This window comes from Spea bombifrons, chromosome 2 (genome assembly GCF_027358695.1).
Source record: "Spea bombifrons isolate aSpeBom1 chromosome 2, aSpeBom1.2.pri, whole genome shotgun sequence".
In the NCBI taxonomy this organism is placed as follows: Eukaryota; Metazoa; Chordata; class Amphibia; order Anura; family Pelobatidae; genus Spea; species Spea bombifrons.
Genome location: NC_071088.1, coordinates 68,252,855 through 68,316,155, shown reverse-complemented (window position 1 = coordinate 68,316,155; position 63,301 = coordinate 68,252,855). Strand labels below are relative to the sequence as shown.

General features: G+C 39.2%; 3 protein-coding genes across 3 annotated transcripts; 1 reads left to right on the top strand and 2 right to left on the bottom strand.

Annotated features, from left to right (window-relative positions):
* Window positions 1–3,533: 3,533 nt before the first annotated feature.
* CSF3R (colony stimulating factor 3 receptor) lies at window positions 3,534–27,035 on the top strand. Its single transcript, XM_053454658.1, has 16 exons — window positions 3,534–3,699; window positions 14,411–14,490; window positions 15,028–15,321; window positions 16,173–16,296; window positions 16,608–16,795; window positions 19,072–19,223; window positions 21,019–21,172; window positions 21,337–21,419; window positions 21,557–21,767; window positions 22,070–22,246; window positions 22,562–22,663; window positions 22,971–23,117; window positions 23,981–24,121; window positions 25,164–25,260; window positions 25,529–25,607; window positions 26,057–27,035. Exons 2-16 carry the CDS (start codon window positions 14,436–14,438, stop codon window positions 26,528–26,530), a joined length of 2,478 nt encoding a protein of 825 aa, XP_053310633.1. The 5' UTR covers window positions 3,534–3,699; window positions 14,411–14,435; the 3' UTR covers window positions 26,531–27,035.
* A 7,726-nt stretch (window positions 27,036–34,761) lies between these two features.
* On the bottom strand, window positions 34,762–39,798 carry LOC128473695 (T-cell receptor-associated transmembrane adapter 1-like). The gene is made up of 6 exons (XM_053455949.1): window positions 39,724–39,798; window positions 38,834–38,932; window positions 37,760–37,796; window positions 35,651–35,718; window positions 35,306–35,373; window positions 34,762–35,070 (listed from the first exon to the last, which is right to left on the bottom strand). Exons 1-6 carry the CDS (start codon window positions 39,731–39,733, stop codon window positions 34,762–34,764), a joined length of 591 nt encoding a protein of 196 aa, XP_053311924.1. The 5' UTR covers window positions 39,734–39,798.
* Window positions 39,799–48,643: 8,845 nt separating this feature from the next.
* Window positions 48,644–56,766, bottom strand: EVA1B (eva-1 homolog B). The gene is made up of 3 exons (XM_053454657.1): window positions 56,609–56,766; window positions 51,423–51,499; window positions 48,644–51,096 (listed from the first exon to the last, which is right to left on the bottom strand). The coding sequence occupies exons 2-3, from the start codon at window positions 51,487–51,489 to the stop codon at window positions 50,672–50,674; spliced, it is 492 nt and encodes a 163-aa protein (XP_053310632.1). The 5' UTR covers window positions 51,490–51,499; window positions 56,609–56,766; the 3' UTR covers window positions 48,644–50,671.
* Between the last annotated feature and the right edge of the window lie 6,535 nt (window positions 56,767–63,301).

Sequence of the window (63,301 nt, the reverse complement as noted above, 5' to 3'; positions counted from 1 at the left end):
CCAGCGAAAGAGACATACGCCGTCTGCCGCGCCGCATCCGGCACCGCACCGGCCAAGGACCCCTTATCACCCACCACCTCGCCGACCGCAACCTCAGCAGACCCGCCCGAGCCCCCTACGGCTGGCCCAGCAGGTGAGGGTACCGCACCAGCCGCACGCTCCCCAGCACCACCTGCCACTGGAGCCCCCGGCTCCCAAGCACCCTGGACCCCCGAGGCCGAACTGGCCCCTAGCCCACACGCCTCCACCAAAGCCTGAAGCCCCTGCAACATACCCCGAACCGACCCACTACCCACCGGCGCCCCAGGCAACGCGCTGATCAACTGCAAAAGACACTCACCAACTGATCCCCCGGCTGCACCGAACCGCTGGGCCGTAGAATCCTGTGCTGACGTCGAGGGAACCTGTGGAGTGGCTGCCACCGAAGCCGCGGTCCCAGGCTGCAAATCCGGCTGCCGTCGATCCTCCACCGCCCGCCGACTCCTGGAAGGAGAAACGCACCTGGAATGTGCAGCCGAAGATGACCTCCCACGCCGCCCCGACAAAACAACCCCCCGAGCCTGCACCACGGAAACCCTATCCCGAGAAGCCCGTCGACCCCCCCGACGAACAGGAGAACGGCCCCGAACATCCCGACCAGAACAACGAGAACCCCCCCGAACCCGGGAAGAACGCCGAACAGACCGACTACGACGCGACGGGGAACGAGAACGCCTAACCCGCCGAGAACGGCCAGACACACCGCTCGACCGACTACGGGAGCGACCGCGGACCGCAGCCCTCAACCCAACACCCGACGCCACACCAGACCGCACAGACCCCCGACTGCTGGCTACGGACCCAGGAGACCCACCCGCCGGCCCCACACCCCTGGCCCCCACTAAAACAGAAGGAGAACCCGACGCACCGCGAAGCTGGCAAGGCCCACCTACACTACCCACAGGGGAAACAGACCTACCCGACCCCCCACCGGAACCCACCCCCCCTAGTGACCCCAGGGAAAAGGGGGACCCCTCACGGGACCCCCCCTGCAATGGCACCCGGGCCCCCCCAACAGCGGAGCACAGACCAGCACCCCCTGCTGCCCCGGGTACTCGCCTGACAGCCGCCGCTCCACTCCTCCCAGCACGCGTAGGCCGCAATCCAGGCTGCACCCGGTCATCCATCCGGCTCCTCTTCCTCCCTGCCTCCGGATCTGGGGACTCTGCTCCGGACGACACCCGGTCCAAGCCTCCGCTAGGCCCCGGAGGCCTAGCGCGGCTGCTCCTCCTCCTGCCACTCCTGCCGCCGGATCCTCCGTCTGGGGAGCGGGCTGGGTCCCTGCCCGGGCTCCGGCCGCGATCCTCACCCCCACCGGAACGTCCCTCCGTCGCCTGCCGACCTGATCCTGCCGTCCGCGGCGGACGCCGCCTCCTCCGCTCCGATTCCCGGCCGCCGTCCTTGGAAACACCGGTGCTCCGGCCTGGTCCGGCACCGGAGGCCGCACCACGGACGTCGCTGGGCCTCTCCTCCTCACCAGGGCTCAAACGACGCGGCGGACGGGTCCTCCTCACCGGCCTTCCAGACCCTCGAACCGGCTCCAGCGCAGATCCCAGCTGCTCCCTCAGCCACGCTGATCCACGCTCCAACGCAGCCTTCCTCACGCCGGCAAGCAGCTCCTCCATGTCCTGGTCCATCCGCCAACCTGCAGGGGTGGTAAAAAGACAACAGGGAGGGGGAGAGAGAAGAAAGCCAGAAAAAGAACAGAAAAGCAAAGAGAGACAGATAGCTAAAGCCCAGCAGCGCACAGACACGCAACCAGGTAAGCTAACCACAAAAAATGGTTCCTGAGCCCGGGAAAGCAGCCACTTATATAATCTACCCCCAACTCCACCCCCAAAATTCCCGCCAAAAAGCCTACCCCTCCTCCGCACAACAGTCAAGGCCCACTATAGCCCATGCTGGCCCCCCCGTGGGCATCAGTCTGGTCTATAGTTAACACAGGGGGCAATTAACTGGGCATCTTCTTGACCTTTAAATACCGAACAAATGTAGGAACTAGGCATCAGAAGCCATGCTTTATTATGAAGTAGGAGGTGGGTGGGATGATGCAGGGCAGGGAAAGCAGAGAAATGGTAGCAATGGATGGAAGGTCTACAGAGCCCCTAAAAACCTAAAATGAATTGTCAAGTTAGAATGGTTTAGCACAAACAATTTACACATGTTTCTATAGATCCAGATTACACTCTGAGAACAAATTATGATTACTCAAGTGTGAGGTTACATGTGGTTGCGGGACACATGCTATAGCCTTCAATAATCTTCAGAAACAGTGCTACCAGCATGCCTCTTAATTGTCCATTTTATGTGGGACACCTGCAGGGCACTAGTCAACTGCCCCATATAGCTACCCACTGTGCTGCTTCCCACATGGCCATCTTGTGGGCCTTACAGCTGACTACCTCAAGGTTGGATGGAAAGTTCCACCCTGCTTTTTCCGCCACTACCCGTGCCTCTAGCCACCACCCAGCCAATACAAGATTGACAGATCAAATATTGGGGGTCTGTTATAGTAAAAAGGAGGTGTAAGTGGCAGACCTTTTTGACATTTGCCCTTTGTGCCTGATCACCAGTTTGTGCTCATTTTAGACTTTCGATGGAAGGTTTAGTCGCATAAAAACAGTGCCATTTTAAACAGCGTTAACCTTTCCGGGCCTACTTTTGTGTCATGATAAATAAGTTTTTCCTGAAAAATATTTGGCTAAATGTTATATAACTAAAACATTATTTCTGGGAAGGATTTGAGCAGTCTATGAATCATGTTCCTAATACTGCTGAATAGGTAGAACAGCACCTTTAACCGGGGATAGGTGCAAATACCTCGCATTATTATGGCTCACGAGTATGACTCTCAATACAGGCATTGTAGTTTTGCATGCATAGTGGCAGCCTTTGCATGCAGCCACTCATGATGGATCCCACAAGGAAACACTGAGTATTCTATGACAAGCTATGTATGTATGTTTGTATGTATGTATGTATGTTATGTGGATGTGGTTACATAGGTGGCCATCAGAATGTGGTTGAGGCCACATTGGGCTTCTCAGAAAAAAATAATTACTATAACATGCCAGCTCTTGTGAATCACAAGCACATAAAAAATAGGATTGTTGCTGCATGCTTTTAATTCCAGTTATTTGCTGTGTTTTCTAAACAGGGTATTTTTAATTAAATAAAATAGTTTGAGACGGAGTAAATCTACAGAGAAATAATGATGTGTGTGTTCTTTCATGAGAAAACAAAATTAAAGTGTTTCTCTGGTTAAAGTAAAGCTGTATTAGTGTTCAATCCCCTTAATTGAGCTATATATAATAATTATAGTGCATTTGCTTTTTGCACCTGAATTAACAGCGCATTTTTTTTCTACCATGAGGCATGTGTGTGGTTGCACTTGTCCCTTTCTTGTTGGTCTCTGCGTGTGTCATCTCTCCCCTCCTCCTGCTTTGTCATGTATGCTCAATGTTCAGGAAAGTGTTTTGCAATTTCTAGTGGGTTGGAGAGACCATAACGACATCAGTACACCGGGAAACACTGCTGGCATAAGAGCTATATCAGAACAGGAAAATTGTACAATACAAAACGTATGGGCTGAAGGGTCACGCTAAAGCTAAATTACAAGGTACAAGAGTGCGTACAGGTGCAACCCATCAAGAACTTAAGGTATATTGGCTATTTCATCACCTTTCCTAAAAAAAAAAAGTCTGAACAAGCTAAAGATGATGTACTAATCTTCAAGATAGGTATCTGGGCTTGATCGCTTCTTTTCTCAGTACCTTCCTATTCATTTTACTATATCCTGCACAGTTATTTTTATTTAGCAATCATACACACACAAAAAGATAAAAATATATTTCCAAGTATCTGGTTCTAGAACTACCAGATGTGGTGTGTATGGTGCCAGGATATCTGTAATGCTTTTTTTTCGAGTGTTAATTATATTAAGTGCTACCTTTAAGAGAACTTATACTCCAAATATGCACTTTTACTAATTATCTTTATGAAACATGTAGCCTCTGCTGCTATCTTCTGGTACAGCTTTGTGTAAAAGCTGGCAGATATATATATATTTATTTATTATAATTACAAAGAGATTTTAGCAGAAAGCCCTAGATATAAACACGTGCGATCATATCCCTGTTTAAAATATCTTTGTACATTATGATGTTCCTGTAAATAAATGTGCATCTTTGTGTGTTACAAAGAATTTTCTTTAAATGAATGTATCCTATCTATAACGTTTGCATAGTTCTGTATGTGTATATATATATATATATATATATATATATATATATATATATATAATATGTAATATATTTCAAAATATATCTGATTATATTATACATCATTTAGTAGCGTCATGGCAAAATTAACCCCTTCAATCCCAGGGGTTTTTGGTACCTCAAAGCCCGGAGCAATTTTGCCACTTTTGCAGCATGTCAGTTCAGGGATTATTCTCCTTTCCTGTGAATATTGCACCCATGTAAACTATATATTGTTTTTTCAAGGAGAGATAGAGCTTTCTTTTGATACCATAGTCAGATGATTAGCTGAAAATTTAGGATGAGAATTCCACAGACTTGCATAGAGATCACCGTGTCTGTTATCTGTGCCTCATCGGAGCGATCGGATATCCCACCAGGGTCTGGACAGACCCTGCAGGGTATATCCTATCCCCCAATGACCTTCCGGGTGACAGCCTGATCTCCTGTAGACACATCCCTGCCGCTGCAAGAAGGTCAGGACGTACCGGTACGTCCAAAGGGGTTTCTTTAGATGTGTTTTATGGACATACCAGTACATCTATAGGGGACCGAAGGGGTTAATATTATTAATCAGGTTTCCTATATTTCCCCATTTTTTGTTTTTAACTTTTTGAGATCCTGTGACATAAACAGTGCACATGGTATTATTTATCATGTTTTCATTTCTGTAGGAACAATGCGGTCTCATAAACTTTTGATGGCAATATTGCTTTAATCCCTCTCCAATGGCCATAAATATGTAGTTACATGACACACATTGGGTCAAAATTAATAAAGCAGTGGTAATCTAACAAAATATGGTGAACTGGGCTAAAGAACTACAGTGTTTATGTATAAAAAGTAATGCCAATCGACCAATAGAATATACATATTGGTTGGATGATTCCATCATTTGATATAGTGACAGGAGAACTTTTCAAACTTATTGCCAGTTTTATACAAAACACCCTACATAACCTCCTGCCGTGATTTCGTATTTTGTATCATTTTTCATCTCATGTTGGGTTGATAATTGGTTACTTGTATATTTCTGAGCTTTATATGAGTAACTTAATGAGTAGGAATGTGCTACTTTTTGGCTTATGATCTTGATCTATTTTAATGGACAAATAATGTAAATTTAGCTCAGTGCTTTTTTCCCATCTTTACTCTCTCTCACTTATATAAATGCCTGCATGATATAAAAGTCCCATTATGTTGATAGGAGCAATAAGCTCCTGCCATGGTAGCCTTGTGGATGAAATAGCAAGAGCACTCACAGGGATGTTGTACCCTTTATTTAAAAGATGAAAAATAAAACAATGGTACAAACCTTTTAATATTATATATATATATATATATATATATATATATATATATATATATATGTATTCAAAGTAAAATATATTTTGAACAAAAATACTGAGATGAATATACCATTTATGCATGCAGGTAAACTGCATACTTTGGTCAAAGTTTGATCTTAATGTATTCAGGTTCTTTCAACAAACCATGGTATTCAGTTTAGACCTGAACAGTGTTCCAATAGCTTCCACAAATGTCTATCTGTCACTTCTTACATGTAACATGTTCATTAAGTTTTCACCTATTCCATGTGCTGGACAGTGGACGACCTAAGGAAATGGCTCTAATGTGGAATATTGGATAATGTTTAGGGTGAAAACAATAACATGACCATATCAGACGTTTTTCCAAGATGTATATAGAGTTCACATGTTGCTGACCAGTACATGTAAGGTTTTGGCCTGCAGTTTGTGTAATGTATAAGCTCACAGAAGGGTATCCATTACTCATTTATAAATTCCATTTGGAGGGCAGCCTTTTACATGTGTAAATGTAATGTGTACTGGGTGTAAAGATTTTAACTTGCTCTTTAAAAAAACATATCCATGCTTTTGCCGTCTCTTGCTTGCTTGCTGCCTCGCAGTGGCAGGTCAGCCACGTCTCTCTAACACTGCACTAACAAGTGTGCAAGGATCCACTACCCTTACTACCCAAATCAGGCAAAAGTTATGAAAATGGCGAATATAGTATAACAGAAATGGAAGAAGGAGGGACATACATCCCATACGGCGGGGTGGCGTTCAATGAAAGACATAAGGGGCTGAAAGAATTGGCAGGCATGGAAGAATATAAGACATAAAGGGGGAAAGAGATGGCAGATATGAAGGAACATAAGACAAAATGGGGGAAGAGATGGCAGGTATGGAGGAATATAAAATCAAGACAGCTCCCACCTTACTTTGGATTCCAAGATTCCAAGATGCAAGCCCCCTCTTGGACTTAAGGTTGCAGGCTGTAGTCACTGGTTTTTTACCGGTGGGAGCCACCGGTCAATAGGAGATTAAAAGAAATATTAGTCTATGATTAAGTGCCTGTGAGCGTGAAACACATGAGGCATTATATCATTCCAACAGGACAAGGGCACTTACAAGTGCCAAAAATAAATGCACTTTTTTGGAGAAGATTCTAGTTGCCAAGCGTTTCATTTATTGTAGACATGGAGGAATATAAAACTTTGTTTTCTTTTCAGACCTGTCCCATCAAATTCAGGTTGTAGGTAAGTATGCCATTGTAGGAAAGTTGGCTAGTATGTAAAATTGGTCTCAGATCCCCTATTCTACTTCTTCTACGCGTTCATTTATTGAGTTCATCACCATTTCACGACATTTCCAGAAAATGGAAAAAAGACGAATACGAAGAACGTATACAAATATTCGCCCGAAACGAACATGGGAAGGGGTGAATATTTGTAGAATACGAAGATCCCCCCCCCGAAGAAAAACAGAAAGACAAACATGAAGACTTCTCCAGCGCCCAAGTCCTACATGTGCATTGAGACTTGCCTTCTGCACCCTATTTCACCCCTGAGGGAGCAAAAGGAGAAAGCTTCCAGACCTGGGAAGCTGTCAGTTATCCACATCTACTTGGTTCAAAGATTGCAATAGCCTCCACCTAACTTAAACTAACGAATTAACAATGACTTAAAATAATGAAAAAAACTAAAAACTATTTCTAGGTGAGAACTGGGAAACATATGCTCTTATATTGAGTATAGTTGAAAACAACATGGGCTTAAACAGAATTGACAGTACTTTTCAAAATAGCCCAGCAATCTTGCTTTTTGCGAATAAACCCCTGGGAGCAGAAAGATAGAATTGTATATATGTTGGATACTCTTGGCATGAATACCATAATACAAGTATACTTTTTTTTCCAAACTATGATGTACCCCAGTTAATACCTGACAAAGATATTTCAAGAACCACTGAGTTCATAAGTTTACATTATTACTGATATAAGCAAAAATCATGTTAAAAACACCAATTCTATTTTTAACATTTGATCTATGAAATGTAAAATCTATATAGAATAATCGTTTTATTTATTCTACATATTAGGAATTATGGCTTCACCTGATATTTGAATATTTTCTATGTTCCTGCTGTCCCAGTCAAAAAGGAAAAGGTCAAATGCACTCAGGTTTCTGAAATCTTAGCGAGTCCCTCTTTAAAGCACCAGGTGATATTAAATGTGATACGACCACTCTAATCCTTAAATCCTTTTAAACTGCTGCAGGTGGTGATGACACACCACAGTCTGATTAACGGTATTTAACAGAACCAACAGAGCCTTTTCTAAACAGGTTTAATGATAAAAAGCTGTAAACATACTCACAGAGTAGAGTAGAGTAGGTGAATGAATAGGTATCAAAAGAAAGAGGCCCTCGTTGGCTCATATATATGCCCTTTGTAAACACCATCCTCCTAATCAAATTAATCATCTTTTAGTGTTTAAGTTGGGTGTGGATTTGTCTCCAAAGCAGCTGTGACGGCACAATGAGTGCGACACCAAAGCCCAGTGATGCTATAACGGAAAAGCTGGATATATTGGTGCAGGGCAAGGTTTACACCAACACTTGTTTGGATTCACAGAAATGCAGCTGGTCGTGTTCTTCACGTTGTTGCTGTTGTTTTCTGGACTCTGTGCTTAAGCGCACAAAATGCAACATCAAATTGATACAGGAGAAAAAAGAACCATCCAAGCATCAGGAAAGTTCCAAGAAGTTTGCAAAATGGATTGCTACTTTGGTATTTGTGCCATATTGTCTGTGCAACTGCCTGGTTAGATTCCCCTTCCATAAATGTGTTAACACGTTTCCGGTATGAAAAAAAGACGGACACAGTCAATAAGTGACATGAAGGTTGGGAATCCTGTGACTTTACATAATAAATAGCTTTATTTGCAAAAAAAAGAATGGGGTTTTGCAGGGGCATTGCTAATTCTCCAAAGCATTTGGGGCTAGAGTCCATAGAGTCCATGGCGGACTCTATGGACTCTATATATAAGTTAGAAATACATTTTCTATATGATGACTTCAACGAGCATTAGGTATATACATTATAAGCAGTACATACTAAGGATTTATATGATGCCTATGAGCAGTAAATGCATAAATAAACTTTGTATATGATGCCAATGAGGAGTTAATACATATTTTTATATATATATATATATATATATACATATAATGCCAATGAGCCATCTTTTCCCCCAAACAGCGTGACTGTGCTAAGTTTACCCCCAATCAGCATGCCTGACACAGAATCAGTGCTGTGGAGGACTCTGTAAGTATAGAAAGACAGATGCTGAAGCTGTCCCAGGCAGCTATGTCCTGCAAGGAGGTAAAGCTCTCCATGCGAGGGGAAAAAAAATTAAAATGTGTAAGTTTGGAGGCTTGGGCCCCATGTCTTGTGATTGGGGGTTTTAGCCCAGGGAGCCCCCCCCCAACAGTGTCTCTGGATTTAAGGAGAATTTGTTCCAGTTGTCATTATGCAGTATACAAAATGCATTAGATCACCCTGAATAAATTCATACATTTTGGCAAACAACATCTGAGACTGTTGGTCCGTACCTTGTTTTGATAATTGTATTGCTTGATTTCAGGGACCTTCAGTCCTTCAGACTTCAGGGACCTGGCTCCACTGTGCCCGTGAACAGTGTGGTTGTGGCATTACTGTTGCTACCCCATGGCTGGTAGATTAATAGGCTACCCTCCACCACAATTAGCGAGAGGTGTAATATAAAAAGTACATAATGGATGGTCCTGAGTGCTAATGGTGCACTTACTAGCCTGTGCATGTGAGTTAAACAATGTGCCAACACAGCACAAAACTCATGCAAAGGGCTCTGGCGAACAAAACCTGGTTGCTGTAGAGCATTCTGGTGCCTTCATATTAACCACTTGACCTTAAGGCCAGATGACCAAGATTTCCCTCTCACAGGTACTCATTTAATTGTAATTAAGGCATTTAAGACACAATTTTATTTATGAACACATCTTACGTTGTTTATATACAAATTAATGTGGGCAGAGGCCTATAGTGATTTACTCGTACCCAGCACACAATATGAGCACCTAGAAATGAAAGGCTTTAAGAAAGCAAAGAGGAACAGAGGGATCTGGGTCCCAAAGAGGGACTGTCCATTCTAAACAAACAGACTTTGGAAATATGCAATTATTGGTAATTACAGTCTAGCATGAAGTGTTGGAGATAGCATAGAAGGAAATTACTATTGTGTTGCAAGCGCAATTGTCTTACATTTATCAGACCTTTCGTCATGGACCTCTCAGAGCCAACCAGGTTAAAGCTAGGTCACGTGCAAACTGGGGAATTCATAAATGAAACAGTGATGTTGCAAGGGTGTTTTTTTCGTCTTGTGTTGCCATCATCTAATTACTCAATTTTCTCCAGGAAATAGTGAATTTTGGAGAAAAGGAGAAACGGTCCCTTTATAATAACTCCTTCTTAGTCTTAATGTTCGCATAACATTGTCTTTTCCAGAGACTATATCAGTTCTCTAAAAAGGGGGGCAAACCCCTAGTGATGATGAAGACAGCGTTATATAGTTACATAGTTACATAGTTACATATAGTTACATAGGCTGAAAAAAGACATGCGTCCATCAAGTTCAGCCTTTCCTATATGTGTTAATTTGTTGCTGTTGATCCAAAAGAAGGCAAAAAACCCCGGCTTCGCTCTTTCCAATTTTGCACTAAAAATTCCTTCTTGACCCCAAAATGGCAGTCAGATTTCTCCTTGGATCAATAAGCTGTTTCCCCATAATTAAAGATTATATCCCTGAATATTATGTTTTTCCAGGTATCCATCCAGTTGCAGTTTAAACGTCTGTGCAGACTCTGATAAAACTACCTCTGCAGGCAGAGAATTCCACATCCTTATTGTCCTTACTGTAAAAAACCCTTTCCTCTGCTTTAGTCTAAATCTCCTTTCTTCCAGTCTAAATGCATGACCACGTGTCCTATGCATAGTCCTGTTTATGAACAGATTTCCACACAATGGCTTGTACTGGCCCCGATTCCTATTAAAGTACGTAATAAAGCGCCAAACTCTTACAATGTAATGGCTATAAGTAATATAGGTGATCTACAATTAATTAAATACATTTCACCATAATATGTTCTATAAATAATATAGATGACCCACAATCAAGTAAAGAAATAAATATACCCATAAAAAATATATCACTGAAAATATTAAATAACAAAATTCTTAATCTTCCTTAATTTTAATCTTCCTTAAATAATGTCCATTAGATAATGTTCACCAAACAAGTTCACAAATAATGTTAAAAGAAAGTTCAGATTGTGTTCCAAAATCATCGCTACAGATTTGCCCCCCTTTCTAGTGTATTGTTTTCTTCTTTTTTGTGCAACACTGGTGGATTTTGTAACAGGTAACTAAACTAAAACTATTTTAATGTTTCATCTAGTGAGTCAAAACCAGTTGGACAGAGTTCAGACAATATAGTCTAAAATATAGACAGAACTGACCGATTATGACATTATAGGTCTGCTAGGTTTTGGATTATATCACTATAGTCATATCCAAATGTGTTTGCTTCACTGAAATGTTCAAAACTGTTAACTCCAACCCAAAGTTTTAGCTCCCAACTTGAAAACCAAGGGCTAGCTTACTCTGTATTTTTAACAAGGGGGTCACCTTGAAAATGCCCAACTAACTTCAAACTTGGCGCTAATGATTGTGAAATTATTTTATAACTACATTGTATAGTATTTATAATCAAATTACATTATTTAAAATTTATTATTGCTGTTATTATTGTTATTGCTTTTAGATTGTAAAAGATTAAAAAGATTAACAATTATCAAGGTACAATAAGATACTTTTAGAAATATATCGAACCAGGAAAGCTTTGTGCTACCTGATTGCTAAATAGGATGTTAAACTTAATAACTTGAATTACAATAAATGTTGCATATTCCTGTTTTGTTATGTGTCTTTTATTGCCTCATATCTTATTGTCTTAGTATGTAACATCTCAAATGACATGTAGGAATACAGGCCACACCTAGAATAACACTAAATGGTACTGGCCATAGTATACAAAGCTAAATTCATGGGGTACAGTCAATATGCACTATATGGACAAAAGTATTCAGACTATTATGACATTGTATTCTAAATATATAGACATTAATATATGCTATAACAGCTTCCACTCTTCCGGGAAGGCTTTCCACAAGATTTTTGGAGTGTTTCTGTGGGGATGTTTGCCCCTTTATCCAGTAGAGCAACTGTGAGGTCAGGCACTGATGTTGAATGAGAAGGAATGGCTCGCAAACTCCATTCCAGTTCATCCCAAAGGTGTTCAATGGGTTTGAGGTCAGGACTCAGTCAACTTCTTCCACACCAAACTCATCCAACCATGTCTTTATAGACCTTGCTTTGTGCACCACTATATGGACAAAAGTATTGGGACACACCTCTTATTTCCCCAAAAATGAAAGGTGAGAATGCGGCACTCAGTTATGAGGTGGTGCATGAGCCTGGGTACCACCAGTCCCTCAAATATATGGAATAGCGAAGCAAAGGCTCAGAGCTTCATTGGTGAGGTGAGTTTTTTCACACAGTGAACGTTTTGAAACACAGGTCTTTCTCAAGCCATGGCTTGAGAAAGACTTGTGTCGAAATGTTGCCTGTGTAAAATAAACTCACCTCACCATTGAAGTGCTGAGCGTCTGGCTTGAGGCTAGGCCCGTTACTTCCAGTGAAGAAAAATGCTTCAGCATACCAAGACATTTTAGACAATGCTATGCTTCAAACTTTATGGGAACAGTTTGGGGAAGGCCCTTTTCTAATCCAGCACGACAGTGCCCCAGTGCACAAAGCAAGGCACATAAAGACATGAGTGGATGAATGAACAAACATCCCCACAGAAACACTCCAAAATGTTGTGGAAAGCCTCCCCAGGAGAGTGAAAGCTGTCATAGCTGCAAAGGGGTGACCAACTACATATTCATGTCTATGTATTTGGAATGTGATATCACAACAGTCCCTGTTGGTGTAGTTGTCAGGTGTCCCAATACTTTTCTCAATATAGTGTTGCTGTAATGGACCATGTCTGTATTGGTGCCCTGGGACTCCACAGTCCCACATACCCACCTTGACTATTGATACATTATTTTCTAGGTAGGGACATGTAACATGGTGGGTATGCTGTTGTTTTTTTTAACATGAGGGCCCTAGGGAATTGGGGGAAACTTTTTTTGCTAAACACAAGGGACTCATGGGAAAAGGGAATTGTTTTAAAACAAGAGGGCTTGGAGGAAAACAAGTGTCTATTTGTTTTGAATATAGGGATTATGTGAAAAGATCAAATTTACTTTCATTAAGCATGCGGAAATCTAGGGAAAACAGAGGCGGTTATTTGAGTATGAAGGGTCACATGGTAGATTAACACGATGGATCATGAATGGGTAAGGCTCAATATTTTTTTGGGTAGTTGCTCTAATATAATTTACAGAAACACACTGTACTGATGCATTTTAATTTGTTCATTGTATTTCACGTATTAAATGGCTTTACTTTTCTTAAATGTATTATGTTTTTTTTTGCGATCTTTCATCCAGCTTTGATATACTTTTTTAATAAAATGCTTCGAGTGGCGGTCATACACATCCTGAGGAGCGTTATCATTGTACAGTACACATTGTCTTATTACCAGCAGGGGATATTCTGAGCTCAGGACACAAACAGATGGGGGAAATGCTTGCTTTTTCCGTGGATATTGATTTGGCCAAACATAGTATATACTCAGTGGTCTCATTTACAGGCAACACAGGGGATTTCTGATTGCGAAGTATGTGATTCTCCGTTTTTTCACAGCTCCGTATGGATGCATATACGGTTGTATAAGGTACGGAGCAATTCTTTACACCGCTACAGACATTTGTACTATTGCCCAACAAGAAAAACTAGTTATTTTTTTGGGGACATCACACAGAAGCTCATTGATCAAGCAGACTGACACTGCAGTACGTTCTGTATCAACACTGCTTTTGAGACATGGTAAGAGTTTTAACTCTGCCTATTCCACTTATACACTTATCTGTGTGAATACAAATAAGGAGTGCATAAACAAAGGATATGGGTTATATGTACTAGGAAGTACTAGAACTTCGTAGATGCTAGAAAAATAAAAGATGTAGAATTGTACTGTGTTTGCCACAGAAAGCAAATTTGGTAAAGATGATACCCTTATCGACTAACTGACGTATAATGGATTGCAAACTTTCAAGACTATCTAGGTTTCTTCTTCAGGCATACTATACTTGAAGAATATGCCTAAATAAGGATGGTCTCGGATGCTTGCAACCCATTACAAGTCAGTTAGCCAATAAAGGTATCATCTTTACCAAATAAATAAAAGATGATTATAGCAAAGATATTAGAGAGAAAAAAAGGTGTAAGTACCATGGATACCAACACATCAAGATTACTAGGTTATGAACAGTAGAAAATAGATAAAATGTGCCTGCATGGCTGAGATTTTTGCCAAAAATAATATCATCTAATGTTCTTGTTTGCTGGATGGTGTTCAGGCTAAGCACAGATCATTGGCTGTGACTGATTCTTCTTTTTTGTAACATTACTTTCCCATGGTGTGTAGTTTCCATATTGCTGGTGGAAGCCTAAATAAGCACTTTTTTGTATTTACTTTTTATTTGTGTTCATTATACCATTAAATCACTCACTGGTTTGCAAAACTGATTATCATTATAGGTGATGGGGTAGCAATACCGCAGAAATGAACCTGCACATCCTGTTGGGACAGATATGGCTTCTTTTTTTTCTACCTGGAGGTAGGTTGAGGCTGTTAAAAGATGATATTACATTCAAATATTATTTGAAAAGCTATGAGGAACTATACGCATACTTTTTGGAAAGATAGGGGTCATATGAAGAAAAGGAGGAAGATGAGGATATATAGATTATTTGTAATTATGATATTTTAAATTCGTAGTTAGGTACTGCTGTTTAAAGACTTAATATAAATCAGCAACCAAAAAGGTCTAAGTGATGTAAAGTGATGTGAAAAATAATACTTTACCTACATTTTCTGCATGTTATGGACATAATCCTTTATAGGTTTCTCATTTTATTGTTTCTTCTTGTCTCTAAGTCACCTAGAAAGAACATTGAAACATTTAAGATGTTTTTTTAGTTACTATGGCAATAACCTACGACCTCACACTTTATATTTCATGATAATTAAGTGTCCCTGTAGAAAATACTATTGGAAGTTAATAAATTATTATTTATACAGGAATTTTGGCTGTAATAACTTGCATTGGATGTCACAAGAGCTAAAATCTGATCTTCTTTTATTTTTTTGGCAGATGTCCACTCTTGTGACTCCATCACTGTAAACTCTCCCATTGTGTTGGGTTCTCGTCTCCTGGCCTCCTGCACTGTGAGCAAAGAAAGCTGCACCGGCCTAGATGAAGATGAATATCTAATTAAATGGAAATTAGACAGTGAATTTATACCAAACACACAGTATATCAACCTTTATAAAAACACAACCTTAGTGTATTTCAAAAGTTTCAACAAGACACAAGGACTGCTTTCCTGCTATGTCTCTGGGAAAAAGGAACTACAGCTTGTAGACAGAAAAGAAGTTAAAGCTGGCTGTAAGTATTGATCATTGTATGCCGTTATCTATTTGCATAATAAAATTAGGGGATATTGCATATGAAAGAGGCTGCTGCTGTTGCAGTTTTGTAGGTCTGCCTGGTCAATGGCCAAACCATTAGCAAGTTATAGGTGAATCCAGGTAAAATGTCTTCTACGTCACTATGCCTTATGAGAGCCAACTGTTGCTGGCTCCCCTTCCCTATAAGAAAGGCCAAGTTGGCCCAGCAAAATGTATGAGGGCTTGAAATATTTTATCTTATCTCACATATTTTTTTATGCCTTAGAGCATTGGGGCAATTATATCAGTGAACGGATCCATGTTTACAAGGATCAATTATGTGTGTTAGAAGTATCTTAAATTATACGTTTTTACTTTGTTTCCAGTTCAAGGAAAGTTTGCACAACTGACATTCTCCAGCACAAATGTTGGAAAACAATAAATCCCAGTCTATAATGTGTTGCTACATCTATTGTAATAGTAGCTACTTCAACAAAATAACTGAATGAGCCATTTGGCCTCCTGTAAAGAATCGTATCCCAGGCAGCAGTCAAAGTAAATAAATACATAATATTTAAGATTGGGACAGATATGTTTTAACAAGGACATTTCACAATAAAGACAACATGGAGTCTTTTCATGGAGTACTCGCAGTCAGATATGTAGTTTTTACTGTTAAGTTGTATGTTGTGTATCATTTTTAAAGTACTAATTTATTTTGAGACATTTGACGGATGATCAAAGAATTTGGTCATCTACAATTTACCGTATTACTTTATAATTGAGGCAGGGACACTGTCATTGTTTTCCAAGAGAACACCAATAAATGTGACCTAACATTTTTTATAGATCCACCTTCTCCACCCACTGACCTCAAATGCCTCATGAATCTTACAGATGACAGCTTAAAATGTGCTTGGAAGCTTGGGAGAGACCCTCTAATTGAAACTAATGTCACTCTTTCAAGTCTCAAGTAAGTGGGGGTGCTACGTTGTTTCCCTTAAATGGAAAGGTTCATATATATTGCAGATGGGAAAAGGTTGAGACGAGAAGCCTGACTCTACTATTTTACTATTCAGGGCTAGAAAAAACTCTTGTGGGGAGGGGCACATATACTGTCAATTGGGTATAGTTGGGTCAGTGAATAGGTAAACTTATTTCCACAGGTGTCAGAGCAGGGCAAATATAAAGTAGACATGTAGCCCAACTGTAATACAGGTTAGCATTGGATTCAATAGATATTACAACCATGCATTCACAAGGAGCCCTATTTGTGTGCCATAGGGTCAACGGACAATGTGAGATGTCAACCGAACAGCAGCACGACATAGTTCCCCTAGAAGATCAAATGTCCGGCATCATTCATCGCAATTATTTTAACCTCTACAAGAAAATTGTAGTGTGGGTAACTGTGAGAAATGCACTAGGGGCTGCTGTCTCTGAAACGCTTTGCCTGGTCCCAATTCATGAAGGTAAGCTAGTAATTCCCAAACCTTTTTCCAGAATAACCATCAGGTCTGCTACAAAAGGAATATTTTATGGTATCCCTATCCATATTGGCAGTAAGACGTCGGTTCTGAGTCTTAAAACGTCGTTTTGACTACATGTCAAAAGAGGGGATGATATGTTGCTGAATTTATTCATAATGTAAAGGGAATGCAGTGTGGTTTATTGCATTGCTCTAAACCATGCTTTATTGATAATGCACATGCTGCACAAATATAATCATATTAATATTTTTGAGGGCAGCAATCTTGGTTTTCTTGTAGAACATTGATGGAATTGAGGCTAATTCTCTGCACATCTAAATAAATTGGCCCAGGTGCTCAGACAAGCTAAAGTAGCTGTCTATAACTTGGCAACAGGTAGTTCTCCAACTGTTGTGGAACTACAACTTTCATGATGTTCACCTAACAGTAATCCTAGAAAGAGCTTAAATTAATGCTAGTTTCAGAACTACAGGTTGGTTACACTTGAGCTAAATATCCATTTTTAAAGCAAAATGTTGCTGCAACCACCTCTTGAATAAATGTATGTTGTGAACACATTTCACCTTTCTACTTCCTTTACATCCTTAAACATATTCATAGTACATTAATAGATTAAGACTAGAGCCCAATCCACAAGGTGCAACCTGTAATCAGACCTCAAAGTATGGGGCTATAACTGGGAAACCAGTTAGGATCACACACATCCTGGTTTCACTGGGATTGCCCCAGAACATAGACACGAGTCCAAAACTTGCCTATGTTCCTTTTTTTTTTTTGTAAGAGGACACAGACAATATCCTGGAGGACTTCTTAGATTTGTGTATGTGTCTGAGAGAGAGTGTTTATCATTTTAGTCTGAATGCCTGGGTGTGTTTTAAAGGCAGAGATCATTTGTTATTTGTGAGAGTTTGTAGCAACATACTGTGTGTCACATTAACTGATTGACCATGGTTGAAATGATATGAAAAAAAGTGGAGGATAGCCAGGTGCCAGAAACTGTCATTGCCTAGGATACTGCTTGGACTGAGACCGGACCTGTCTAAAAAAAAACCATTTAGGAGAATAATGCAAATAATCGTGTTGGTAGCATCAGTTTTGCTACCAAGTTTATCTGGTGCAAACCACTTTGTAATTGAGAAATTTCTAATGAACAAATGTGTAGTTAAGTGTTAGAAATTGTACAAAATTGCAGTTTTAAACTAAATTAAAAGAGTTTTTAAAAGAGTGAATACTGCTATACTATTCTGATATTCCATTTTGTAAAATCACACCTGACAGTGGATGTTTTAAATAGCATTTTTTATGGTCCATGGAGTATACATAATTATTTCCAGCTCTTTCAGTATTTGACACAGTATCATCTGTTATATGTTTGCTGTCCTTTTAGCTCCACAATGCTGAATCAGTAATAAGACATACTTCTGAGATAGCAGTCTCTCGGATTCATTAGACTCCGCACTTTGGTGCTACCAATGATGATTAAACATAACACTTTCTTTTTTAATGCTGTGCACATTATATACAATATTAGGATGTATTTAAAAAAAAAACTGTTACACCGTTGGGTTGCATTGTTACAACCACCATGCCCTTCATGCCTCTGGTTTCTTTCTCTATACAATACTATAGACTTGGGCAATGGTACCAAAGCTACTCTGTAGATACCTATGTGTAAGTCTATCTTCGGCAGTGTTCCCTATGTAATGCTATGTGGTGTGGATGCAAGCACTATACATTTCCTCCTTGCTTCTTTAAATATTACATGAAAACAATGTAAATACCCTTTACTATATAAGGGTAATTTTGACAGTATACAGTATATACATAGATGCTTTTTTATATAGGGAAGTTATACTATCTGTCTTTTAATAAATTACCTGTTAGAATTGCTATATACACAACTCTTAAGAGCATAAGATCTTGTTTCCTTTGATTGCTGCTATACTCCAAATTTTTTTTTTATAAGTTTCTTTTGGTTTTTAATATACTAATACAATAACAAATTAAAAAGAAACACAGAGTCACAAAAATAATAAATGCTTACAGCCAACGGAATCAGTCGAAATTGGGAGTAATATAAGTATCAACATTAGTAAATGACCATTAGGTAGTAGCTTAAGTAATTAATTGCTTCTAATTTGGCGCTATACTTCAAATTTATGTTAACTCTTTTGTTATGCTACTTTGTATGTGTCCATATCGCTTTAAAAATGAATAAGAAAAATATACCTTGTATGAACTTGAAATGCTTTTTTCAGTGAAATTAGACCCTCCTGTTATTGAGGAAATCGTAACTTCTGGTCCAGGATGCGTTAGATTACAATGGAGAAAAGGCATGAAGGGGGGCTTCATTGCATCCCAAAGTTACCAACTGCAATACAGAAGAGAAGATGAGATAGAATGGACGGGGGTGAGTGACTGCAATCAGACACATATAGTACTCAAACAAACAACTTTATACTAGTTTTAGTGAACAATTATATATAATAAAATATACAAATGATTATATAAGCCATCAGACTGAAAAGCATATTCTAATGTACTATCTTAACATTTGGAAAAATTCAGTAGTCATGATGTAAAGATACATAACGGTGTAAAAATGAGCCTGATTAGCTTGTCTTATCATCCTATAACACAACATTCTCTTGATGTTGGAAGTGCTGCTATTGGTTCATTCCAGGGCCTGAAATTTGGTATCCTTTAGGGACAGAATTCCTTCCTTGGTTTTACAAATGGGTTATTTTTTGCAAAGGGGTAACCATTTCACAAAATACTGTTGTATAGTTCATTAGTTAGTTAGTTACTGTTGCCATATAGATGTTATCTCAAACACATTGACCCCCTCAGCCACACAGACTCAAACTCACTGGCGCTCACAATTGCACTCTCAAACTAATGCACATAGTCTTTTCAACCAAATGAGATACTGAAACACACACCACTTTTTGACATACAGGCATAGCTTGTAGCTTAATGGATAATGCAATACTCCCTCCCATGTACTGCACTACAAGCACATTCTGGTATACAAAAAAACTTAACACAGAACATAAACATCATCAGCTTAACCGAGTACATACAACAATAGCATTTTCTACTGGCAGTACGTCTGGAACAGTCAATCATGCAAAATAGAACATATCAAAAGTAATCATGGCAAACTAAAGACCAGAAAGGTGTATAACAGAACCCAGATACCCAAACAAAACACTCAAACAATGGTCACACAGGCACTGAAAAAAAGGTATTATTGTTATTATTGATGGTATTAATAGGAGTTTGATCCAAAAACATAAGTCATTCTACCATCAATACGTTTACTAGTTGGTTTTTCCTTTGCATGAATACAATTGTGTTAGTGTGTGTCTGTATGTTGGTTTGTGCCTGGGTTTTTTTTATTATTGTTTTATTTTTTTGAGTATCTGTTTTTTGGGTATTTTAACATGTGTGTTTGAACATGTGTCTTTGTCTGAGTATGTTAGTGTATGTGTATATCTGGGTATGTTTGTGAGTGTATGCGTGTGAGGGGTATTTTAGTGTGTGAACATATGTCTTTAGCGATGTTAGTATGTGTGTGTGTCTGGCTATGTTAGTGTGTGAACACATGCCTTTGGGTATGTTAGTGTGTAAGACTGGTTGTGTTAGTATCTGGGTATGTTTGTGTGGGTGTCTGGATGTGTACGTTAGTGTCACATGTCTGTGTGTGTTAGTGCTGGGGTTCTGAATGCGTGCGTAAGTGTTGAGTGTCTAGTTGTGTTGGTGTGAGTGTCTGGGTGCATGTATTAGTATGAGTGTACCCATGCACCCATGTACTGTGCTTGTATTTCCTCTGTGAGTGGGAATGGAGCTATAATTGGAACAATATTTACAAGTATGGCACCAATTTCAAGAATTAAACCATCCAAATTAGGTGTACATGAGTTCCTACAGGGACAAAAGTGAAAAATGCTACCTATAAACATGGGGAAAACATTACAAAATGGTCAAGCTACGTTCTTCCTAAGAGATAATGAAGCATGGTAAACACAAAGATATGCAAATGTTAATGTATTAACTGATGAAGGTTGTCATCACTCCATTCTCACATGAGATCCCCAATGTATAGTTGATAATTGATTGTCTCTTTTATATATACAAATAATGTACACAAAATGTATACAGATTTTGGCCTTATTTGATAAGTCACTTGTGTTTGATTCCAGCCTCTAGATGTAATTGCTGGTTTAAATGAAACTATCATCTGCAGTCTCAAATCAGCCAGAAAGTATCATTTCCAATTACGAAGTATCCGGAGCTCTAAAACTGGAGTTTGGAGTGAGTGGGGACAAGAGAGAAGTTTAACCACTTCTGAAACAGGTTGGTTTTCAGCATATACAAAAGAAATCAATTAAAAAAAATGCTCTCAAGTGGAACCAATTCAGTATATCAATGTTATAAAAGCCTTTAATGGAAATGTTTTTATAAGATAATAATAATAATAAATCCCTTCCAATAATATCAAAATGTTTGTCTGATTTAAGCTCCCACAGGTAAATTGGAAACCTGGTGGAAAAGCACAGAATCTACAGACAGACTCCCAGTGAAAGTTCATCTATTTTGGAAGGTGAGCAATTACACTCTTTAATAACTATGTAGTGCATGCGAGTTGGTAACATCTGCTAGTTTGCAGCAGCAAATTCATACAAGTTGGACATTCCCAAGAGAATGAATTACTATGTCTGTTGTATTGATGTTTTGTAGGCACTGAAGAGAGAAGAGGCCAATGCAGAACACATTTGGTACATTGTAAGGACCTCTTCCGTTTTGGATGGGAATGACATCATAGTGTGTAACACAACAGGATTCAACTGTAGTTTCTTCAAACCACCAGAAGTGAAGGGCGCAGTCATCATGGCTTACAATACAGCAGGCCATTCACAAGGGACAGAAATCACATTTTCTCCCAGGAAAGGTAACAATACGATATTTAGTCATTAAGGCTCTTCTCCAAAAACACCTCAGTCTTTAATGTGGCGAGGTTTACCTGGAATCTGTCAGGGAAGCAAGTGCATTGATCAGTTCAACTTCACATTCCTTCATGAAGTCCCCCAGTGTGAAATGAATGTATCCATGTACCCATATTCACATGAGGTCACCTATGAAACGTGACAGATCTGTTTCAAAATTAATTAAGTAAGACATAGACATGGACACAGAGGTTTGGTCAATTGATAAAATGATTTAGCGTAAGTTTGTGAGATGTTGTCTTTACAGGTGCCCCTGTTTCCAGTATCCGTGTCTCTGCTAATGATGATTACAGTCTGCGTGTAGAGTGGGAGCCAGAAACATCAGCTAAGGAATATATCTTGGAGTATAAGCGCACAAGTGATCCTGATTTTGAGATCAACTGGAAATCAGAGCCAAGAGAAAGCCATGCTTCAATCTTGTATGGTAAATACCAGCAAATGTCTATAATGTTTGGTAATTGAGTGGGTACCTCTGGAAAGAAAAGGATGAAAATACAATTGTAATAGTATAATGATATTTGATAGGTGATAATTGTTTTCACAAGTACAAGTGGGACTTCATTTTAGCATATGGTTTGAAAATGGTAGGAAATGATAATGGGTAAAATCATTAAAAAAGTGAGAGTAACACACAGTATGCAAACATTTTGATATTTTGAGGTAGTGCTTTAAGTATGTGTTTGCATCTCAATGAAAGTCAAACTGTAACTTAAATGACCTTTATTTATTTTTCTTTTAGACAATGTTGAGCCCTTTGTGAGGTACACTGTGAGGCTTTACCCTTTGTATGAAGAACAAGTAGGACACCCCGTGGAGACTGATGCATATTCCAGACAAGGAGGTGAATTTTAATTTCTGTGCTATGATTTGTACATAAAAAAGTGCCCACTGTCTTAATCTCTGTTCAAACACACTGTCCTATGTATCAAAACACCAGATGAAAAGTTGACTATTGTGTAAATGCAAGCAGATTGATGGAAATGAATTGTTCCATCTGGGCGGATGGCAGGACATATTTAGATAATTCTAATGGTTACACATTTTAAAATTAAATAATGTAGCAAAGGATACATTGGCATACATTAGATAGTAGTGTTTATTGATCTGGTTTTTTTCTTGTATTCTGATATCTACTGCCTTTTCCACAGCTCCAGCTATCTCCCCCAAAATCAAGTTAATCAAAGCCAGCAAGTCACAAGCAGTGTTGTCTTGGGAGCCAATCCCTTTGGAGAGTCGTAATGGATTCATTACAGGCTATACCATTTTCTGGACTGACCCGAAAGGATATGGACACTGTAAGAGATTTGTTTGGCTATCTATGTCTTGATATTGAGGGCTATTCACTAAATCATTAAAATTCTAAACTGTAAACAAGGAGCCAGAGTTTAGGTACTGCAAAGGTATAAAGCTGGCGTGTTGTGAACATGTTGTGGACAATCAGTCAGAATTGTGTATAGCAAGTCACAGATGGAGCCATTCATCAAAGCTACACAAGGATGCCAACATACTTAAGTAAGAAAGTATGCTGTGCATCAAACTGTAAAACATACAGCATAACAGAAATTACCAAAACATCTTTACATGATTGACACATGAGACTGAGACATAATTCACACTATAATTTTTGTGGAATCAAAGTCTGGTGTATGTGTGGATCTACAGCATAGGTAAGCAGCGTTGTTGGGCTCTTAGGAGCTGTGGCAGATGTAGATGTACAAGGCTGTGATAATTGTGGAACTATGTTTTGTGACCTAGTGTTTTAATCAAAAGACTTTCACTCAGTCTGCATGCACAGAATCTAATTAAACATGGTTCCTTTTATTTGAATGAATGGCACCATGTCAACTAAGTTAATAATAATAGAATAACACTTATTTCTATGAAGTTTCTATAACAATAACAATTAAGTAGTATGAGAAAAGGGAAAATGTATGTTTTTTGTTTACAGTCTATGGTAATTCTTCACTTTAGATCACTTATGCTTGAGTTCATTAAGGAACAAAAAATATTTTATTGGCCATGTTATGATTAGACACGTTTGTGCTTAATGTATTTAACCATAGGGCCTCCAAGCCTGTAAATACATTTGATGTACTTGATCCTTTGATGAAAAAGCCAATGTATGTTGTAATTGACATTGGTATGTTATGTTATTCAGTTGCAGATCTGAAAAACTCATCAACAAAATATGTTATCAAGAACTTGGAATCATTTAGCATTTATAAAGTTGTTCTAAGCAGCTCAACATCTGGTGGTAGCACAAATGGAACAGTTATGGTGATACATACTACTCTTCTGGGTGAGAAAAATGCACATCTGGGACAGTTGGAAGAAATAGGACTGGAAGAAGTAATATAACTGTATACATGGCTTTTGCCTCTGATAAAGTCATTGCCTGTATCTTTGAAATGAGCATCAGGAGCTGGATTATTTTAACAATCCCGTTTAGATATATTATCTCTGATAATTGTGCTGGCAGTTGGGCCTGTGCTGGCCATCTGGCACACCAGGAAAATGCTCAGTGAACAGCTGGCCAGCAGCACTCCATACTAACCCAATCTGCTGCTGGTGCAGTGTGCCGCTGCTGGACAGATATGCTGACCGCACACTGCGTAAGCATAAAAATGTAATGTGTGGCTGCGCATATCCAGCCAGAGGCTGCAATTACGTCATTTGGTGGCCACTGGCCTTAAGGTGTGCCAGGGCTGTGTTGTCATCTTCAGTCTGGTCTTGTTGACAATATCTAAAAAAGGTTTTAGTTTCCCTGCTATTCGCTAAGTAGATTGAATATATTTCATAGCCAAGGCTACTACCTACAAATTAGGTGGCTGCCTAGGACGCTGATCCGGTAGGAGATTGAGTAATGACCTCATGTCTTAGTTTAGCAACTAAGTGCAAGCAGAAGTGAAGCGCTATAGACATAGAAATTCACCTAAAAATCATAAAACCAGCTGAGCTCATAATATTAGATGCTTTACTCTGCATTCCTGTTTGTGTAGGATGTCAATGGAAGCACGCAGGAACTTGCATACCTAAAATTAGCGAAAGCAAAAATAAAGATTAAAATGTTAGATATTGTGTACAAAGCAAATTGCCAAATATTAATCAGCAGAAGGCACACGGCTCTTTTGGTATCAAAAGGGATTGAGGAATGAAATGAGGTGGGAATTGAAGTAATAAAACAAGTGATGGGGTATTGGAATGACATATATACACCAGCAAGAAAGCAAGTTAAAAGAATTTAAGAGAACAAGAAATGAGTTTAAGTTATCGGGGCAGGAAGTAATGACAACATGTGTATTGATGTTGTATTTAACATGTATTCTCTGCTTACTGTACAGATGAGATTGAGGTCAGCATACTGATAATGGTCCTCTGTCTGTTTTGTGCTGTGGCTATCCTTTGCATCTGTATCTTGTGCGTAATGAAACATGAAAGGTAAACCCTATGTACCCAATACAAGATTGTTGTTTATATTATTATCCCTTATAGCATTTCCCTATTTTTCACATTCCACAAGCATCTTCTCCATATTCCTCTCTATAACATATCCTAGGAATACATATTGCTTTTCTATATACCTTGGCCTGTCTCTGCATATAAACATCCTAGGACTTCTCCTAGGGCTTGCCCTGCCATAAGAAGAAGGCAAATGGGGAAATGTCATGTCTTCCTTGATAATAATCTATTTACTTTTTCCTTTTAGGGTGAAGAACCACTTTTGGCCCAGCGTTCCAGACCCAGCCAACAGCAGCATGGGGAAGTGGACATGCGTAGAACAAGAGGTAATATAACATCAATACCCACTTTCTGTTTTGTCAGCAACCATTTGTTTTTGTCAAAGTAGTATCATTAATTTAAAGACTGCCCAAAGTTAATTTGCCATTGACAAAAAAAAAAGAACTCTAGTAGGTTAATACAACTCAAGAATAGGGACAAATACTACAATTTATACTTCTACATCATAAATAAACAATTCCATATTTAAATAAGCATTGGTATTAGGCAAGTACCTTATGTATTTATCATGGGTGCAAACTCTTAAAATTTGTATGTTTTCCCTCCCTTGTGGTGGAAGCCAATTGGCTCTGACAGCTTTGTACAGTTTCATAAGATTACCCAAGAATAAGACATGTATGATTATACAAAAGACTAGCATACAGGCCCATTATTGCATTAGTACTGCTGAGTGGCTCTACTTCTGATCATAAAACAATCTGTTTTCTGCTCCTAGAAGCCCAAGATGACTTTTGTCTTAAGAGATGCTAACCAGACCAATACCACTGATATCACCATTTTGGAGGATTGGCAAGTGAAGAAGCCTTCTGCTGCAAATCTAGCCAAGCATTCAAATTCCCAGCAAGATTATTATAAAAAGAGCCATGTCCAGCCCAAATCCCACAGAGAAAACATGAATACCTTGAGGTCCTATGCCAATGTTGGTGATACTGTCCAGTATGCCAAAGTGATCACAGGAGGCTATCGGGAGCAGAGCCCTCCATCCTCTCTCTATATAAGATCTGACTCCACACAGCCTCTTCTATGTGACACGTCTCCGAGCCCCAAAAACTATGAGAACATGTGGTTTCACTGCAACAACCAGGAAGACAGTGTCTTTTTTGTGGAGGAAAATACTCTACATGATTTCCCTCTGCTCCAGGCTCTGAAAATCCAAGAGGAAGGAGCACCATTCAGTCTGTATGGCTGAGGAAATCACAAGAACGTTGTAGTCCAAAAGCTTCAAAATAATATACAGGCCTCAAGTACAGACAAACATATATTAACCAGCTTTACTTAAATATATGAAATTACCTATTGAACTGATATGTGTTACAATCTTCACATACATCCCCAACAGATGGCACCAACCAAGTCAGTTGTTCTTACAGTGTGGTCTGCATTGCAAAAAAAAAAGGACTGCCTCCCTGTCATTGCACCTTCAGATATACCTTTTTCTATGTTGTTACCTTAGCATAGGAATGAGCTCATCAGGTTCATGATAAGTATGCATACCAATCCAAGATAAAATAGTAAATAATTTGTCCACCTACCAAATGCATGGCATCTACTTAATCTACTTAACTATGGACAGATGGAAACTTTACAGTAGCATTGCCATAGTGGAATATGTGGACATTATACGTGAAAACAATGCACATGGATATATCCTAGCTATTGTTTATTAAATCGCAATTTGTTCGTAAATGAAAAAATCTAAAGCGCCAGATTCACCATGCATTATTTTGTTCCGAACTTGGCTGTTCTTGCAGGACCTAGGATGGGCACTTCTAATGCAAAGTTAAATACGAGCCTGTGCCAATGGATATTAAACAGAGAAGGGTCCTACCTCGGTGGATAGTGTTGAATTGAAAAAGACCCTTCCATTCTTATGCACCTAATTTCAACACTGTCAGGATTTTTTTTTAAACTGAGCACCCAACAAACCTAAATTAATTCATTTTTTTTCTTAAGTAGCTGGCATAACTATTAGTCTATGAAAATGGAAATCCATGCAATTGTATATAAATAATTATGGTCATTCTCCATTCTCGTGTGCCTGGAGGCTAAATACTCTGCAATATCCCTCAGTTTACTTGTCCATGACCAGTGGCGTGACTACAGGGGTGGACCCCTTGTTCCCGTCTCCTCGTACAGGTTTAAATAGTTTTGAAAGGGCCCTTCCAACCTGGACTGCACCACTCCAGGTCGGAGGGCCGCTCCTGAACTATTTTGAACTGGCACGGAAGACAGGAGCACATCAGAGTCCTGTCACCCCGCGGTGTATGTATATATGTATCTGTGTGAGCATGTGTGTGTAATTGTGTGTGAGCATGGATATATGATTGTGTGTGTCAGCATGGATGTATAATTGTGTGTGAGCATATATGTGTAGCTGTTTGTGTGGGAGCATGTAGGTGTTTGAGCATTTATGTGTAAGTGGGTGAAATAGAGTGTGTGTTAGAATGAATGTGTTTACATGTTAGATGAATGGGGCAAGGGACAAAGAAGGTACAAACAATTTGTGAAGTTGAGGGGGCTCCGGGCAATTTTCGCACCAGGGCCCTGTGGTTTCTTGTAACGCCCTTGTCCATGACAATAACAAGCATAATGTAAGCATAAGGAAATGTTGGAATGCTACATAATTTTCACAGTAGGAGCCCAAAAAAGTGATACTACTCTAGAATAAATATGAAAGCTATATGACTAGATGAAAAATTATCCCATTAAACTACTCTTCCCTTTATTTTCAACTTTTACTTTCATTGTTGCAAAACCTGTATTCATCTAGTAGTGTATTGTACTATTTTTTCAGTATAAAATATATTCTATAAAATCTATACTATGTGACATTTGAAACTTACACTGTATCTATTGTATAAGTTATGTTCATTTCTTGAAAGACATGTAAGCAACTTATCAGTGTCCATTGTTAATTAAAAAAAGCAATGCTGTTTTTATTGGTCTTTTTGTATTTTCGTCGAAAGCAGCTTGTGCTGTGTTTATACGACTGCTAAGGCAAAGAATGCTAGAAACCTGTCCATATCTTATTTATAAAATTTTGAATTTAAGCATTACATGGCATGCAGGGAGAGCAGCTGTATAGCTTAGTACCTAGAGTATTTGGCACCTGGGGCGAATCCTGTATGCGGCACCCCCCCCACACACACACACACACACTTTAAAACTGTTTAGCTTATATTGTTATATACTGGCACAGACATTGACGACAGTACAGGATAACTGCTATCATTATATAATGAGGCAGACATTGACGGGGTACAGCATAACACCTATCACTATATACTGAGGCAAACATTGACAGTGGTACAGCATAACACCTATCACTATATACTTAGCTAAACATTGATGGTGGTACAGCATAACACCTATCACTATATACTGAGGCAAACATTGACGGGGGTACAGCATAACACCTATCATTATATACTGTATATATATATATATTTGATTGCTAACAGCAATCACACTCCTATTATGCCCAGGCATCCAGTACATGCTAGAACCTGAGCATGATAGGTGGGTGCTTACAGCCTCCCTATGCCATGCTATCCCTCCACATTTGCATATGCATGCTATCACACATACACTCATTCACAAACATTAATTCACCATATACCAGGGGTGTCCAAGTTTTTTCTGCAGTGGGCCACTTCATCAGAATTGTATACGTGCGCGGGCCGCACTCATTTTTCACTGTGACAAAAAATATGGCCTTTAATAAAATATGCAGATTAAAATAAAGTAAAATGACACAAAACCTTTACTCTTCCTCTCACTGATTTCTGGGCCTAGAAAGTTTTGCGACTACAAATTCAGGATTCCCTAGATTTATTCTAGGGATGAACTAAAATGAAAATTCTGGACCAAAACATTCAGGGTTCACTTAGCCAAAACAGAAAATGACCCCCACCTTTAAAAATAATAATAAAAACTCACATTTTTAATAAAAGTAGGTAACACACAACTGGACAAAATTAGCAATATGACTTGGCAACCAGTAAATGCTGGCAACCCAGGCAACCAGTAAATGCTGGTACCTAGGCATGATGGGACTGTGCTCGCTGTGATTGCTGTTAGCAATCACACTCCTATCATGCCAAGTCAGCCAGTACATGCTGGTACAGGGTGGCTGTAAGTGATGTGCAGACCCCATACTGCTGGCAGCATCACTACACAAGGGGGGCAGCTAGCTAGGTTTCAGCATGTACTGGCTGACTTGTCATGATAGGAGTGTGATTGCTAACAGTAGTCACAGTCCCATCATGCCTAGGTTCCAGCACTTACACATCCATTCAGTAAATGCTGGAACCTAGGCATGATGGGACTGTGATTGCTGTTAGCAATCACACTCCTATCATGCCAAGTCAGCCAATACACGCTGGTACAGGGTGGCTGTAAGTGATGTGCAGACCCCATACTGCTGGCAGCATCAATACACAAGGGGGGCAGCTAGCCAGGCTTCAGCATGTACTGGCTGACTTGGCATGATAGGAGTGTGATTGCTAACAGCAATCACAGTCCCATCATGCCTAGGTTCCAGCACTTACACATCCATCCAGTAAATACTGGAGCCTAGGCATTATGGGACTGTGATTGCTGTTAGCAATCACACTCCTATCATGCCAAGTCAGCCAGTACATGCTGGTACAGGGTGGCTGTAAGTGCAGACCCCATACTGCTGGCAGCATCAATACACAAGGGGGGCAGCTGGCCAGGTTTCAGCATGTACTGGCTGACTTGGCATGATAGGAGTGTGATTGCTAACAGCAATCACAGTCCCATCATGCCTAGGTTCCAGCACTTAAACATCCATGCTATCACACACACACACACACACATTTATTCATATAATCATTCATTCACAGATTCATTCCCTCAATCACACACACTCATTCAAACACCCTCCCCACCCCCTTACCTGTACTGCAGCTCCTCGATGCCGCTTACAGACTTCAGCAGGGGGCGCGGCCTCCCTCTGCCTTCTCTGCTAAAGCACAGAGGAAGTAGGATGTCACGTGAACTCCGCTTCCTCTGTGTGCAGTCCAGAAGACCCTCCCACAAGTAAGTAGCAGGGCTTGAGGTGCGGCTCGCGTGAGATCGGTAGCCCTGGCTGCCGATCTTACGCGGGCCGCACCTCGAGGTCTCGCGGGCCGCATTTGGCCCGCGGGCCGCATGTTGGACGCCCCTGCCATATACTCATGCTCATATTCATGTAATGCCTGGCATAGTATAGTGATGGGAGTTATGATGTACTTTAGAGCATAACCCCCCTAATTATATAATGAACAAGACATTAGCAAGGGTACAGGCTACAGCATAACACCCATCACTCTCACACACTTCTAATCCCCACTTTCACTCTCACTGAATGTTTTTCTACCTTTCCTCTGTCACTGTCACTTTTCCTGCTACAGCTCCTTTTCCTCCTCCTCCTCCTCCTCTTCATTCTTCTTCCTGGCTCCTCTTATTAAGTCTCCATCCGGTGCAGTGAGCGCGGAATGCGGTGGGCGCAGCTTAAATTTTGTGCCCCGGGATATGACAGCAAATCCCGACACACAGCTGCAGCTGCATCTTCTTGTTGTTCTGTATACTTTCTTCAGTTTTGAGAGGCGCAGAAACCTCTTTGTCAGTGATTCTGTCTGCAATATTCTGGCATCTTAGAATACTTCTGCAAAAAAGTCACAAGAACAGCCTCTCCCCAGTTCCTATAAAATTTAGGGAAGCGGGTCTGCCCAGAAGCTTCCCCCCTTTGCAGAAGAGCACCCGGTGGCCAAACAGAAGACAGAGGGACAAGTGGAGCTGCAGGAAAGGAGACATGGAAGAAGGTGAAGGTAGGGAGACATTGATAGAGTGTGAGAGAGAGTGAGAAAATACTCTTAGCCTTTTAGCAATGTGGTCTTTTTTTAAACTACATTTTCTTTAAATTAGCGGCAAGCTATACAGTAGGGGTACAGCCTATAATCAGGGCAATACAGTATAAGCCTGTATTAAGAAATTCTTAATATTAAAAAGCACAAAGTTTCTGTGGCAGGTTCACTACATATAATTTCTACAAATATAAACCAGGGTTGATGTTATCAGTAAGCAACATTTATGCTGCTATAGTCTGCTATAACTAGGTTCATGTAATGTAAATGTCAGTTGAGAATACTCAATCAAAATTATCAACTAAAGACAGCCAAGAGTTATCCCCTACCTCCCGCACCTTCCTTCCGTGCACAGTGTGTGTGTGTGAGGGTACCGAAATAAACTAGGGGGTTATATCGGTTATATTCTATATACTACAGTTAGATTTCCCTGCATCTGGGGGGGAGTTATGCAGTCTCACAGTTATGTGAGAGTTTCCAGAATCACCAAATAGGAACTCATCATGGACATCATAGAAGAATCCGAAATTTAGAAAAGCTAAAAATAGTATCTGCTATGATTTCTACCTTATAAAGTATCTTGATAACATACAATGAGAAGGTGGATGAGAGCAGCAGAGGAAGGAAGTTGGGTGTACTCGGTTGTCAAAAAACAACTTTTACTTTGTTTTGAAGTAAATGTTCACTCAAAAAAACAAGATACAAAATATAAAAAATACAAGTTGAAATTGTAAAGTTATGTTCGCTGATGATCAGGTTATGACACCAGCTTTTAATATCCACCCGCCATTAAACTATGACATTATATATTTTATAGGGTGTGTTCCTGCTCTGCATTTTAAAATTAATAACAATGGTTGAGTCAACTGAGCCCCTGAGCTGCCATTGATTGTGATCAATGGCAGCTCAGGGGCTCAGTTGACTCAACCATTGTTGAGGTGCAGATCTAGCATCTCCCTTGTACAATTGATGGCTGGGCTGGTTAACCTTCTATGTACCTCACTCTACCTGACTAGCAATCATGCAATGAGGTAGCTGCCACACACACTAGCCATGCAGTTAGGAATTGGTTTGAAATGATTCCTTTCAAACAGAATATCCCCAGGGTTTATTGCATTAGAGGTTGAAAATTTCCCAAATTGTACCAACGCAAATTATGTATTGCATTTTAAGGGACAGGCAGGACATTCTTTTTAAATTCTTTTAGATGTCAATTATGTTTACTGTGTATTAGTATAAGGAAAATAAGGCTTTAAAAAACTACACCCAAGAAAACAACCCACAGCTGGCAAATCTACCCACTAACCTAACACAAGAAACACAAAAAAATAAAATTATTCACATGACGGCATTAGCGCAAATAGGTTAATTCAATAATACACATGGGTAATAGAAAGCATCTGAAGCATTTGAAGTTGTGACGTCAAGCAAAGATGTTAAGGTTGAGGTAAATGATTCCTCAAGTCATATGTGAAGATAAATGTGGGCCCAGAACACATTTATAGTTTGCATAGAGAGATTGATCCCGAGAGCCGTAGAGAGTTATTTATAGTAATAACTTTATTTCATTGATGATTATTCATTTTTAGAGAAGAATATAACCATATATAAATATTTTCATGTTTTTACATTTTTGTTTTTTTTAAAAAAAAATAAGGGTTTTGCTTTTAAACTGTCATTTATTTCCAGAAAAAAAAGAGAAACAGGATATGGGCTAAAACATATAAATATTGCATAAACTGAGCAATAGATCATGAGGTCCCATCTTATTAATATCATTATGCTTGAGATTAAAGTTGTTTTTTAATTTGAGATTTCTTTGAAAGCCAAATATGTGCAGATTATTTGCACTCTGTGAAGTATTAGCTGTTTGACATGTATACAGTATCTCACAAAAGTGAGTACACCCCTCACATTTTTGTAAATATTTTATCATATCTTTTCATGTGACAACACTGAAGAAATGACACTCTGCTACAATGTAAAGTAGTTAATTGGGCCCAATTTGGACATTTCCACTTAGGGGTGTACTCACTTTTGTTGCCAATGTGTTAATGGCTGTGAGCTGAGTTATATTTGAGGGGACAGCAAAGTTACACTGTTATATAAGCTGTACACTCACTACTTTACATTGTAGCAAAGTGTAATTTCTTCAGTGTTGTCACATGAAAAGATAAAATATTTAAAAAAAATACTGTATGAGATTATTAAGTCAAAATATGAAACCAAAGATCCTCTGTGCTCAGAGGAACAGGTTGGTATTGGTCAATTAAGGCTTATTATGAAATAAATTATTAACACAGCTATATATTGAAATGTATGATTAACGTAACTAATTATTAGTATGTTTATAGAAAACAAAAGAAACAAGATTAGTTAAAAGTGCATAAAACATTTTGTGTAAATAAATATATATGAAAGTTAACCCTTCATTGACCTATACCCATCTGTTCCTCTGAGTACAAATTTACTTCAATAAAATATATAAATACAATTGAGTGAAGATCTTTTGTTTCATTTTTCAACATTATGCTATATGGTGCTAACTTGAAGCACTTCAGATTCTAAGCACCCGGTGAATTCCATACCCTGATTACGGAATTAACCTATTTGATGTCCCCACCAAGGCTGGAGCCAGATCTATTTTGTTTATAGATTATAGTCAAGTTTTGTCCATTGGGCCTACTTTTTCCATAAAATACACTGTAGATGATTTTATTAATTCCTACACATTCCTATCATTAATCCTCTTTTTCTGTACACACCCCACACGTATCATGTTAATAACCTACATACAAAGTATTTCTCTTCAATGTAGCCTATTTGGGTGCCAGTGATTGTTATGACTTGGTGCACCTGGAATCTAAATCCTGTTTAGTAAACGTGTATTTTATGTATTTACTGAATCTGCGTATTCTCCATGTACTGTACTGAATTCATTTGATTTAATCTAAAGTGATTTTTTGATTGAAAAATAAAATCAATGTAAGCAAATGCAGACCTTGTCATTGATTCATGGAAAACAGTACAATGAGCCTTTTACATGGCAGTTGGTAACTGAAAGAATTTGGTGCTTCTAAACATGTGTATTTATGTTCCCTCAGAGAATTCCAGACATGCATATGCAGGTTCTTTAACTCAGCGGGCAATATCTTTTATAATATATGGCCGAAACAGAACAGATACTCTGCTACTTTACTTTGCTGCGTGTTTTAGTCTATCTTTTGACAGTTACTAAACGGCCTAATTGTGTGCTAAGGAATTACTTACAATTGCCTTACTGACTATAAGCCCAACATGACTGATAGTGATCTCCAAATATCAAAGATCTTGTGGTATGTGAACCTAACTTCTTTTTTTTTTTTAGAAATGGGAACTATTATCCATGTTACTTGCATGATTTCATATTATACACTGATCTGTGGTTTTCTACAACGGTGCCTCCTCCTTCTTGTTATACTGTATGACCTCAGGCTCTCCTGGTACAGCGGTTGATGTTTACTTGCAGATTTAAATTGCAGATGTTCAGAATGATCCAGTCACTCACGTTCTAAATGACATCTAAGTCTGTAAGTCTTTGGCCCCTCAAACCTGTGTTGTTTCTGATTTTCTGCATCACACCATAAAGAATAAGGGGGTCATCTTGGATCAAATCCTCTTCTATTTTACTTTCAGCCGTAAGCTGATCACTGTTCAGGTATATACAGGAATTAGATAAATTGTTGCCCATATTTAAGGGTGGTTTGTCTTCACCACAGTTTAGAGAATGTATGTGCATTGCCTTCTTTTTTCGATTTTTCTTAAGTATTTTAGGACTGAGGTTGAGTGCTGCATAGCACATCGTCTCTTCAGTGTTCATCTGTAGAGTAGAAATTACAATTTTTACATATATATATATATATATATATATCTTTCAATGTGCACACTATTAACAAATGCTTTCCAATCATTCCAATTGAAACCATCATTTTTCATGACATCCTCTAAAAAACAAACATCTTCACTGCATCAGTTAGTATTTTCCCCCTAGATATGATCTTTAGGTTAAACATGTCAGTCAATAAAATGTAAGTATAATGTAAAAAAAAAAACACCATGATTTCCTCTCTCTTTCTCTTGTGAGGGTTAGACATCTCTTCGTAGCAACTTTCATTAATACGCTCTAAAAATGAAAAACAATTCACAAAGTTGAAATCTTTTTGTTCTCAAAGTAGTGTAAAATGGCAATACAGTAAAAGCAAACAAGTACCAGATAAAAAGATGAAACTGAGTTGTAGTATCACTTTACACATACCTTATAAACACTACCTTATAAAAACTACAGGTCATAGGGCAAAACACTAACAAGCCATTTAGTACTTAAAAGTCTTGTTGTTTTGCATCTACCCTCCCACCGTGAACGTTTCATCTATTACCACATAAATTGGAATGGTACTTACCATGAAATGGTTGATTCAGGTTGCCATATATTGGGTTGTTTGCAATATATTGGTCTTCATACCTACAACTGACAAAACCCCACAATGAATGTTTATGTAGGTCTTTAGATGGCACTGTTGACTTGCATTACAGCCACTGGCCAACATTGAGAGGGGGGAGACCTCTTGGGTTAGCATTTTAGGTTGAGGGGACACTAGGAATTAGTTAACTTTCAGAAATCTTGAGCTGATTTTGTATTAGATACATTATTATTTCAATACATAAATACAATAGCAACTGAATGTTACTACCTAAAAATAGAACAATATTCTTGTGAAACATATATGAAGATTTTGTGGTGTGTTAGTAAACCACCACAGTAGGTTAAAAACAGCTAAATTCAGCAGGTGCAGAGTGAAAAAGTAAAGCATTCTTTTAGAGTTTGTGGTTGTGCGTAGTTTTGTTGAGTAAAACAATATCAACTAATTTATGACTCAAGTATCCTAACTGTTGCAAAAATACATCTAAGATTAAAGCATGTCCTCACAAGTCAATAAAAATAGACCAGACCAGATTTTTGAATACACACTAGAGGTATCATTAGGCCTCTACAAATGAAACATTTTGTAATTTAGTTATTTGTTTTGCTGGGAACTATAACCCCCAGGCTGAAACAATATCACACATGGTATCAGGTTTTTTTTAAAAAATATTGACATATGTAGTTATACAACTTTACCAATAGTTATCATTCACATATACTATATATATATATATATATATATATATATATATATATATTTACTGAGCAGTCGAGCAGTCAATAGTGTTAGCTGAGACCCCACACAACACCATGTTGGAAAGCCTTAGTACATATCAACAGACTCACACAAAGCTAAGAAGATGAGATAAAGTGTTTAACTGCTATGATGTATTTATAGTGGCCTGACCTAGATCAGCCCATTCATGGACTAAGTGCACTATAACTGAACCTTACCTGTGCCCTACCCAGTGTCACAGTGAATTTGCATGCTGACAAGGATCTGGTGGTCAGTATTGTGTGTAGACTGGTGAAGGGCTGATCTGTGTGTGGGGGGGCAGAGAGAAGAAAAAAGGCAAGAGGGGAAATAAAAAATACAGAGAAAGAGAGAGAGAAGGGAGGGGGAAAAATAGATGAAGAGCAAACAAAGAGAGATAAGAGAGAGAGAAAATAGAAGAAATAAATTGGGAAAGAGAGGAAAAGTGCATCCCTATGACAAAGCAAAATAGCTGTTAAATGCGTTCTGTTGTATGTATTTGCATGTAATTGTGCAATTCCTGGAAGTGGTGTGAAGTAGAGCCCTGCGCGGGACTACTTTTTTAATCCCGCTCCCGCGGTTTTTAATCCCACTCCTGCCCGCTCCCGCAATGTGGGTGTGGCCAATCCCGCCCGCTCCCGCCACATTTGTGGCCAATCATGCCCGCCTCTTTACCTGATTTCCTGCGCAGTCCCGCGCGGCTGCCCTCGAGTTGTTCCCTCACGGCGTCTCTTCTCTTGCTCCGCCCAGGAACAAGGCAGAGTCACAGGAAGTGACGTCACATCACGTGACTCCGTTTTGTTCCTGGGCGGAGCAAGCTAGGAGACACTGTAAGGGAGCAGCAAGAAGGCAGCCTTGCGGGACTGCGCGGGATTACCGGGACCCACAGGTACAGTGCCTGACCGCCCACTCCCGCCCGCAGCCCCAGCAAGACTGCCCGCGCCCGCAAGTTTTTTGGCGCAAGTCCCGCGGGACCCGCCTCCCAGTGCAGTCCTCTAGTGTGAAGTATACTTATGTTAGACATCTTGAAAATACCACAGGGATCGTTTTGAATACAGCACAAAATATATTTTCTAATTACTAAATAGCAAGCCTGAATTAAAAATATCTCACATGGCAAAATAATGAAATGTAGTTGTCAATCACGAGCAATGTTTTTTTATATTCATAATGTAAAAAATACACATTGGAAGATATTAGTTATCGGTTATAACATCTGTTGTTACATTTTGGTTTCTATGCTTATGCAAAACTAGAAAAAGCAGTTATAGCCACATAACTTACAGTGCTAATATAACATAACACACTATAGTCTTTACATTTTAAAAATACCTTATGATACGTTGACGATGGCATTTCACGTCTTTCCCTGTGAGAAACCAAATGTTTACAGTATATATTTAAACAGATTAAGCATACGTTATCATAGAAGACGTCAATCACATTAGATATAGCTAAAAAATGAGGTACAGGTGAATCTCTAGTTAAATAAATTGGATATTGTTTATTATATAAAATATAGAAAAAAATATTTAATATATAATATATAAAATACGGTATTATTTTTAATCATTGGAATTACTTAAATCAGCTCTAGCATTGCATGGGAGAGAATAGTAATTCTGAGTGAGGTAATCATAGTGTTTGTAGGGGTATGCATGACAACCTTCATGATATCATAACCTGGCAGCCTTAGCAACATGCAGACTAGTAGTGATCAGGAGAAGATCTGTACCAAATGAAATGATGGTGTATGTGCTCCCCAGCCAAATATTTAGAACATATTTTTAGTATTTGGCTGTCATAACTGTCTATTTATGCTAATGATTCCGCCATAACAAACAAAACTCAAATTCCAACTATTCAAGTTAATAAAAAAAAGCTGTATGGTCATCATCAGTGCAAAATTCAGGAAATGTGCTCCTAAAAAACTGAGAATTGAGATAAAGACGGTAAGCAGGGATAGGCACAATGTCCATAGCGTGACAAAGCTTTGAGGTGGCATTGGTGTTTATGGAGCATTTACTGCAAATGGCTCCACAATCTCTCCATAAGAGAAGATCTTATGTAAGTTGTGTAAGAACTGTACATCAGGGACGTTGAACTAGGGCCCAACTGCATTAAAAATTCTTTATCAAGTTTGTGACGGGTGTTTGAGGAAACAGACTGACTATATCCAGCAGATGGTCCTGCGGTGTACCCTAGATATAAGCAACATTAAATAACAATCTGCACTTGATCTTCAGAGATAAAAAATATACAAACCAGCTTCTTTAAAAGGTTCAGTCACATTTTGTTTGAATGCAAGCTCTCATGATCCTAAATCTAATATTTTTCACACAAATGGCACCAAATAACCCTTCGTCAATATATTAAGCACAATGAATTATGACATTTAAAACTTACCTATTTTGTGTTTTAAGGCACACTGTACAATATTACAGATCAGAGATAGCGTGAAGGCGCAGCAGATCACTACAAGTGGCACCCAGGCTTGCATACAGTCTAGAGGGATAACAGAAAATGGCATTGAGCTAACTATTGATATATTGCGGATTATAATTCCCAATCGGCAGGATAGTTCTTCTTTAAGTGAAATTGAGTTACCATAAAATAAGTAATTGCTTTCAGTCCACGCTAACAAGGTAATCATGATAACCTCTGTTTAGCATATTCCATTTTAAAAAACTCAGTTGTACGTAATTTATATATATATATATATATATATTCACCATGTCACGATATGTCTACATAAAATAGGGCATAGTCCCCTTAACAAGTTTTCTGATCAAATACGGTTAAGATTATATAGGTTAAGTGTAAATAAAAAAATCGCCACCTCTATAAATCCTTTTACGAGCCAGTTGTAGCAATCTGTATTAACACGCATAACAGCATAGGAAGAATAAGATTATATGTTTAGAGTTTATTTATTTTGTCTGTAGAAAATCATAAAATGATATATGATCATTAAAAATTAATATAAAAAAAACTAGTCTAGCGTTCACAATCCTACCTTGAACTTTTATTTAGTAAATTTGTGTAATTTAATCCATAATATTGATTTTATAGGTTGAACTCTACTCAGTTGATGCATTAAAATGAAATAATATATATAATCCAACATCCAGATTTGCGATAAGAAAAAATGCAGAGACCACATTGTAAAAAAAATTGCTATATTATTGTATTTTAAAATGGGAAAAGGTACAGCTGTCCGTCAAAAACATTTTAGTCACAAAAATGTTTCAGAAACTACAGTCTGACAACAATAGAACTAAAATGAGCATGCTTACCTTCATACATAGTTTATTTTATTGCAGTTTTCTCTGACGTGATTTGAAAAACAAAAATGTTTGCTCACTGAGTGCAAGGATAGCACATCCTACTTTAAATGGGTTTGTTGCATGACTGTTTCAAGCAGGAAATGAGGCACACAAAATTACATTGTTCAGAGTTTGTAGATTTACTTTTATAGTTAATATCATCTATATCAATTTTATGAAGAAAAAAATGACATTTACATTGTTTTGCTTAAAGAGCCTCTTGACCTCACATGTTATTCATTTTAGAACATCTCAGTTTGTGCAAAACAATATAACAGAATACCAAAAATACATCAAAATTGTTGTTCAAATTAAACACGCAAGTTGTAGATCAACTCGCTGGTACAAGTATGTCACTTGAATTGTTATTTCAGTCTGTCAGTTGAGCTGGCTGTCCAGCTTATCCTTTTAGCGGGTTTAATCGCGTTTTGGGTCAAGTCATCTCCTGAGGAGTCGGACTGATTTTGCTGAATTGAAGCACTTTTTCCGATCATCCGGCAACTCAAATTTCTGTGAATAGTGGAGTTGCTGCGTTTGGAATAGCAACCGTCTTTGAGGTGGCGGACAAGTTCATTTTAGTAAATATAGCCAATTTGCTCAATTTCAGGCAATGCAGTCAAACTGGCCTGGATAATGTGACTCAACCATCAACTTGATATAATTTGAATCTTGGTGTATAGAACCCTGAGGTTCTTCATTGTTTAATGAATAATGTTAAAAGTTTTATGATGACCCTTACGTTATGAGTTAACCTACATTATCTGTTTAGAAAATATTGACCCGGAAAAAAATACATTGACATTGCTCTTGTTTTCAAGTATGGCCTGGAGAGCATTTGTAATACAGTTGCAAGGTTAGTTATGTAAAACAAATAGAAAGAAATAAAGAAAACTGGACATTGAGAATAATAAATAAATAAAAGGAGGCACATTTTGGGGGGATCTTAAGCAGATGGAAAAGCAGATATTTTATGGAAGGTAATTCCACCGTTGTGGAGTTCGGTAGGAGAAAGTAGCTCCAGGTGTTTCCTTCTTGTAAGCATGTGGAACCATGAGTAACGTGAGTGAGTGAACTGGAGGTTGCAGGAGGCAAGCTGGAGGAGCGTTCCAGAGATGTAGTTGAGCACTAGGCAAATACATTAGAGGGTATGTCCATTATTCTATGATGGAACCAAATATCAGCCCGGTTAGAAACATATTGAGGATAAAGTGGTACGGTGAGTTGTACAAAGTGGTGAGTTTGCCTGCATGGATTTGCAGCTTTTTTTTTCTTTCTTGAAGATATACTTACTGCATGGCAATTAGGTACTGTTTTAACCCCACACAACTGTAATGCATCGGTTTGTCTTTGTCAGTTCTCATTTTTTCATACCCTTCAAATATACATGTATTGCAAGAAGTGCTGCATACATTGTTGGCACTGTATAAATAAATGTTAATAATAATAATAATACTCATAATAATAATAAGGAAAATAATCAGGTATAGATATGGCCATTAGGTGGCAGTAAAAATCTATTCAGCATAATTAAGATACAAAATGGCTTGGGTATTATATCTCATCTTGATTTAAAATCCACATTAACTTTTGAGTATGCAGGCCATTATATCACACTTTGTACTTACTATATTTATTTCCAGTCTCATATAAATCTGTTTGTATCTTTCTCCTCCTAACTCACAGCCCCAAGGCTCAACAATCAACCTACCTTACATGTCTAGCCATCTCGCCATGTATTGAAGCAGAATGCAGATGACATCACATTGCAGTGCCCTGCTTTAATACTTTGCAATGTAGCCAAACAAGAGCTGTTATTGAAGGCTGTGCTGCAAAAAGACCTTGATAAATTTTACAGTTCATTGGACAGTGAGGGGAGAACCTCTGTCCAGTTATCGCCACTCTCTAAAAAAGAGGGATAGTGGGGCAGCAGGCAACTGCCTGAACATTGCTTGGGGTGGGCAACACTCGGAGATGGTTACGGAAAGGGAACTCATTTGGGAATCCTGGTCTTATTAGGCATCTTTAGGGCTGGGGTTTACCCAGCCACGGCTATGGAACTCTGGCCCTGCTACCATGCAAACTATTACCAGGGATGTTTCTGATGCTGTCGGATCAAGTCGCTTTTTGAAACAGCGGGATTGAGGCTGCTCCCTCCGGATTATGAAATAGTGACTTTTTGTCGGGCAGGCATTGCTGGCCATAGAACTGTATATAGGTGCTGGACTGTCTGGTAGTTGATGGCATTATACTCCTGATCCTATTATGTTGTGTGTATAAATATCTGTTCCCAATAAAGTCAGTTCCTTTTTTCACCTCAATACGAGTCCTGTCTTGTTATTGGGGTAAGTCTCTGTGCTGCTAGGGTGGCAGGTCAAGGTGGATGGCAGTCACTAATCTCCACAGGATAGCTCGGGGTCCATATCTTGTCCACTCCAAAAAGCACCATGATTCGTAGGCGAGGCCCTAAACGGTAACAGTTTAAAGTTCCCTGGAAATTGCCCATGATGCAGCCGGGCAGAGGCTCCATAGCCGCGGCTGCTGAACCCCGGTCTGAGGACAGTGATAGAAATCGGTGAGCTTCCCCTCTTTACCAACCCTGCCCCTTCCCCCACCAATTACCCAACAGATCCACAAAATAGCACTCTGCTGTAATAGGAGATATCTAGGGTCAAACGTCAGTGGGCACTTCCATAGAAGCCAGTCAGGTGCAGGGCAAGGAAAGCAGGGATTCAATGAAGTAAACAAGGTAAAGGTTCAATCCAAGAGGGTCCAGTACACAGAGGGTGTCAAAGATACCACAAAGACACAATCATCCTTTAAAGGCATCATATTCTAGGGCTCAGCAGTAAGGATGGCGGCACGAAAGGGGCAACTGGCAGTGCTACCTTGGGTTAGGCCTAGGGCAGCTCTGATGGTAAATACTCCACTGAAGGCTTCTTGTTATGCAGGTTCTACCAAACGCTAGCATTCCTGGGTGGCAAATCAGGTAACCTGGGTGCATGACCATCCCTCTCACCCTGTCCACTTCTGTGGCTGACCCTGCCCTGACACATTTGAAACTTGATTGAAAACCTGAAATAAGGGATTATGAAAATGGAATCAGCGTCTTATGTTGTCAGACCCCTTGCTCGCCAGTTGGCGCAGAAAGCAAGAGTAACCTTCATTATTTAGTTTTATCTCTTTTTTTTTTGTTAGGTTTTTTTTTTCCGTAACTCCTTGGTAACACAATTCAAATACCCCTCGACTCGCCCCACTCATACAAGTATTGGAAGCGTCCTCAAGATATTCTTATTATATACAACCTTTGGAAAATGTAAAGGGTCAGGGGTGTTGGCCTTATGGATAGTGGGACCATCAGTCATCATAGCTGCAAACACAGCTACAAAAGGTTTAACACTGTCTCATCCAACATTCATTGTGTATAGCCAAATAGTACACAAATACAATTTTTACACTGATTTAATTTGTTTCCTAAACATAATGGGTTTGAGCTTGCTGGGGTGGAGGGGTTAAATCATCTCATACAGCAGTCTTACCTCCTGGCAGTGCTTAGGTGTGATAAATCATCTTACTGCCAGGTGCTGATGAATCCCAGAAACTCATAACTTGCTGGATAGTTTCAGACATTCTCCAGATGGCTTCTTCCAGATCATCACAGAAGGGTCATCTTTTTTTTTTTTTACACAAATACAGTTCTGTATGGGTTACTATTACCAAGTATCCCATAAACCCAGAGTATTCTGTAAATAAACAATGCCATAATGAAAATCAAATTATTTCCAGTAGACTCAAATTTACCAGGATGACATTCTGTGTAATGCCCTTTAACTTGTAAACTTGAGAGCACAGCCCTCTTTACCTTGTCTTTTTGTTTGTCTACAAATTTTAGTTTCTTTAGTTTTGTCATGCCTTTTGAATGTATGTACTGTAACAAACATTGTGCTTTCTTATTGATGCTATATAAATAAAATTGTAATAATACAGTCACTCCAATATTATTGACCCTTGCTCCCATTCAGGCCCGGACTGGCCATCGGGCACACCGGGCATTTGCCCGGTGGGCCGGGCCGGGACAGGGTCACGGCCGGGCCGGGACAGGGCCACGGCCGGGCCGGGACAGGGCCACGGCCGGGCCGGATTGACTTAGGGGCTAATGGAGCTGCAGCTCCAGGCCCCTACCTTAAAATAGGCCCAGTCAGGACCGGACTGACTGGGCCTATGCGGCCGTCCTTAACGCAGGGCAAAAGGGGCACCTGCCCCTTAAGCCCGCAGCAACCGCGACCGGGGGTCGCTACTTACCTGGCAGACGCGCGCGAGCAGCGTCCCTTCCACGGCCAGGGGGACGCAGGAATCCAACGGAACGAAGCCATGTGACGTACATCACGTACGCCACATGACCCTGCTGTGCGTCTGCTTCCCCTGTACAGATCCGCGGAAGTCTGCGAGCGGCGCGTACATCATGAGTCCAGGTAAGGGGGTGAGGGAGGCTGTATGGAGTATGTGAGATTGAATGAAAGAGAGAATTAATGAGTATCTGTGAAGGAGTGAGTGAATGAATGTTTGTGAATGAATATATGTAAATGAGTATCTGAATGAGGGAATTAATGAGTATCAATGTATGAATGAATATCTGAATGAGTGAATGATTATCTGTGAATTAGTGAATAAATATTTGTGAACGAGTGAATGAATATGTGTGTGTGATAGCATGGATGTGTAGGGGGGGCAAAGATGCCACAGGCAGGCTGTTTTGATGGCAAAGATGCCACAGGCAGGCTGTTTTGGTGGCAAAGTTGCCACAGGCAGGCTGTTTTGGTGGCAAAGTTGCCACAGGCAGGCTGTGTTGGTGGCAAAGTTGCCACAGGCAGGCTGTTTTGGTGGCAAAGTTGCCACAGGCAGGCTGTTTTGGTGGCAAAGTTGCCACGGGCAGGCTGTTTTGGTGGCAAAGTTGCCACAGGCAGGCTGTTTTGGTGGCAAAGTTGCCACGGGCAGGCTGTTTTGGTGGCAAAGTTGCCACAGGCAGGCTGTTTTGGTGGCAAAGTTGCCACGGGCAGGCTGTTTTGATGGCAAAGTTGCCACAGGCAGGCTGTTTTGGTGGCAAAGATGCCACAGGCAGGCTGTTTTGGTGGCAAAGTTGCCACAGGCAGGCTGTTATGGGGGCAAAGATGCCACAGGCAGGCCGTGGAAACCCTCCGGATGCGGGTGTCAGTGTGGCATAGCCTATCCTGGTGTTTGTGATTGGGTGTCAGTGTGGCAGAGCCTGTCCTGTTGTGTGTGTTTGGGTGTCGGTGCGACAGAGTCTGTCCTGGTGTGTGTACGAACACAGAAAAGAACCCCAGCACTCCAATCAGCTTCTAATCCTTAGGTTACTTTATTCAAAGAAAGCAAAACAAAAAAGCAATGTTTCGGCCAAACAGGGCCTTTGTCAAGCTCAAAAGGCCCTGTTTGGCTGAAACGTTGCTATTTTTGTTATGCTTCCTGTTTTTGTTTTGCCCTTTTCCCTGCTAGCTCCCAGCTTCCTGGGAGTTGAGTGCTGAACCATTTCTTCTTTCTTTAACTGTCCTGGTGTGTGTGTTTGGATGTCGGTGTGGCAGAGCCTGTCTTGGTGTGTGTGTGTTTGGAAGTCAGTGTGGCAGAGCCTGTCCTGGTGTGTGTTTGGGTGTCGGTGTGGAAAAGCCTGTCCTGGTGTGTGTGTTTGCTTATCTGTGTCCTTAATTAACAGTAGGAACTATTTCATTTTTACTTATCCAGAGATAAAACACCCTCCTGAATTTGAAGTGACTTCAGGGAACAAAACATTCAAGGCCCTGAAATCATTTAGTGGAAAAGATAAGGTATTGTGTTATTTACTCTATAATATTTATTTCAAGGATTAGTCGCACTAAATTGTGGCTTCAGGCTTCCCATGTTGAATGACCAAGTATTATGTATGTGTATGTACATATATGTTTTTTCATAAAAAATGGGCTGCTCAGCCTGAAATGCCCGGGCCTATTTTTTGTCCCAGTCCGGGCCTGCTCCCATTTACACACTATGAAGTAGATCTGGCCTGTGTAATCTAATTAGCAATCCACAGCATGTGGCAGCTGTATTGGTGCAAGTATCAAAACCTATAGAAAAGTTAAAACCAATTACAGTGTAACAATTGCTTCTCGGTATTTTGGCCTTTGCTACACACATACTAGGAAGATATTAAAGTTCCCAAATTAACAAAGACGAATAGCTTTTGGAAATACCAAAGTAATGTTATAGTTTTGAGGTAGCTGGCCTACAGAATGGTTTCTTATGTTAACTGTAAAATAAACAGAAGCTTATTATTAATTAAAACCTGTTTGAGTTTGATGCATTGACCAAAATAATAATTATTTATTTATAATGAATACTAATTTATTTATTCTTCTGGTTTTGGACAGGCATCATTCCTGACCAACATTAGAGGACGGAGGTGAGCAGGTAGGTTCCTATTCTTCAAGGTTGTAAGCTTGTTTACTTACAGTATACCTATTATTGTACCATAAATCATTCCTCATGTGCTGTGTGTACATGCTAAACAAAGAAAAGTCACCCAAACTCTAAGATACATGATTTTGAGGTAAATATTAAAATTTTCTCACATCAGTCATGTAAAAAGCACATACATAAACTGAGGTCAAGAACACAGCAAACCACAGCATGTTCCAATGCATTGGCTGTGCAGCATCAGGAAGAGGAGAACTACGTTGGGCAACTGTAGGGAACATTATTTGTGTTGAAAATCTTGATTCCCCAGGGTCAAGACAGAAATAAAGCAATTGGTGTTTCATTTGCCAAATTGGCCTGAGGACATATAAAGACTTAAGTAAGGTTCTTAGGGTTTTTGTTTTTTCAGTACAAGCGAGAGAAGCCAAAATCAGCAGTGACTGGATAAATTAAGCCCTTGTAACTCAATGTTCTTTGGGACTCAGGAAGTATGAGTGGGCTGTAATCACTAAAATGAATCAGGGGAAGGACCATATAATTTTGCTATTATGTTAAAGAGGTGAATACATTGGTTAGGGCCTGCAATGGTCTAAAAAGTCCCTCAGGAGATATTGGGGTAAAATATAGATTCCTCAAACTATCCCCTTCCAAGCAGCCACCCTCAACCACCTCAGCCCTGTGACCCCTAATGAGGATTCTGATGCCCCCTTGTCCTTCATCATTCTCTTTATATTGTCCTTATACCTACCATAAACAATCTTTTCAGTCTCTTCCCTACCTGGAAACTCTCTAAATGAGATGACCCTGCTTGAAACATGAACCCTTAAATAAGCCATTGTGAAGATTCTATGTAGTTTTTTTTGCCAAATATGTTAGCCAAATGGTTCTCATGAAACCTCGACTTGTCATTATTTAAAGATACACTTGTGCCACCTGCATTCAAGCAATTGGGAGTCTTATATATGATTACAGTGCGGAATATGAAGAAGTCAGCTCCAGGCTGTGTGACCCTGATAATCTGTCCCTTCACCCTAAAACTGGAGCAAAACCCTGAGACTCAGGGCCTAACTGTCATTTATGTTGTTTATTTTTCTTCCTAATTTAAACATATGAATGTAGCATGGTAACAAATTATTCTTGTGTGGAGGTGGGCAAGTCATTATGCAGTATGAACCAAGTCAGAGCTAAGGGGACAGGAGGAAGGAAAAGTCAAATTGTTAACATCTGCACCCAAAACCTAAGGCCTTGGCCCCAGCTCATACCTCCTCTTTTAAAATGCCAAACAAAGGCAGGCATTAGGTTAAAACCAACAATGGCTTACCTTGCTACGGTTTTCTGTACTCTACGTACAACTAAAACAGGCATGAACATTAATGTTAAAGCAGGCAAGCATTTATGCTTTGGAAAACAAAACTGTATGCCTTAAGTGAAAACTTCACCTTTCCCTCAATGCCTAACTCGGTTGCATGGATTTCAGAGAATGATGCAGAGTGTAGCCAGCTACCGGTTGGTAATCTATGAGCTATGAGCTGGAAACTATTCAAATGCATAGAAAAGATGACCAGAAAAGATGACCAGACTTCAGTATTTATAAAGGCAAATCAAAGAAACACTTGCTCTAAATTAACATCAATTGTAATAAAACAAATTAAACAACAAGCAGTACTACATCTTGCCTCTTACGTTAGAATACCCACGGCTACTTGCTGTTTTGCGTCAGCTTTAGCTACTTACTGAAAAATTGTTAAGATCTCTTTCTCGGACCTGAGATAAGAACAACATCAGCACAGCAGCTGTGCAAGGAGTAATGACCCAAGAGTCACTGGATTATCTTGTGACTGCCAGCATCTCTTTAGAAATGCAGGCCAAAGGGCTGTAACTAACAACCCAACAGACTTAATTGAGTTGAAGGGAAAATAATGTACCAGAGGTCATTTGGGGGCAAGTGCTTAAGAAACAGCTTTAAGTGAAGTTCCAGTAAGCTGCTGAATGGCATTGGTACATGTAGGGTCAGTGTAGAAAGCAATCATGAGGACGTTAGACACAAAGTTCTTCTAAAGGCCTGAGTTAATGGGGGGGGGAGCCTGCTGGCCTTCCATGTTTAAGAAGAAGTTAAGGCATTTTTTTGTGTTTGTTCTTATTTTGCCTCAAAAAAAGTGTATTAAACTTGACAATCTGACTTTTTTCCACAAAGAAATCCAACAGGTACAACAAAGTATGGTTACCTACATCCTTCTACAAGCTTAGTGTCTAGAGGAGCGAGAAATCAGACCTCTCTCCTGTGTTAGACCTTGCTAGTAGAGGCTGATGGCACCATTAGTCACAACTACAGCAGAACAGTGTTTTATACCTTTAAATATTTAATATTTCAAAGTATATGTTATATTCTGTTTCCTACATACACACAACTAAGCATTTATGACAAAAATACAAGTTTTAAAAGTTTAATAGAATTTCAAAAATGATATAACAAAAATATCACATACAATTTATAATATTTTGTTTACAGAATTCAGTTATTTGATAACAAATATTCTTTGATTTAAATATTTTTTTTTACTTGGTATCAAAACTACTACATAAAATATTGGAGGCACTGAATAAACATTGCACAAGAACAAGTTTGGCTACAGAAAACCTATATCCACCTCTCTTACTATTATCAAGATTAATGGAAACTTGTGTCTCGCTTTCCCCTTATACACAGACATTGGGATGAGTACCTTTTAGTTCCTCCCAGTGCTCTTGATTGAAGACATAACTTTCACCGTTTTCTAATATAAAGACATCAGAAGCACATACCTCTCACCTGCTCTTTCTACACAGACATCAGGGACACATGCCTGTAACCTTGTCCTAATACAGAGACATCAGGGACACAAACATGTCATCTCCTTAAACAAAGGCACCAAGGGCACACACGTCTCACTTCTTCCTAACACACAGGGATCACGGACACATGCGTCTTATCTCATTCTAAAACAAGGCTTCAGAAATACGTATCTGTTAGCTCTATCCCAAACACTGAGACATCAGGGACACATTTTTCTCTTCTCAACCTCAGGACTCGGTTTGAAACACCTGCATGTTCGCTAAAAAAAACTAGCACATCTGCACAGTCATGCGCCAATGTGACCGTGATCCTGAAAGAATATTGCCATGACTTCTTTAAAAGAAAAAAAAATCTGCACTCTAAATTAAAAAAAACACTTTTTGTACTTTTCCTGTGTGGCAGAAATTAATGTGAATGTGGAATGTTCTTTTCATCCTCAGGGGAAATTCAGGAATGAAATTTAAAGCACCAGTGTTCCCACACTGCAGAGGGAACAAGAGGAAAAACAGATGTTTTGAAAAAATGGGATCAGAGAAGTCTTAAGGCAGTGTTCATATTAATAACCCCTTGTGTGTCAGCATAGTTACAATACATTGCACAACTAGCCTAAAATGGCTTTAAATATAAAGCCCTGGAGACTGTAAAGTAGAAAATATGCAAGTTCAGTGAAACGAGTGCATTCCTAATCTGTCCAGCAAGATCCAGTATGTTTGCAGTTAATCCCAATGTACTGCTGCCTGGCTGTCAGCCATGCAAGTTACAACACATTCCAAGGTTGACCACAACATAAATCCAGAGTGATTTTGCTTCAGTTCAGGTTTTATGTGCATACATATAATGCACACATTTATTGCAGACACATGTATGTATATGTTGTGCGTATGGTGACTCATTTTATTTAACCACTTAAAGCATTTTCTGCAGTAATGATTTAAATGGTACTAACCACCAGAAATTGTTATGCTATTTTCATTAAAGTGTGTATTATACCCAGGAATCTTTAGTAATTTGGCACTCCCATCATGAAGTTTGTATTACTGTAGCAAGCGGTTGGAAACTCAACAATGAAACAAAACCACTAGAAAATCCTCCTCTAGTACCAGTGCTACTTGCTAATGGATAAAATGAAAACCAGTGGTGCCCATCACAGCAAAGATTTCCTGGTCCATCTAGTTTGATGTCTGCACATAGCTTTCAGCTAGGAAAAAAAGAGCCATCTGCATTCTCCAGTGATATCTGTGCAACTGTCCTAGGCAGGATGACAGGACTTGCTCAGGATGCCAATGCTGCCAATTCCCATGCCTGAAAATAAACTTTCCCTAGGAATAACAATCAGTAATCCAAAATGACCAACAGTGCCGCATAAATGTCTCTTTAAGCACCAGGCACTGTCAGATTGTTCAAGGAAGACATTGCACTCTTCTGGTATGGAGCTTTATATCCATGTATTGGCACCAATATATCAGATATCCATGCTTCTTACAGTACAGTTACTAGTCATGCACGAGGTCAACAGTGTGGTCTCTTGTGATCAGAACAATCCTGGCACCAAACCTGGAAATGTTTGACTTGTGTTTTGGGGTATTAGCACCAACTAGAGATCTAGTTAAGGTTCCAACTATCCTATTAATAGTAGTGTACACGGCCTATGGTGCCAGCACCTGTTCCAAGGATATCAGGCTGTCCATTGCGCCATATTTCTCGTATTATCCGCTCTCTCTCCTCCAGTCTCTGAGCTCTCTCCAGCTCCTCTGCAGATGTGAACACATTAATGGTTAATGTGCCATCCCCGGGAGCCTGACTTCCCACTGGAGTTTCTGTCACAGGATTAAGGATAAATGTTTCCTCATTGTCATCGCTCTCTGGGTCTTCCTCGTCCCCAGTTAGTGACAGAGGCTGCTTGACACAATCCTTGGGAGGCGTTTTCTTTGGTTTGGGTGGCACAGGCGTCCGTGGCTTGCAGGAAATACGAATGACCAGCAAACATAGGGTTAATATCAGTCCAAAACAAACTCCGAGGACAAAGTAAAGACCAAAGGACTCAGGGTTATCTAGAGAAAAAAAAACAATAACAGCTGTTTAGCATACGGTATTGGTGAATTAATGAGGTAATATTGGTCGTATACAGAACGACATGTAGGATTTGTGGAGAATACATTGAACAGATTATCCTTGAGTTTCCACTAGGTCAAGCATATTGCTTCATGCTATATAAAGTTTGTTGGTTAATTACATGGCCATTAGAAATATCATAGAATCCTGTTAGACTGACTAGGACACCCCTTCTTAACAGTATTACCCTGTCCATGAGATGATTATCATCTCTAAAATCCATGTGAATCCTTGTTCCATTAAGGCACATAAGTAGATTTCCTACCTCTGATGTGAGCGTATGCTGCAATGCTGTTACTTAGGAATTCCATCTCTTTCTTGTGAATATCCATGACTCTAAATCTGTGAATTACAAAGAAGAAAATTGGACGGTAAGAATCCCAACTCATACTTTAAGAATTAAACTACAATATACAACAAATTCTTCATGTGTAGTGTGATTTATTTTTAATAATAAATTATATAATAAACAATTGTTTTTTTTTATTTTCACATGTCTCTACATCAGAGTTTGATTTGCAGTCCAGTTGTCTCAAAGCATGCCCATGCCTTGTAAAATGGGCATAGATATAAAAGAAGCAAACCGTGAGCTTCAGGAAAGTCATTCAGCTGCTGGCCACCTCCTGGGGCAGAACCACAGAACTTAGAGTGCTCAAGCACATAACACCATAATGTACACGTTTACAGTCATCAAGTGTGTACTTTCAACATATTATGCCCTAGCAGCAGGTTCAGGCACCCTAATTATACTTATAGAAATCAACATATCGACAGAAACCGTATGGGGTGAGAGATATAATTATATGAGAAAACAGTCATGTCAAAGAGACATGGCTGTTCTTTCAAGCTGTATATACCGTGTATGGTTGTATTCTTATTTATTAATGAATAATGTTTTTTATTACAACTTTCACCTTGATGCTCAGGCTAATAGTATTTTGAGTAGTGGCCCCTACTTCAAGTGGATACTAATTAAGAGTATTGCTTAATTCAATTACTAAACACAAGGGGATGACTGAGTTTAAAAACTGAAGTGGGAATTGGCAGACTTGCGGTTTCATCTCCCAGGCTTCCTTGGTACCCTATAAAGTGCCAACTCCATTGATATTCACCATTCCTTCACAAATAACTTGCATGGACATGCATAAAGCTGTGAGATTTCTTGAAAGTAACCTCACTGGCTTATCTATACATTATACAGAGCCCACTTAACCATTCTTGCAGAAAAATTTGCTAGGAATGGCTTTTTTATAATGTACTGTGGATTCACCACACAACCCTCCTGCAAACTCTACAACTCTGATTTTAGTACCTCAAAGCCTTTAAGAAATATATAATTCCATGCATTAATGTTAGCTTATGGACAGCAGACCCCACTTAAATATCAAATTTTATTTTGCTCTGTTACATCCCCGTCAGTTACCGGGCTTCCTGTGTGTCCTAAAATAGGGTTCTTGTGACTTCCTTTCTAGGTTCAGGACATTTACAAACACTCCCATAAACAACACAACTCTCCCACTTCTGAATTTACTCCACCACACCAATCTTCCAGTACTTCAACTTCAACATAGTTACATAGGTTTAAACAGAACTGTAAAACGTAGGATTTGAGAAAAAGTAATTATAATTAATAACACTTTGGTCTTTATTCAAATAACAAAAGTGTTTAAGAACTGACTGGTTTCTTTGTATTTTCATTTTTATAGCAATTTATTTTTTATCAAATTGGATACATAATTGATGATACATATAGTCTATGGATGACTTCATATATAATCATTGCTGTCTTTTTTTCAATAAAAGAGCGGAAGAGAGAAATTAAATGAATGCATTTTTATTATAGCTGTGCACAATATAAACAAGTAAAGCCGTGTAATAAATTACCATTGTATGCACTTTAATTATTACCTTTTATTTTTTAAGCGCCAACAAATTAGGCGATGAGAACCCTGTCCGGGAGTTTGCTATCTAGCCTTAGGGTACTTTTATACAAAGTTCCACGCAGGAATGGTGGGCTTTTTAGGGCCTTGCTCGAGAGCTTGCAGTCTAAAGAAATAATATGGGTAATTTAAATAAAATGGGGGGGGTTGAAAAGAGGGAGTAGTAGCTCTCTTGTAGCAGTAATTAGGCTAAGTGATTTCGGAATGGAAAAGAGGATGCGTAAATAAGAGTTTGGCTTGAGATGGCAGTAAGCAGACTGTTTGATATAATGCAGGAAGGCCACAAGAGGAGAAAGAAGCTAATTAAGAGATAGAAGGTTTAAAGTTGAAAGGGGAAGGGTTAAGGCTGTAGGAGGCTGGAGGGGGAGAGGATCAGGACATAGAATTGTCCAAAAAAGTTAATTTGGCCAACAAATAAACATTCTGTCCAAAATACATATTTAGTACATATACAAGAAAACATGCATAATTAACTACGAATTAAGAAACTTGCTTGCAGATCTGGCATAGTGGTCCAAATCGGTTTGAATACATTTTCTATCTTGCAAGAGCTTGGCATGTGGTAAGCAGGAGGTTTGTTATGATTTAGGAAGACGTTTCTATCTTGCAAGAGCTTGGCTTGAGATGGTATTAAGGCTACAAGAGAAGATGATATCAAGGTCCCTTTAAATTTACTTGTCCCATTTGCAAATACACTACAAGGCATGGTGAACATCCAATGCATAATACTTCAATATGCATCCTTCTTTGATGGGGCTGTCAGGGACAATAATCTAAGCCTTTACATTTTTGGGTAGGCTTTGAAAAGCAAGCCTAACTTGTACATAAAAAAAAACTATATAGTTTAGGTGGATACTCTAAACGAGAATGATAATCACTGTTGTATAAATAGTGAAAATCCTCAAAACACTCTTGTCTAGTATTCAATAAAACTCTACTGTCCCGGGAACTTGTTGCCACAGTGTTTTCTTCCCAGTGTATTTCCATCTTTTCAGTCATGCTCACAAATAAACGCAATAGATGCCTGCAAGGGCATATGGGTTGCCAGAAGCAGCAATAGGTCTACAGGGTTTTTCCTCATAGAAACACTCTGCAGGGCACAGGGAAGTTTCATTAGCTTTTTCCCTAGTGTGTCATTGTACGTGGATATCCTCCTATAAGGTTCATGAAAGCCTCCTTTTGGTGAAATAGTATTTCCTGAGCCTGTTTTGAAGTGTGACCTTTTTTTGTTGCTCACATCTGTCTTAAATTATACAACTTTGTGTACTGCACAACCCATCAATCTCCACTTTATGGTTTTACTTCTGGCCACCAGACTGATATCAATGGCTTGGTGGGAAAAAAAAGGCAGCGATGCCTTTGAAAAATATCTGGTACATTTAACCAGCTCCAGCTCCTCTTAATATATGTATAATATGGTATGCTCATATGGCATCAGTTGAGTCTTTTCATCTACTTACCATTTGAGCTCTGGTGATATGGTCATATGTGTAGTTAGGATGTGGTGGTTTTGTCCCCCAACAAGTCCTGGAGCCCCTGCCTGATGTTTCATCTCTAGCCCTACTTCTCTCTGGAACCCTTTTCATGTGAATATTTTAATGTTAACTAGATTTTTCGAAAAATGATGTAAGATACATCACGTACTTAGTGGAAACTTGCCTCACAAGTTTAGGGTTCGGGAACAGTGTATACTTCAAGGTAGTAGCAATGGGAGGACTGGGAAGTGGGTCTGGGGGGCAATCACCACCTGGGCAGCTCTGATTTTATTTTTTGGGGGCTGAAGTTTTTTGTATCTTTTAATTCCACTTCCACGTAAGGCCAGCGGGGCACCTAGAGCAGCCATGGCTTCAGGCAACATTTTCCTTCTTCAAATGTGTTTTGGGTAGGACCATTTTAAGCTCTTTGGGCATATTGTAAGCCAAGTATCTTTCAGGACGCTTTATGACCAGGTTAGACATTGGCAATAGCCCATTTTAGCTACAAATATCTACAAATTCCCATTGTTCTTCTAACCTGAATACTAAATATTGTCAGTAATATACCCATCAACTCTATGCACAACCAACTGTACAGTATAAGTAAGGGTACGTAAGTACAGAATATTTCTGACTTGCATTGCGAGAGAAGGGGCTGTCATACCCATTTTGCAATATTGGATTGGTGAAGTAATCTCAATTTGATTCACTAATCCCTGTTTCAGTGGAATCTGAGCAGCGTTTCGAAGAAACAAAATAATACGCTTTGACGTAATTGTTCCTTTTACCAAACGACTAAAAAGTTTTACTTAAACAAAAAGTAGTGTAGTATATCCCCCAGTGTATATTTCCCACTGGTATTTGGCCCTCTATATTGCAAATGGCTTTAAGACTTTAAAATGACTGCTTTCATTTAAAGTCCTACTGGTTTTTCCATTAACTGTTATACCTCTACACACCCCTTTCCATTGCTTGTGGAACAGGACTTGTCTGGTTTTGGTGAATGACGGACGAAACAACTTGTAGAAAAGTGACCTCTTTTAGCCTCCTTAATGAATTAGCTGATCACCTGTGTGTTTGGTAGTTTATGATTCTGACAACAACAACCTCCTTTCACTGCTTCAGCTGTCTGGGTCTTTGAGGAACATATGTTGAGTCTGATGCCCTTGACAGCTGGGAGGGTCCCACTTTTTTCTCCTCTCCCTGGCACAGTACAGCTGCTGTCTGCCAGACACTGGCTCCAAGAAAACAACTTTGATGCAAATGGCAGTGTGCAATAACATTGAAGGAAACTAGACAAACACTTTTTGCAATACACAAGAAAGTAGGATTTTAGAAACCACCAATTCAGTATACTAAACACAAAAAAAACAAATCACACAGCAAGTACAGCAATCATCACATACATTTAGGTCAGTATGAGTGTGTGTATATATATATATATATATATCACAAACAGGGATATTTACTAAACAGACACGTACAGAATGTTGCAAGCTGATCTGATGGGCATTAATAATGACTGTGTGCCTTAAAGTTATCAACATGTACAGAATTATTAACATATACATTGTAAAAAAAAAAAAAAAACGCTACTTTTTAATATAAGGTCAAGTTTTAGGAAAACAAGTGAGTAACCATTCAGACTTTATCTAAGCACGATATAAAAGTACACACATTACAGACCACCATTTCCCAGCAATGAGAGAAGCTCCCCCAAAATGGCATTTGCCCCCACCATTTTACCAAACTCTTGCCAAGCTACCCTATAAACTTATTGCATGAACAAGTACACATAAAGCTTTGAGTTTCAGTAATTGGTACACTATGTGCACGCATAGTGTTAACCCCTGGTTGGCCACATCAGTTTCCAGTGTTTATTTTAGAACTTTTGAAGGAGCATGCACGGTTCTGTCAGGAAACTGAACGGGACCAAACCATCTTCGAATTTACAGGGGATGATTTATGCAGGGAGTTTATAAGGACATTAGATGATGGTCTTTCCCGTCCTTGTCCACCTCGCCATACACACTTACCTTACAAGATGCACTGCACTCCAATGGCTCCCAGCTACACGTTACTCGGTTGCCCGTTGTGGGATGTATCATGGGTTGTTGTTGTGTAGAGTTCTGCTCTAGGGTGCCTCAGGCTATGCGTTAATGTGTTACTGCCTGATGTCATGCAGGGTTGTGTAGCCGTGTGTAGTGAGGAGTGCTAAGTAGGACCACAGCCCTCCTTTTTTTTCATCCCTCCCTCTTTCCAGATGTAATTTGTTCAACCACAAACTACTGCTCTGCTCACAGGAACTGGATTAACTCGGGCTAGCCAACAGACCAATGACTTAACCCTTTCCCGGCTGCCAACATGCAGTTAACCCTGTTTCAAGAAGCATCTTTCCTATAATCATAGCAAATAGGTAATCGGGTGTTGTGGATGAGAACACAAGGATGCTTATTTAGTAACAGAGGAAATTTAAGAAATAAAGTGGTCTGAAATAAAAAAAAAATGCATAAATCTATAGAAATAAAGGAGTGTATTAAGAAGGGACATTGAGATAAATCGCAGAAGCTTGTTACATGGAAAATGGCTAATCGTACATAAATATCCAAAGCCCAAAATCATTTTATTGTGAAAAATAACTTGCATTCAGAAGATAAACTTTTAACTAGTAAATTAGAATGACATGCTGTCCCTTACTGTAAATTAAACACTTGTCTACCCAAAGTTTAGGTCCTCTTTACTATGCAGACCACAACAATATTTTATTTGTAGGGTTGTACATTAAGGTGAACCTATACGTTATGAATCCAGAACACACTACCATAATCTTAGCTGTTTGTGTATTTAATAGTTATGTGACTGTTTGCAAAAACCTTATTTAAACAGATTAATATGTTATGCCATGTAGCAATGGCTTAACCATGTAGGATACAGCTGTAACCAAGGGATTTTTCTTTCCCTCGTCTCTAGCTATCATAGTGAATTCAGGCGACATATATGAGGTTGTATTTGGTCAGGGGGACAGTAAAATGTTCAATAAGTGTACTGAAGAATGCTTCCTGCCTTCACAAGAGTCAGCTGGGGGAGGAGTTAAATAAAACAGAAGTCTAATTTTACAGTAATTAACAAATACATGTGCCGATTTCCAATAAAGTGCGCTGAAGTCAAAATGGACTCTAATACACATTAAACACGTAAAAGGGGTGGGGATGATCCATATTTACTAAAGCAAAGACGTGGGAGTGCACCGGAACCAAAGGCATCCTGTTCCCGCTGCTAAACCACAGGTAGCAGGACAGAGACTAAATATTTAATAAAGTGCATGCCAAACAATATCAGATGATCGCAAGCGTTACACATATGTCTGCTTATTTTGTAGCCATTCAAACAGACATATGTTTCCTTGTCCTGTTAAACATGCAGTATTTGGATACATGTTGTGAGCATCTCTTAAAAAAAATCAGTCAGCACAAAAATAACTTTGAGTAAACGCCTTCCCCTCCCACACCAATCCTTCCTCCCAGATTTCCCACATCCTGTCAGCTATGTAACTCTTTAGTGACTGGAGAGGAACATAATCTACAGGAAGCAGGCCTCTGTGTTCTTTAATTATAGCTGCATGTTTTAGTGCTGCAGGATTTTGTGTTTGAAGTTGCTCCTGAGCTGCTCAGACATTGCTGCTCAACAGCAATGTCCAAATCTGTAAAATTTTCATCTTGTACAGCGCTGCGGAATTTGTCAGCGCTTTATAAATAAAGTATAATAATAATAATAATGACGTAGTGGCCATGTGAGGTATTCACAAATTGTTTGGTCCGTGGAATAATTCTGATCCACTGGGTTATTAATTTGTAAGGTTACATTAATGCAAGAATCACACTGGGTGCGAGAAGCTTCCAAAAACCATAATGGAGCCCAGTGAAACAATGAGAAATTAATGCTAAGAATCACATTGGGTGTGAGAAGCTCACAAAAACCATAATGGAGCCAAGTGAAATAATGATTTACAGTTTTCCATGGAACTTTCTAAAACCCAGACCTTGGAGACCGTAGGTGACCATGTGTGTGAAGATTATCTGTGAGATCCCCATCAGCAGATCAGAACAATCTATAGGAATGTTGATTTATTGAACTGTTGCATCAGTATAATATTTCTTTATGATTATGTATAATTAAATCCATCATTTAGAAACAGAATTTGGCAGCAAATATGAACCATTCGGCCCTTCTAGTATAACCATTTTTCCTAATGTAAAGACTAAAACATTAATCAATCCTGGGTGTTGTCCTAGATTCAGGATAGCCATATGTCTACCCTGTACAAGTTTAAATTCCCTGTATTATATTCTACAACTTCTGCTGGAGGCTGTTTCACGTATCTACCACTCTCTTCCTTACATTATATATAAGTCTCTGATTGTCTAACTTTAGATTTTGACCTTTGTTTTAAAATGACTACCCCTTTGAAATAAACGTCCCTCCTGTACTTTTGGTAGAGATTGGCTTTTTGGATATCTGCTCGCTTAGAGCTGTGTTTGATTTGGCCAGTGTTGTGGAACAAAGTCCCAAAAATGACATTATGTGGGTCTGAGGCATTTGCACTGATGCCCTGTGACAGAATGGAAAACCAATACTAGGACAGGAGACAACACAAACAACAGAGCTGAATTTCTGTTAATGCTCTTAATGCTGAATCAGAAGTTTGGTTCACATTAACTGCCAGCAAAATGTTTTTGACCATTTGTGATGATTTATAGGAGCAAAATTCTTGGCCTTTGTCAAACAAGAGAATTCTGTTACGTGCTTTCTAAATAAAACCGCCCTTAGCAGAAGAAAATGTAAATATAATACACATTATACGAGCTGCTGCATTTGAAAAAAAGTACTTTAAAAAAAAAATAGAATAAGGCACATATCATACATCACAGTGAGAATTTGAGATAATTATCCAGAAGTTTAGTAAATAAACAATTCTGTTTGAAAAAAACCCCACAATCTATTGTACATGTGAAAAGGGGCCAAAAGCGGTTTGGACAAATATTTTGGTTAGTTTTTGGACCATTTATTTCGGACAAAAGAATTACGTTCCCTGGCAATTCGGTTCAGACTGAAATTCGGGGCACTTTGCCCTAAGGTGAGCTTTCGCCAAAATGGCGGCACCTTTGTTGACGTCATTTCCCCTGATTGGAGTATAAGGAAAGACTACGTCACCAAACGCGTCGCTATTTTGGCGGAAGCTTGTGCCAGGTTATGTCCGCAGAGATGCAGACAAAGACAGAACCAGAATTAGAGTGTGAGCGAGTGAGAGTGTAAGGCCCATGGATTTTGAATGAAAATGCTGAGCTTTTTGCTTCGGTTTTGTCCGCTTCAAGAGGGGCCTGGTCTCATTGCCATGGCTTTGTACGAATCACAGAATTTGCAGGACTCTCAGACACACTCAGTTCTTGCAAAGAACCTTTTATGAAACTGCCATAACACTAGATGGCAAGCTCACAGACAGGGTACTCAACTCGTATTGTATGTGTATCACTCTGCAGTGCTGCATAATTTCACTATGGGGTGATTAACAAACTAATCACCCCATAGTGAAATTATGCAGCACTGCAGAGTATGGGAGCTCTTAATAATAATCTGTCAACACACATATCAATAAGACTAGGGTAGCCTGTTCACCTGGCCCAAGCAGAGGTGAATGTAAAGCTGTGTTCACCGCTAGATAAAATATTATTGAAGTAATTTAATTCACATTAGGATGTGTTTTTCTGCAGGAGGAACGAGGGGAGTAAAAAAGCATAAAGAGTAATAAAAATTGCAATCTGTTGACACACATACATTGGTTTATTTTGTGTAGAGAATTGTAAAATGTTGGATTTTGGCAAAGTGGCAAATCTTTTTTAAATACAATAATCAACAACTTAACTCTGCGCAACAGACAACCAACATCACTAGACAGGCGCTGAACTCGAGGCTGACACCAAAAAGATGGACTACACCTAAAGCCAGCTAGAGAGAATGGCCCAGGATAGAGGATAAGGGCAGTAAGTAAGTAATCAGCAACTTAATGTGTCTCTTGATATACTTTGTGCTTATATTTTCTTTTACATCATGCAGAACCTTTAACCATAATGTAGAATTCTGGACTTTGCAGTCAAACATATAGCACAGGTTACCAATATAACCAATCTGACCCTGTGTTCCCTCACAATAAAACATTACCTTAGCAGTAATTAAGTTTGCACTTTAACATCACTGGAGTGACTTTCTTGTAGGAGTGCACGTTATAACAGTCCACTTCTAATTTAATGTTCTACTGCAGCTGTGTATGCCACAAAGGTTGTTAAACAGAGAAGGCTTACAAAATACTTTTTTGTGTAGTTTGTTTCACTTATATACTGTTTATTATTGCCAGATGATTAACTTAATATGATATGGTTGCTGATGTTTTTTACCCCACCCATTGCAGATCCAAACATGTGGGGGACTGTTGTGCCACTTGAATTTTTTTTACTGCTTTCAATGGTGGATCAAACACTTATCCACACCAAGGTCCTTCAGCTATGTTTAGACAACTGCACAGGTGAGAAGGCTAGTAAGGTGGCAGGAAGGCAGCTGACTCTTACCTTATTGGATGACTAAGTAAGGTATTTGTGTTTTACCACACATATTAAGTATGTGAATGTGAGAACATTTCCTAATTCCAAAAGAGTCACGTGAATGAATGTGAAAATGTGTTATTTATTATTTGCTTTACAACCAAATAAAAGTAGCAACGTGTCATAATGTTATTGAATTTAGTTAATTGACATTAGAATGAGGAGCTATCGCTAATGTTTTTCTGCAGAAGGACTGACAGAAACAGGAGTTAGAGGTGCAAAAAAAAAACCACATAGGGCAGCATCTGTGTGAAACAGGTGATATCTGAAGACAAAGGGAGTAGTGACAAGACCTACTCAGGAATAGAGTAGGGCAATGATGCAGGTCAATCATAGCTTTAAATGGAAATGATACCCTAAAAATAGGTAAGACTTAATTAGACAAAATATATCCTTTTATGAAACCATCCCTTGAAAGGGACATGACACACATTTAGGAAAAATGTCTAAAGCAAGACAACAGTGGAAAGAGATATTTTATTAGTTAGTTTTTGCAATATAATTACTTGGAAGGTATCAAAGCCTCGGATGATGTTGTTATGATCTTGTTCAATCACAACATTACATAATAGTGTCCCCTACTGACTAATTTGTGTATGGGGGGGACTTTAGGGATGATATATGAAGGTGTTGCACATACGTGATACACATAATACCCGACATTGCGTTTACAGTACAAAGATATGTATAAGCTGAATGAAATTCCTTTATAGAGGCATTCTATTTGGTATGCCATATGCATACTTTGGATGTGGCAATTAATTCTGATGGGTTTCTTTGGCTCAAGGGTTCCAAAATGTTGATTTAGAAGATTTTCTGTTGAAGAAAGAACACACAGAAAGCTGAACTGAAAACTCAAAATGAAGATGCACTCTCTGAAGTAGACAATAATGTGAATTTATATGAGCTTGAAAACAGGGCTCTATTTAACTAATGTATAGGTCTGTTGATTCCAGTTTTGTAAGAAGCGCTGCATAAATTGTTGGCGCTTTGTTAAAAAGATCTTTTCCTTAGCAGGTTGTGGCTGCCTTGACGTATGTGGAGTAAAATGGATGGAATGTGCTTAGCAACCCTGCAAGACAGCCTTCACATCATTGCACACAACATCAGTGTGTACCCCAGCATTTTGTTGTGACTGCATAGGACACTAGACTTCCTTTATCATTTTGTCATGGCAAAAGGTGATTAGATATAAACAGCCATTTTTTTTCTAAATTCTGGCCACAGAGAGGTTAATCCAGTTAGCAGGCTGAGCTTTGGTTTTTTAATGCGTCACAGTTGCCGACCTATTTCCTGAGTTCCTAACACTAAACAGACTTTTCATTCTTTAGCCAAAAATGCTTAACTAGTTCCTTGAATCTAAATGAGAAAAAAATAGAAGCTTACATTTTGTGTGTGTGTGTGTGTGAATAGGCAGAAGCAGAAATTTCTGGGGTGAATGGAAATGAAATGGCAATCTGAGGCTAGAGTGCAGCCAAATAATCACAATTGTTATTTAAAGGGGTTTATTCACCAAGCACTTAAAGTAAATGGGCATGTAGAGAACATCTCTGGTATATCTAGTTATGACCGAGATGCAAATGCTGAGCTCTGGAGTTCAGCTTGGGAGAAACATGCATGTCCCATGTTTGTATTGTAAGAAGTCATTTACAAAGTGCTGCACAGTCTAATGTATTGTGAACTCAACTACCATGACTCCCCCATTGGGTCTGTTATCAGTGTGTGAGTTCTGATGTGCTCACTGTAACATTCCAACAAATATTAAATATTTTAAGCTATTTTATATCCTTTTTTTTTCAGTGCGTATTTAAGAAGCCTGCAACTTGAATGTCTTGATATTGCTGCCTGACCTCCTGGCCATCATGACCTCTTCAACTCTGCTTTTATTTTCATGTAACAAGACCCAACTCTTTATGGGAAATTACCAAATCCAAGAGGAAATAACCTTAATCCCATAACATAATAGTACATATTAATGATAATTACAAAAAGCCTGGCTGCCTTGCTTGAGTGACAAATACTATAAAAGCTCAAAGGAGAATGAATAGCCTAAAGGATGCTTGAATGTGTAGCTTT

What these genes read in the sequence shown, in the direction of transcription:
- CSF3R (XM_053454658.1), top strand. Translation starts at nt 14,436, where the DNA reads ATGAACCTGCACATCCTGTTGGGACAGATATGGCTTCTTTTTTTTCTA. An exon ending in TCTTTTTTTTCTACCTGGAG is followed by an intron (nt 14,491 to 15,027) that starts GTAGGTTGAGGC and finishes TTTTTTTGGCAG; the next exon opens with ATGTCCACTCTTGTGACTCC. An exon ending in GATACATACTACTCTTCTGG is followed by an intron (nt 24,122 to 25,163) that starts GTGAGAAAAATG and finishes CTTACTGTACAG; the next exon opens with ATGAGATTGAGGTCAGCATA.
- LOC128473695 (XM_053455949.1), bottom strand. An exon ending in CATCGTCAACGTATCATAAG is followed by an intron (nt 35,719 to 37,759) that starts GTATTTTTAAAA and finishes GGGTTTTGTCAG; the next exon opens with TTGTAGGTATGAAGACCAAT. An exon ending in GAAAGAGAGAGGAAATCATG is followed by an intron (nt 35,071 to 35,305) that starts GTGTTTTTTTTT and finishes TCTACTCTACAG; the next exon opens with ATGAACACTGAAGAGACGAT.
- EVA1B (XM_053454657.1), bottom strand. Translation starts at nt 51,489, where the DNA reads ATGGATATTCACAAGAAAGAGATGGAATTCCTAAGTAACAGCATTGCA. An exon ending in AGCATACGCTCACATCAGAG is followed by an intron (nt 51,097 to 51,422) that starts GTAGGAAATCTA and finishes TTTTTTCTCTAG; the next exon opens with ATAACCCTGAGTCCTTTGGT.